The sequence below is a fragment of the Hippocampus bargibanti genome, linkage group LG07, assembly GCF_051943395.1.
Source record: "Hippocampus bargibanti isolate YZ-2025 linkage group LG07, ASM5194339v1, whole genome shotgun sequence".
Taxonomy (NCBI): Eukaryota; Metazoa; Chordata; class Actinopteri; order Syngnathiformes; family Syngnathidae; genus Hippocampus; species Hippocampus bargibanti.
In genome coordinates this window covers 19,085,333-19,157,421 of record NC_142740.1, presented here as the reverse complement: position 1 = coordinate 19,157,421, position 72,089 = coordinate 19,085,333, and the positions used below count along the sequence as shown (strand labels likewise).

At 40.4% G+C, this 72,089-nt stretch overlaps 2 protein-coding genes across 4 annotated transcripts in view; one reads left to right on the top strand and one right to left on the bottom strand.

The window, feature by feature from the left end:
• enc3 (ectodermal-neural cortex 3) overlaps positions 1 to 3,510 on the top strand; it is a 14,162-nt gene extending 10,652 nt beyond the window's left edge. The window contains 1 exon segment of the mRNA XM_089000914.1: positions 2,442 to 3,510. The gene's annotated coding sequence lies outside the window, so the exon portion shown is untranslated.
• Positions 3,511 to 22,580: 19,070 nt separating this feature from the next.
• On the bottom strand, positions 22,581 to 69,390 carry arhgef18b (Rho/Rac guanine nucleotide exchange factor 18b). 3 transcript variants are annotated; one of them, XM_089000754.1, is made up of 33 exons: positions 69,350 to 69,390; positions 68,061 to 68,205; positions 64,006 to 64,187; positions 61,090 to 61,598; positions 60,066 to 60,222; positions 59,236 to 59,362; positions 58,731 to 58,785; positions 57,294 to 57,338; positions 56,537 to 56,611; positions 55,170 to 55,278; positions 53,589 to 53,763; positions 46,553 to 46,620; positions 46,305 to 46,350; positions 45,975 to 46,182; positions 45,036 to 45,142; positions 44,432 to 44,572; positions 43,885 to 44,135; positions 43,686 to 43,811; positions 43,481 to 43,598; positions 43,141 to 43,395; positions 42,982 to 43,058; positions 42,561 to 42,739; positions 42,409 to 42,482; positions 41,265 to 41,450; positions 41,028 to 41,174; positions 40,618 to 40,730; positions 40,237 to 40,305; positions 40,085 to 40,132; positions 38,479 to 38,760; positions 38,253 to 38,402; positions 28,832 to 29,183; positions 27,344 to 27,490; positions 22,581 to 25,440 (listed from the first exon to the last, which is right to left on the bottom strand). In XM_089000754.1, exons 1-33 carry the CDS (start codon positions 69,353 to 69,355, stop codon positions 25,106 to 25,108), a joined length of 5,064 nt encoding a protein of 1,687 aa, XP_088856880.1. In that variant the 5' UTR covers positions 69,356 to 69,390; the 3' UTR covers positions 22,581 to 25,105. The 3 variants fall into 3 exon arrangements, with proteins under 3 accessions (XP_088856880.1, XP_088856882.1, XP_088856881.1); XM_089000756.1 differs by lacking the exon at positions 69,350 to 69,390 and adding an exon at positions 68,860 to 68,879; XM_089000755.1 differs by lacking the exon at positions 57,294 to 57,338.
• Between the last annotated feature and the right edge of the window lie 2,699 nt (positions 69,391 to 72,089).

The following is a 72,089-nucleotide window of genomic DNA, read 5'->3' as shown; positions in this document are numbered from 1 at the left end:
GGTTTCCTATGCAAATTCTTACAGTTTTGGGAAACGCATGGAAAATTAGAAGAAAAAAAAAGTCAAATGTCCTGGAAAACTGTGTGTCCTCCCTCTTATTCTCTTTGCCTTGTGGGTGAAAGCAAATGGGTTACAGTCATGCACCGTATGTCTCTTTTCAAGCCAAAGTAAGGCTTTATTTTGAAGAGTTGCAGTGGCGCGGTATATCGAGTGTGAGTTTTATTTTATTTTTTTCTCGTGTTGAGTGTCAAGAGAGTTGGAGTGGGGCGCGCCATCACTTTTGGCTGTGAGATCTAAGTTGAAATACAATCCATCTCTGGTTTCATTCAGTATAGCCGCAGCGACCATGACGACGGCTTCAAGCTAGCGAAAGGCCACATTTCACTCAGTGTTCTTTACTTGCTCAATGATCTGACACCAGAAACAGATAATATGTGAAAGAGAAAAACAGAAGTCAGGAATATATATACATTAAAAATACCGTGTGTGCAATTTTTCGTGCAGTTTTTAAAGCCACGTGGTGTCTGTAACACATCAGCTGCTCATTCGGCAATTAAATTTTCTTGATTTACTTTGAAAGTCATTTCAATCGTTTTTTTACGCCCCATGGATCAGTTCAATGTCAGATATTTTCATGGACCGGCTTGATAAATACAAGGGTCGAAAAGAGATTAGATTAGATTAGATTCAATTTTATTTGTCCCACAGTGGATACATTTTCTTTTCACAGCAGCAAAAACAAAATATAGGAGCTGCTGGAAAGGCAGTCACTCTCGTAGTGCCACCTTGAAATACAACAAAATAAAATGACCTACATAAAAACACAGGTTTCTTCTAAATATAATGCTAAATCATTGCACAAGGAATGTCATTTCTGGCTACAATGTTCTCTGGTCAATATGGTCATGCTTAAACGTGCCTTTAAAATAAGACGCAGCACAAATATAAAGTGCAAGAAAAAGCAGATTCACGATCACAGCATATTATGCATGAGAATCTCCCATTGGTATGAACATTTGTTTTTTAAATCCAAGTACATTATCGGTATGATGACAACTGGACTTGTACCAGAACTGGTGAAACAGGCCTCGAAAAAAAAGGAATTGGAACCCTTATTTTCAATGGTAAAGGCGAGTGGTATGAGCTATAGTTTCCTGTACTAGATTCCGTACAGTGTAACTGTACATCATCGCTCATCGCCAAAATTGTTTTAGGGGTAAACACATTTGTTAAAACTTAGCTGGTCATTTGCAAGTCGGAATCTGACGGATGGGGTTGATTTAACTCATTCACTGCCAGCCATGCAAAAGTATGTTGACTCAAGTGCAAGGGTTTTTGGCATTGTCACTTCAATTCCAGGACCCACATAATATTGAGTTTTAGGATGACATAAATGTTCAATACAGCGTTAGAAACCTTAGACTGACTCTCTTCTTTCATCAGACAAAAGAGTTAATTCCAATTATATGGGTCTGTAATTATGTGAGCTTGAAATGAGGGCGACGATGCAAAATACAATTCAATACATACATATTGGTTTATATAGCGCTTTAACAACAGGTGAAGATGGAACAAAGCACTATCACGGCAAGAGGGAAATGCTGACCCCCTTGTGGAAAACAAAAAACATGGCCAGTGCTTTATTGGCACCCAAACAAGAAAATACAAAACCTGAGTACATTCGGAATGGTGCTGTACGTCATATTTTCAATTCGCAAATAAATTTGCGAATGGCAATGAATGAGTTAAAGTCAAAGTCAGCTTCATTGTCAAATAAGCTAATATGCATGACATACAGCACAGATGAAATTAATGTCCTCTCGGACCCAGCATGCAAGGCACTAATAGTTGGCGAACGTCATATCGCATAGTTGGCGAACGTGGCTAAAAAAGACATACAATTGACAAGACAATACAAGTGGATACATTGGGGTCACATTTTGGTGTTTGTCATATGTTTACGGTTTAAAGTGTGAACGTACTCTGGACAATTGTAAACATTTGGGAAGGCGGGGCTCTTCATTTGTTGTTGCTATTTACGGCAGGGCTCGCGTCTCTTCTCCAGATGGGTTTAAAGTACTATTTATTTCAGCGGGGCATATTTAGATATTTTTCAAGGAACAACGCATGCACCTGACCCAATTCACACATATAGCGCAGGTGGTGAAAAATGTCTTCCGCATTGGCACATTCAGTCTTTTAGTTATTTACACAGTTATTATATTCTGCACGACATCTTAATCAGAGTCCACGGGGGGAAGCGGGCGAGCAGCGCCGTTGACGCGACACCTCATGAAGCGGTGCTGAGCTGCGTTGGATATCTCTTTGACAAGCTGACTGCAGACCTGGAGGCCTCCTTGCATTCTTGTGTGGTCATGTACCCTCGCTCGGTCGTCACCAGACCGGAACATTAATCTCCTTCTTTCACCTTCTCTCCACAGCAACGAGGATGAAGGGGCCCGTGTGTGTTCCCCGCCGGCGTTCCCGGTACCGTCAACATTGGATTGGCTCGATTCCTGGAAAGTCAAGACTGAAAGAGCGTCTTCATCGCCTCCTTCCACCGGCCGGATGTGTTTGCCCAGAACGCCTTGTGTAACTTTCCCATGTAGCCCCGAAGCCGGTGCGGTTGCCATGCACACTTTGTAACATGCGAAGAAGCACAGCCAGGGGAGGCCCCGGAGCACAAAACTCCAAATGTTTGACTCAAGTCCCGCAACATCGAAAACTTGCATTGACCGACAAGTGTAGAAGTCGTGCTCAAAGCGTCTGATTTAATGCACCGTACGACTCTTCCTGTCTCTATTTTTAGACATTGGACTTGGGCTTCCCTCAATTTTGGCCATCTTAAATTTGCATCTTCCTTCTGAAGTGAAAATACAAGATGGCAAGGGATGGTTACAGCTGAAGAAATTACTTTTTATTCTGTGTGTCTCAGGGTTATGTTCATTTTTTTTACTGCATGAAGAGGCATGAACTGTATTCGCCAAACAATGACCTCTTTTATTGTCTGTTTTCTACAATGCTCTTTGTGTGAATGTACAAGTTTTAAGACAATGGTTGTTTTCGATGACATCTGCAGTGACTTTTCATCTGAAAATGAAATGAAATGAAATGAAAGTGCTTATTATTGCGGCAGTCATATTGGAAACAATATGCTGCCAAAACATGACGTGTAAAACTTTGCGGCATCTCATTTAATGATAAGGATGTGTCCCAATTTATTTATAGCTACTGTATCTTTTTTTTTTCAATTTTTCGTTTGTTCATCTTAAATAGACTGAAAAATATTTTTTTTATATTTTCTTAATAGTTGATCATTTCTTTATGATTTGCACAGTTTGTACAAGCTCTCTCCGTGGTCTTAACTTGATAATGTCTTTGTCTTAACCCGCCTTTGGGTCATGCAAATGCTTTTTTTTTTTAATCCAGCTAACTTAATGTGATCAGACATGTTGATTGACAGTCTGTTACTTCACTTTTTTTCTTTCTATCAATAAAGTAATATCCTGATAAAAGCAGCGCCCTTGTTGTGTTTGTCATCTATTTTCCAAGGGATGTGTGGTATTAGGAAGCTCAAGCGGTCTTCTCGTCACACAAGCTCTAAAGCAAACAGAGCCTTCAGTCAAACAGGCTCCTCCACACATGGACAATTCAATTTTATGATGTTGCTTTTATTGTGCACAGGGAGATTTCAATATCAAATACAAATGTCTTCAGAGTTGCGCAACTGCTCCGAAATCACACTTTAAATATTTAAACATCACTTCAAATGCGGCTTGCTTAAAAAGCCGCATAAAGCCTTTCATCCCAAAATTTAGTGCCGATAATTGAAGCAGTGTGATGCAAGTAATTTCTTTTTTCAAGAGAGCTGAGGCAGACCGGGACTGTTAATTGGACGTACACAAGAGGCGGCTCTGAAAATGCCACAGTGAAGCTGCGACATGCCGGGAGCGACCCACGCTCACTGAAGCATGTGGACACGTTCATGTCAGTACGGGTCATTCTAAACGCGGCTCTATTTGATGTTTTTTTTTGTGTGTTATTAGGACATTTTTATTAGATTTAGTATTGCTCAAATTGACTCAAATTGTCAGCAAATATTTCAGAAAAAAATATCTGAAAAGTGTCATCGTGATTCAAAACACAACATGTGTTTTTTTGTTCATATATCTTACAGCCTATGTCTTCAAATCTATGGTCTTTGAGTTGTAACTCGTTAAATGAAGGCGTCTTCAGATCATTGTAAAGCAAAGAAGCTACTAAAACAGAACTTTATTTGAAGGGTGGAGTGAGGGTAATCACAGCCACTTTAAATGTTTAAATGTTGAATTTATGTTCTGACTTGTGTTGGTGTTAGTTTGAATGGGAATGGTTAGTTTTGAACACAGGCACAATTTCAGTGTTGAGAGGGTGTGCACACTTGTGCAACCAAATTATCACAGTTGTTTATTTTCATTTTATCTATCTATCTATCTATCTATCTATCTATCTATCTATCTATCTATCTATCTATCTATCTATCTATCTATCTATCTATCTATCTATCTATCTATCTATCTATCTATCTATCTATCTATCTATCTATCTATCTATCTATCTATCTATCTATCTATCCATCCATCCATCCATCCATCAAGTAAATGGTAGAAATTCATTGGTGGTGCATTTTTACAGAAACGTTGCTGAATGTCACTAAATCAAGCAACAAAAGCGTGACTTTGGGATCAACACGTTTAGTCACCCTCATCAAAGCTTCATTTATGGATTCTTTAAGACAATACACAAGTGTTGAAGAAGATGAAACATGCCTGTTTGAAAAGTAGCTGCGGGGTCATGGTTGGCGGCAAATATGTGTGTGTGAGTGTGTGTGTGTGTGTGTGGGGGGGGGGGGGGGTATGATGGGCCAGTCAAAGGCTCCTATTGTAATGCAAAATGCACAAAGCAAGTGGTTTCAAACACAACTAGCCGGCAACGCTATTAACCAGCGTGAAAAAATAGTCATTTGAACGTTGGCTGCAAAGAAAAGAACATCAGAGGTCCCCCCAAAAACAAAAACAAAAAGATGAGGGAGGGGCCACTAACTGCTGGAACAATCTGTGCATATAAAGGGTGGGGGGTGGGGGGACTTTGTTCATGTATAAGGTGGGAGGAGCGTTGTTTGGACTTCTTGTTAAAGGAAGCAGCGAGGTGGAACGGACAGAGACTTTTTCACAAAATATTGGTGTGCCTCTGCTGACCAAAGACCCCCAGCGGCCCCCTCCCCACCAGTCTCGCAGGGACACAAAGATGCCTTGATGAGGCCACAATCAACGTCCCTTTGCCGTCCGCCCCTGGTGTTGGGTGGGGGGGGGGGGGGGTCTCATTACCCATGGGACGGATCCACCAATCAATGTGCACCTTCTGGTCAAAGCTGATTGCGTGTCTGATGTCTTCTAACGCTGAGGCAAAGGTGGCAAGAGGGTCAGTACCGTATGGAAATCTGGGTTGTTGGTGGAGAGGTGCCTAGCTGTTCTTGCTGCTCACTGATGCTCTGGGTGCGTCTGTTAAACTGTCAATTGTCAATCAAATACCACTGTTACAATCAAGAAAGGACAGATGCTACTTATGCCTACATAGATATCTGAACATTTCGGCCGTGTAAATAAAGTCTAAAGTCTGAGTGAAGTCTCTCGCTTAAGATCTCCAGTGACTGGAATATATCCAACCGGGTCATCAGAGGCCTTTTCCACGCAGTGAATAATGAGGCGTTCCAAAAATGATATGCCAGAATGAAACTCCACAAACTGGCTGCCACATCACAATTATTATTATTTTTCTCCCTCTCGCTTTTCTGCCTTCCATTTGTCACAAACACGCAAAGATGATCAATAACAAGGCGCTTGAAATCAGCCACTTCGGTGTCCTAGCCAAGGTAAAGATATTTCCGAGTGTAAGCATGGTTAACTAGCTAACTGCTTATTGTAAATACGCCAGCTAACTGCTGAAATTAAAAAAATAGTGGGGGTAGAGGGGCTCAAATGTGGTACTGCCACCTATAAAAGAAAAAAACACACTGAAAAACCGAAATGGTAAAAATTGTTTAAGGTGTTAGCTTAAAACAACACATAGCCAAGGTTGGATGAAATTCTTGTGGTAGAAGTGTTAAACTCATTTTTTTTTCTGTCTCTGTTCATGCCCATGTCCTCCTTGTTCCATCAAACAGTTGAAATCACAAAGACTCCTTGTGTTGTTGAGGTAAGAAGCTATCTGTCATCTTTAGCCAAGTACAGGTCTTATTCGTATTCAGATGCATCATGCAGTCTTTTGGCTCTGTATGAGGCAAGTACGCAGTTAATCATTTCTCCTTCGACAGAGCTGGAGCCAGTGCTGAGAAGTAAGTAATGTGAGGTCCCTATATTTTAAAAATACAGTATTATAAATAACCTGAAAGGAAACTAGATATTGTAAGTGTGCTTTTTAGCTCGCGCCATATCGAAACTACTGATGTATGACCAAAAGCTAAACAGTCAAATGTATGAGTGATTTATTCAGTTATTGTGTGTTGTACGTTATATTGTTCTTTTTAGCATGCATTGTACCTTCATAAACATAATTAAATATATATTTTTAAGGATCGTTCCTTATAGTGGAAGAAGGTTAAACACGAGTTTTTAATCAACCACGGCCAATTCTGTGACTGTATCATGACATTTGTGGAACGTTTTTTTTTTTTTTTTGGTCGAGGCTTAAATGGACTTTGAGTGCATTATTAGAACCACATGGCCTGGGCACGTGTTTGCCAAGAGCACAGGCACAGAATCGACTCCGCTTTACTTGCCTTAGTTTGTTGTGGTTGGTTTTCCATTTCAGGAAATTACAACCAAAAAAACCCACGCCGCACTAAACACATTAGTTGGAACTAGACTTAACAACAGTAAAATTTCCGCGCACAGAATACAAATCACAAATAGGGTTTGGCGGGATGCTCCAATATTTTGCTCCAGTCTCCATGTTTCTTTAATTGATTGTACCACGATTGGCTCGTGACTGCCCTAGAAATTACCGTTCAAAGTCATTTGACTGATTGCCCGCCATCCATCACTTTGATACATCAAAAACGAAATCCTAAGAAGCCAATTACCCATCCATCTATTTTGGTGATTTTTTGTTCATGTTTAAGCACTGAAAAGTGTGTCTTATTCTGGAGAATAAGAATACCAATTTCTATAGAACCAACAAGGGACTTGCAGCCATCATGGTTCGCTCCCTAATTACATCTTGTGTATTTAAAACAACCACACGGCCATCGCTACGTTAATGCTAACAGACAATGGGCAACTCCCTAGGCACCCAAGCAAATAATTAGCATTTGTGTGGCGCTGGAATTACTCTTGGAGTAACGGATATCTGAACACATGGTGCAACACGACAGTGGGGAGACCATAAAATAAGAATTTTTATCATTGGTGAAGAGACACCGATATAACTGCCCATTAATGAGCCAAGATAGAAGCGGCCTAGGTCAAAATCTGAGCCTGCAATGTCAGAACCAGGAGGCAGAAGTGATAACTGCTGACATGGAGCAATAATCCTCAAAAAGTTCTAATTTCCAACAGACTCTTTTCTTATAGACAGTGTTTTTAGGTGTTCAATTACCTTACATGTTTCGGCGTATACTTCCGCCTTCGTCAGTGTGTCACGGATGTTGTTGTGACGCGCCTTTTTCAGCTGATGTTCAGCTGTTGTTGAGCTGAACATCATCTTAACACAAATCAAAAAGTTCTGATTAAAAACTGCAGTCACGTATATCACATCAAACCGATCAATACCACATCAATCATCGTATCATCTACCGGGACAGAGATCATTTTGAAATGTGAAAAAGCTTCAAGGCAATCATTGGCTTCCTAATGATGCATTCATGCAAACTGGAGGACTAATGAACTGTACTCTGACATGCTTGCGAATGCACTGCAGGGGGATGTTTGGGAGCAAACATTTTGCTCAAACACCCCCACCGCCCCATGCTGAGGTTTCCCAGTGAAGTCATGAGGAGCAAACAGACTGAGACAGACCGACTGTCAGCAGCATGACCAGTGGAGCGAAACAAGACTTGTCTTGTGTCGGCTGTGCGTGTGTGCGACCGTGCCACAAAACCAGAGGGTGTGAAGGCCTTCTCTGCTGGCCTAAAGATATCTGAATCACAGACTAATGTGAATCCATGAATTCTCATGAAATAATTCCACATTGTCTTTCAGCTTCCTTTTATTGCTTTTCTCCTGTTGTGTGCTTCCAGATGTGTGTTTTTGTATCTAAGCATTTAAACAATCACATTTTAGCCATCATTTATTACCAGGGTCAGAAATCTACCTGGTGGACGTTTTCACAATCAGTGAACTCTGGCCACTCAGAGTTTTCGCAAATTATGATTGGCTAGTCACATGAATGGCTAGTCACTAGCTGGTAGTGAAGAGCATACTGGCCAGAGCAAGCTCACTGTATCTGGAGCGAGCTGCATAAGCAAATATATTGTATACTGTATAGCGGTTTTGTCAACCCACAAGAAATGGATTTGGTTGGACGTTTTCACAATCAGTGAACTCTGGCAACTCAGAGTTTTCGCAAATTGTGATTGGCTAGTTACGTGAATGGCTAGTCAAAACCGACTTTTCAAGAAAAAAATGGACATCATTAACAAAGGTTGGACAGCTCCGAAGCTAGCAAAAATTTATGACGTTATTATGAATCCACACGCTCATCATAAAAATTCAGAGTTTCATGACAGTAATTCTTAAGTTTCTTCAAGTCACAAGTTATTTCCTGGCCAACGTCACACGCTAGTGGACGCGTAGTAATATCACACCACAATCGCAGCTGTGGATTGATTGAGACGTAGCACTACTGAAGGCCTAGGAGTGCCATGCACGGCCCACCTCTGGTGTGAAGAAAGGGTCCTATTGTTGTTTGATGTTCAAGTGTTTAGTTTTGTATTTTTGGATCTGCATTTTTGGTTCAAAATTTCTCTTTGCTCGTCACATTGGAAACCACTCATAAAACCAAAAACAGAAGAGTCAGATCCAAATGTGCACCATTTTATTCATATAGTGACTCTTGTACTGTATAATGTTGCTTCTCATTATACATTTAAGCGTCTTAAAATGATTTTTGTGGATAGTTTTTTACTAGAGTGGAACATCTAAGGATAAAAACGCATTCCATTCCAGGATGTGGTTTGATGTTCAATTCTTTGTTTTTTAATTTAATATTAGTTTTTTTTCCTCCCTAAAACAAGTATGCCACAACCAAGCATGGGACTCAATTAAAATGAAATGAAAAAGCCTTTAAACCCTTGCAAAAAAAGGTCATCTGTATGATTTGTCTCATGAAATATAGCACAGTAGTTAGCTATAAACCACTTGACGCGAGAGTCTAATTACTGGTTTGACTTGAAGGGGGCGTGATGAGTGAAAAACACTTATTGGCGGCTCATCCACTTGCGCGAGAATCTTTAGAACTGAAGGAAACGCTTTTCTTTTTTCAATCCAATTAAATGGCTGACAATTATTTATGAATTCTTGTATTTGCTGGCCGTCACTGTCCCAAATACATCCCCAGGCTTAACGTTGACAATAAATGGTCGATTCAGTTTCCCAGTAATTGCCAAGTTTTACCTCACAGTTGGTGATGTAATGTCAGAAAATACAAAAAACAGCTCATTTTAATTTATGTTCTTGTTATTTGTGGTTAAATTCTGCTTTTTGAGCTTCAAGCAATTTTTCAGGTCACTGGATTGACTGTTTAAATTTAGCGAAACTTCAATTTCCTTGCACAACAGATTCATTTGCCAGCAACTGAAAGCGGGGAGGAGGTGAGGCCTCTCTGGTGATTCGCGACTCAAAATGCAAATGCACATCCCAACTATTTTCACGATTTGCTTTCAACATCAAATCCCACAGAGCGAAATCCCCGGTGTTGGAACAACGTACAATTTCACCAATGTGGGGCATCCTTTTGTCTTGCATACACAGGTGGGAGGACCGTTGCTGGATGAGAACATGTAAGCGCACAAAAGCTCCCGTCCATAGAAAACAGCTGATGTGCAACAAACGTGAGTTGGTGGACATTCCCGGCGAGGCCGACATACTTTGATTTCATGCGCTTTGTTCAGAAGACTCCATTTCTCTTGCACACAAAAGCCCTTTGTTGTGCTCGCACTTTGCTCGCTTAATCGACACTTCCGCTTATTCTCATTAATAAAACATAGGAACATGCTCCCAGCTGGTGGAGGAGCGCAATAGTTGGGGGGGTTTGATATGTTGCCTGAGGTGACGCACGCTCTCACACACATGCATTTTCAAACGTGCACACACACATCCTGTCAATCAAAGGCAGCCCGACTTTGCCACAGTTGGAGTTAATAAAAGGCATCACAATGAGCTGGAGTGTGACACATGGAAACCCCCCCGCTGAGACCAAACTGAATTTTCAAGAGTGTGCATGCGTGAGCATGTGTTGGTGGGTGTCATCATGTCCGGCTGACCACCTCAGATGAGATGTGACACAGAGGATGAATAATACAAAAGAGGGATACCCGGACGCGTCCACAGCATCTGCTCCTGTCTGGGGGGAGGGGGGGACGGGGAGTGGGAGCACTTGATGTGTACCCCACCCCATCACCTCATTCAAAAAAAATGAAGTATACACATGCTGGATGACACACACAAACACACTTAAGAGGCGAATGGAGGATTTGACTTTTAGGTGTGTACAGCACTCTGTCAATTTACAATCAGAATAATATTTTTAAATGAAAAAAAATCCACTCTCTCCATTTTCTAACACATTCGCATCATGAACAAAACCACAAGATAAGCCAAACTATGATCAAAGCCCCTAAACAACAGGTATCAAAGTCAAGGCCCGGGGACCAAATATGGCCCACTACATCATTTTATTCGGTCCGCAAAAGCAAATCAAGCATGTCATGGCACTTGACATGCTTGAAGGTTGCAAGTCAGTGTTTCCTCACAGTTCACTTAACAACTCTAATTTAATTAGATAAAGTGCAGGTGTCAAAGTCAAAGCCAGGGGCCAAATGTGGCCCGCCACATCATTTTAGTCAGCCTGCGAACGCAAATCAAGAATGTCAAGTGCCATGATGCTTGCTAAAGTTTGAAGCAAAATTTCAAATTGTTGTATGTAAACCACAATAACAGAGTCATTATTCTTGACATCAGATTTGAAAACTAGTCAATTTGAAAACTAATTAATTAATTTGTGTGCGGGGATGAAACATTCTAACGGCTTCTCTAAATTCATAACGGCCCCCCCTGAGAGGAAAACTGTAACTACAATGTGTCCCGGGGCAAAAAAATGAGTTTGACACCCTTGTGTTAGAGCATGAGACTGTTTTTTTTTTCGGGGCATGGCTAAAAAGGTGCCATTCATCCACTATATAATACAATACATGTGCTTTAACAACAGCTGAACTATATATCAACTGTAGCATGTAGCTATCTAGCTAGCTTGATAGCAATGGCTGCACTTCTGGAAAAAGTACACAAATGCAGCAGGAGATTAAACATTCTAACGGTTTCCCCAAATTCGTTATGGCCCTCGTGAGGAAACCACAAGTACAATGTGGCCCGCACCAAAGAATGAGTTTGCCAGCTCTGCCTTAAACTGAACCAAAATACCAACCAAAACCCAAACCTAAACAAAACCTGACCAAATCCTTAACTCCAACCAAACGTCGATCTTAAAGCCTTCGCCAAAGTCAATCCTGGCCATGTAAAACCTCATAAAACAGGCCAAAAATCAACCGTCAGAAAAGTTCCACTTTGGGGCTCCATCTACCCTCGTGTTTTTGTGGAAGGTTTGCATCATTCCTGGCCTTGAAAACCAATCATGGCGGTAAAAAGAATACAACTACAAGATAACATCCAAAAAATGCAAGCACACAAGAGGCCGAGCGATAATAATAATATAGGGTCTCTGGCAAAATAACAAATTTAATGGAGGTCTAAGATCTTGGGCGCAAGGCTTACTCCCGCTTTTGATATTCCAAACGAAAAAGAAAAAAGATGAGGTCTCAGCTGAGGCTTGATCTAAACAATGAATGATTTATGTGCTGGAAAGCAGTCTGGGACTGTGGCAGAGGTTTGTTGCTATTTCTGATCTAGCCGCTTCCCCCGTTGTCTGTCTGAGACTTGACGGACGGACAAAGGAATGATGAAAGAAAAAAAAAGAAATAGAAAAGTCTGAGGTGACAGACATAAACAAGTCGGCTGCAGCAGGCGACAACAGAGCGGTCTGGCTTCACGGTGGAACAGTTTTTTTTTTTTTTCCTAAACCACAACGCTTTTCATTGGACTTGGTGACACATAATTGTATTCTTCTATTTAATTCACTTCCGCAGAGTTGATGACACCTGAAAGCTGTGGAAGACGACCAAATCAATCCAAACATCAGTCATTTGGTTAGCAGACAGACTAGATGTCATTAAGAGCACCAACTCGCTCTTCTAGCTCACTAACTACACTAATGCAGTGAATATATATATATATATATATACGTATATATACATTAATACCACTCTGATTGTGTATCAGTGAATTAACTAATTTGACAATTAATCAGACAATGTGCAAAAATGTCTCTACGCAAGTGCCAGGGTTCTTGTCATTGTCACTCAAATTCCAGGACCCACAGAATATTGAGTTTTAGGACTACATAAACATTCAATCCAGCGTAAAAAAAAACTTAGACTCTCTTCTTTCACCAGAAAAAAAGAGTTAATTCCCAAGTTACCTGGGTCTGGAGTTATCTGACCTTGACACGAGGGTAGCTGTCCAAAATACAATGTAATTCATACATATTGGTTTATATATATTTTTTTACTTTATGTTACTTCCGGATTGAGTGAATGCTGGTGCATGTGGCTGCCGCTGCTCACCCGCAGAAAAAAATATCCTGTGAATGTAAAGCGTCCTTGAGAGTTTTGAAAGGCACTTATAAATGAAATTTATTATTATTATTATTAATTATTATTTTTAATTATTATTACTATACAGCGCTTTAATAACAGCTGAGGCTGGAACAAAGCGCTAACAAGGAAAAAAAGGGAAATGCTGCCCCCTTGTGGAAAGGAAAAGCATTGCCAGAGGCCATGGCCAGTGCTTTATTGGCACCCAAACAAGAAAAAACAAAACCTGAACAAATTCGGGAATGGCACTCTGTCATATTTTCAATTCCCGAATAAATTTGTGAATGGCTGTGAATGAGTTAAAAAGGAAAGCAGGGCCCAAATTCGATGTTCTGTTGGAGTGAAGGTGTGATTTACGCTTAATTTGGCACCGTTGGAGCATATTTGCACATCACTCGAGCATTTAGGGGGAACGTATTCCTTGTGATTTATGTACCTTGGCTGGAGAAAAGAGTGTGTTCGAGAACACTCAGTTGACATTTCTCTTCTACTGTGAAATGAATTCAGTGCGGTTTGTTTCAAAATACATCAAATGTGTTTCAAGATAATTGCTGTGTGGAACTCATTTGTGGTGTTAGAGCACAAGTGTCAAAGTCAAGGCCCGGGGACCAGATCTGGCCCGCCACATCATTTTATTCAGCCCGCGAAGGGAAATCAAGCATGTAAAGGGCCATGAGGCTTGCTAAAGTGTGAACCAACATTTCAAATTGTCCCATATAAACCACACTAACAGTCATTATTCTGGACTTTATAGATAATATGTCGAGGGAATGAAACATTTGGTTTCCCCAAATTCATAATCGAGAGGAAACTGTAACTACAATGCGGCCCGCTGCAAAAAAATGAGTTTGACACCCTTATGTTAAACCATGACAAATTTTTGGCTAAAAAAACTACATTGTTTAATCCCCTCCACATATTACATTTAGAGCGCACAACAAATGAATGAATAACTACCGTAGTTTTCAATAATGACCGTTATTGTGGTTTACATGGGACAATTTGAAATTTTGGTTCAGACTTTAGGCAGCATCATGGCACTTGACATGCTTGATTTGCTTTCGCGGGCTGAATAAAATGATGTGGCGGGCCAGATTTGGCCCCCGACCCTTGACTTTGACACCTGCACTTTATCTAATTAAATTAGAGTTGTTAAGTGAACTGTGAGGAAACACTGACCTGCAACCTTTCAACGAGTTGCTACAACTAATTCAGAAAATTCTACAAAACAAATACATTCAATGAATTGTTCAACCTCACCTGTCAATTACATTTCAACATGGGTGGGTGCTCTCCCATCCTGATGTAAATCACAGTAAATAAATGCTGAAAGATTCTTCTCCTATTCATCCTTTGATGTCAAAACCAAATGTTTTCAGTCTACAAAAGGAGCCGAATTGTCCTCTCCGTTGCGGTCCATTTGTAAGGGAGTCTCACGGCTGGCCTGAGAACACCTCAGCAATGCCAAAGACGTCTGGGCATCCCTGCTAAGATGGCTGCCCCGTGACTTGGACTGGACCCGGATGAGCGGATGAAAATGGATGGGAAAAAATTGCAAACTGTATTGAAATGAACCGAACTTGATTGTTTAGTGGAAAGGGAGCTTTTAGTGCACTTTTTGTCCTTTGCTCTGGTTCTTCCTACTCCCCTAATAAAGCAACAAGAGAGTCATTGAGCATTGCCAGCTTTGCCCCTAAATCAGAGTGCGCTTTCAGCTTCCAGACCCCCCCCCCCCTCCTGTAGAGACACACTACACTGCTCCTCATCCACCGTGGCAAGAAAGGAAGTGCAGAGGAGGCCGTGCACAGTCACTGTTTGTCCGTTTACTGCTCAATTTGGTTTGCACTCTTCTTTTCTGTCCCGCGTTAGCCAATGCAATGCATCACAAAAAGGCAGTGCTGACGGGTGAGCGCGCAAAACCTGAACCACTGAACACCCTGAAAGGTTTTATGCTGCAGAGAAAGTGCCCCACTTGAGGCGTCACTTTTACAAAAAGCGAAACGACTCCTCGCCAACGGTCCCTTGGAGTACAATCGAGGAACAAAAGTGCATTTCCTTTACTTTACCTCCAACCTCTTGGGAGTCAAACATCACACGTGTTGTGAACTTGCCCGTTAGCCCTTTTCTACTATTTTGCTCCACACGTACGCGCGCATGCGCCTCTGCCAAAAAGTGACACAGGAGTTCAAGCACACGCTCTAACACAACTGTGATAGTGGCAATAAAACTTTGCTGCTTCTTTGGGGGCCTTTACCAACATAAACTCGCCCACATCTTCAGTTTCTTACTTGGAGAAGATGTTCCATGTGCAATGCCAGGAAGCTATTTAACTTGGCATTGCTCATGTGTTTGGCTTTAGGTACCAAAACACGCGTGTGTGTGTGTGTGTGTGTGTGTGTGTGTGTGTGTGTGTGTGTGTGTGTGTATATATATAAGATGTTTTGAAAAATGCCACAGAGACCTCCCACACTACATACTGAAAGACAGATGGAAAATGCTTCAAATGGCGAACAGCTGTCTTCACCGTCCAACACGGTGGTTGCGCTAATTGTTTTAAACCTTTGACATCAGTCAAGTTACTTGCGGGAATTGTACTTGCTTGTTTAAAATTTTGAAAAGAAGACATCTGCAATTTCATGAAAGTAGCGGCGTTTGGAGTAGGATTTTTGATGGATTTTGGTTCAGTGAGGGACAAAGACTAAAGACTAGTATTGTGATGAAAAGGTTACTTCAGCCACCATCTGTACTTTGTAGGTGTCGGATGTTTCACTCCTCATCTGAAGAGATTCGTCAGTTAAGTACAGTTGTGCTGGTACTGGCCCTATATATATATATATATATATATATATATATATATATATATATATATATATATATATATATATATATATATATATATCCCTAATGATCCCTGCTCTAGGGTTGGGGGAGCCGTAGACTACTCCTCGAATCTAATCTGATGACATCTTTTGCTCTGTTCCAAAGGTAACAGCACATCTTTGGTTCACTGACGAAGCTCTTCGGATTAGGGGCGAAACGTCCGACACTTTCAAAGAAATAGAGATGACGGCTGAAGAAACCTTTTCATCGATGGACCACTCCTGTATGACTGAAAGCCTACACTGACTAGTATTGTGAGTAAGACTTTTCGGAGGCCCTCTGCTTCTATTCTTTTCGGTGACTCCTGTTGTTTTCAAATCTGAAGTCAAGAATAATGACTGTTATTGTGGTTTACATGGGACAATTTGAAATTTTGGTCCGGACTTTCGCAAGCATCATGGCACTTGACATGCTTGATTTGCTTTCGCAGGCCGAATGAAATGATGTGGCGGGCCAGATTTGGCCCCGGGCCTTGACTTTGACACCGGTGGTTTATCTAATTCAATTAGAGTTGTTAAAGGACAACCAACGTTTCCGGACAAGTTGTGTGCATAATTTGTAAAATGGCTTCAAATGACTTCTACTAAGCGTATTTTACAAAGATTCCACCGCATATAGCTATATTCTATGTTTTAAGACTCGCGCTGAATATTCCGGAAGTCTTGTTTTTGAGTTGGTGACGAGTCCTCACCCTACGCCCCTGACTGAAAAAGAGGTAGAAGAGGGCGACAAAGCTCCGTGTAAGGAATTAATCAGCCTGTGGAATCGGGCTGATTAATTCCTTACACGGAGCTTTGTCGCCATTTTCTGCCTCTTTTTTTAGTGCTACATTACCCCCCCCCCCCATTGCCTCAAAATGGCACAAATAACTTCTTTAATTGATTGCAAACATGTATGCTTTCCTCTTCAGAACTATTTGAATCATATTCATGACTGGATGAGTAACAAGAAAGCATATTCTCCAAATCTGAAGCCATTGTTTTGATTCTCCAGCAAGGCAAGACGTCTTGGGGTGATGCCACGAAGAAGGGGGCGGGACCTTCTGAAACTGGCCACTTCCAGGTTTATTTTTTTTGCATATTTTGGACACTTCATTTCATTTGACTAAAAATATCAGCCTGCGTGTTTTGGGTATTTTAAATGCTATAAAACATTTTTTCTGATGTCAGTTAGGAAACAAAAAAGTGACGTCGGTTGTCCTTTCAGTGAACTGTGAGGAAACACTGACTTGCAACCTTTCAAGTAGTTGCTACAACTAGTTCAGACACTTTTGGTATAGTGCATCTAAGGATCATCTTGACCTTTGACCCAAAAGCTAAATCGATCTGAAAATCTTTCGATGAGAGGTAAATGTGTCCATAAAAATTCCTGTGAATCCTGAATTGTACCACTTTTGGGCTATTATGCGGTGCGACGTTGATAAGCAGCAGCAATCAACACTGTGTTCCTGGTTGGCCTCTCTCTTGCAGAGCCCGGCCGGCTTCTTTTGTTGCCGCAACATGAAAGGTCAACAGAGAACTTCATTCATGCCGAGTTGAACTATGAATCAATGAATCAGGCCGCACGACAGCACGCTGCAATAAATACACACACATTAACGAGTAACACCGATTGGACCATAAAAAAGGCAGTCTTATCTCCGGCTAAGAATTCCAAAGCCAGTCAGTTGAGGCTACATAAAGAGTGTCGCCGAAAGACATTTCTGACTGTTGATTATCTTTGCGGCATCACCATCTTGAATGTTAGCGGAGAGGAAGGGGGGCTGGGGGCGGAGCCCTGTGTATGTATGTCAACAGCACTGAGATAAAACACCTACCCAGAACATTCCTTCATAACCTCCTTTGATCAATTAGTCAAGAATGCTCAGCCCAGGGCAAAAAATAAAAAGAAGCGATCCCACACATCTGTCACACGGTAATATGTTTAGATTTTTTTTTCATAAACAAAAGAGTGGGTGGAAATTCTCCCCTGAAGGCGGCACATCTTTAGTGGTTGTTTGCTCCACCCATGATGTGCCCGTGGGAATCTATTGCTGACAGAATTTTTATTTATGTTTTTTTTCAAGCTAGTTTAATGTAATCCTTTAACACTGAAATAACATGTTCAGATGTGCGTACAGTGCCGGTGACTGTCGTATTTGAGAAACTAATGTTAGGTCATCAAGTGTGATCACAGTTCAAGGGGCGTTCAAATATGAAATGTTTTGACGAGCCTTTTTCATAACAGGTTTCTCGATTCAAAAGGGTACAGATGACATTTCACGGCTACAAAATGTGTACAATGAACGAGCAATGGAAGACAAGTATTGGTCCATGGCATGTAGAGGCCGTGTATTTCTGACTTTTCAGTGTACATTATATCTTGAGCAATTGTGAGTTCACGACAGCATTAGCATAGGTAAGTGATAAAGTACGACGTGGTCCAAATTGTGTACAAACTGCTGTTGAATTCCATTTTAGACCGAGGACACACAGGACAAAAAAAGCCTCAAGCCTCAACAAGGGATTCAACGAGAAGAACTTGAAATAAGCGGCTCAGATCCTCCGCTGCTAGCGTTAGCTACAGCGCACACAGGTTTTCATGCGTAGTTCTTAGCGTTTTATAATGTGTTGAAAATTTGGATGTATTATATGAAGTGCATTTGAGAAGTGATTTATTTTCATTCATTCAATTATTTTATATTCATTATTGGAATATAGCCATTTTTAAAAAGCTTTTCAGAACTATGAAGGTTTTCAAACTGGGCTCAGTATCTGGAAAACGACTGTGTCATACCATTTTGAAAAGTGAAATATACAAATGGGGACAAGAGCTTCAGCAATGACAATGATTGAATTTAATGTGGTTATTTTCCATTCACGAATGTTTATATTGGAATGTTCAACTCAACCATTTGTACGAATTTAGGGATGTATAAGATTATAATATGTTTAACTGACTTTAAGATGATGGATCAGATTTTTGGAAACATGTCTGAGCTGCTCTAATCTCATTACACAAGGTCGCAATTTATTAAGATTATTTTGGATCGTTTTACATTTAATCACTTTGGATTTTGAAAAATAAAAAAATCAGAATCCAGCTCTCTTGGATTTTCAGATCCTAATTCATGCATTCGTTTTACAGCCTTGGTGCGCTCTCTGATCCCACATGTATTTATTTGCACTACAAAGTAGGACCATGTTTATCTTCTTTCACCATAGTGTCAAACTATAGCATACTGCATAAAATATGACACTCCCAAATGCTGAGAAACCAAATTGAAAGCTTGAAACCAAGTGTAAACCAAAACTGAGGCGGGTGTGTATGTGTATATATACGTCTGTCTCTACGGAGCATCTGTTTGTTTAACTTTGCGGCCAGAGAAGGCCCAGACGTGGAACAACTCCCGGCTAACTGTGCGACATTCAATTCCTCAGAATTCCATCGCGGTTTGCTGGGAAGATTTGATGTGAGGAGGTAAAACTGCCCTGAGGGTCAAAATCCAGTTCAATACGTCTTTATTTATACAGCGCATTCATCACTGCCGCAGCCGGAACAAAGCGCTTGACTTTGTGTTGTGTGAGAATGTAGTGCCTGAAAAGACAACTTAAAGTTGGGCCAGATGCTCGAAACCAGTGGGATGAAAAAATATTTGCGTCTCCAAAAGCTATTATCACGATCAACAATAGCACATACAGTAGCGCTGTTGGCTAAAGGGGGAAACATTTTTTTATTCCTAAGTACATTTAACACAAGTGTTTGAACATGATACATCTTGAATGTATGAAGATGATTCATAAGTTGCACATAAGTAGTTCTATAAAATGAAAAAGAGTTTAATAAAGAGTTCTGTAAGATTAAATGCAAATGTATCGCATTGAAATGTTAAATGCACACAGATGATGATGTCATATCCTTTTCAGTGCCAATAGAACAAAATGAAATGAATTACTCCTCCCTCTCTTAGTCTGAAACCGATTAGAAGCTTTGATATGATGCAATTACATTTCCTCACTATTCGCAAGGTTTTTGGAACAGAGCCCTGGCGTGAACAGTGAAAAATCCCCAAATAAATCACGCCCAGCCAAAAAGCTTTGTCATTTCCAATAGCGCATACAAAATGGTGGTTCAGCATGGCTTTCATCTTAGACAAGGCCAGCTTTGAATGAAACAAAGCTCCTCCCCTCACTTCAACATAGCCTCAATTAATCGGATTTTTCCACTTGGATGTTGGTTGGGAAAAATGGCATTGGATTTCAACGACACCTGGAGTGGGCGACTGCGATCCTCGAGGGCCGATAACCTGCATCGGTTCCTTCCTCCAACTCAAATGATCAGCTCATCAGCAAGCGCCGGAGGAGCCTGGTAAAAACTGATGATTTGAACCAGATGCGTTGCAGCATGGCGAGATAGAAAACATGCAGGATAGAGTCCCTGGAGGACCAGAGTTGCCCATCCCTGGTCGAAGCCATCACGTGGACTTGAAAGGCTTTGTGTGTTTTGTTATTGTTAAGATTGAAGTCGGCTGAGCGGAGAGACGTGGAGACTGGACGTCATGGTCCAAACAGCCCGAGAGAGACAGCGAGGAATCTGCTGCTTCCCTCCAGGGAGGAAACAGCCTGGAATAATAATCGTTGAGAGACCAGAGGAAAGCCACTAATGATAGAAGACAATACAAAAAAATAACACCAAAAAGTTACTCCAGTGTCCTCCTGTCCGGGAACACAGCACAGACAGATTGACACTCATGCGCACACGCACACACATGGATAGAAAAAATACTTGACTGGTTAAAGTGAACCACCGGGACCAAACTAGAACCGGAGCTTTGTGGCTGCCGCGGTCTTATCTGTATTAACTCATTCACTGCCATTCACAAATTCATTCAGTAATTGAAAATATCACATGGAGCGCCATTTGCGCGAATTTGATCAGGTTTTGTTTTTTCATGCTTGGGTGCCGATAAATTGCTGGCCATGGCCGCTGGCAATGTTTTTTCCCTTCCACAAGGGGGCAGCATTTTACTTTTGTCCATATTAGCTCTTTGTTCCAGCTTCAGCTGTTGTTGAAGCGCTATATAAACCAATATGTATGTATTGCATTTTATTTGACAGCCACACTCATTTATTATATATATATATATATATATATATATATATATATATATATATATATATATATATATATATATATATACACACAGTAAAGTCTCGTTATATCGATATCGGATATATCGATAGTCCCGGTTATATTGATACTATTTCTATGCACGCACGGAGAAAATTACATGCAAACAGGGTCGGATATATCGATAGTCCCGGTTATATCGATATTTTTAAGGACTCCCTTGAATATCGATATAACGAGACTTTACTGTATATATATATATATATATATATATATATATACATACACGGAATTAACTCTTTTTTCTGATGAAAGAAGAATTGAAGGTTTCTAATAATAATAATAATAATAATAATAATAATAATAAATTTCATTTATAAAGGCCTTTCAACTCTGTACTGAATGTTTATGTAGTCCAAAAACTTAATATTCTGTGGGTCCTGGAATTCAAGTGACAATGACAAAAACCCTGGCACTAGAGAGGACACATTTTTACACGTCTGGCAGTGAATGAGTGAAGAGTGACATATAGGCAGCAGGCAGTCTGGATTATTTCCAGGACATCCAAATAATAATGAAGCGTGACATGTAGTCCAATCATGTAGAGGTTGCGCAATTTAAGAGAAAACAAGACCTACACAATCACACAAGCGTTTCAGCACAATTTTTTTGAGGAGGGATTTTGTTTTAATTCTAAAACTTGTCTAAAGCAGCAGTCAGTGTCCACACGTTTTTCTAACCTCTTGCGATGAATCAAATACAGATGATACAAAAATTCTTGCTGTGCACAAACTAATGCAATCTGACAGCTGTGGGTAAATACAAACTCAGTCATCGTAAAAATAAGCTTTATGACAATTTTCATTTTCCCCTTCAAGTATGCTACTATCCAAAGTGACTAGTATAAATATTGGCAGAAGAAATACAAGTATTCACACATGAGAAAAGTCCAACATGAAAATTAACTCATTCACTGCCAAAATTCATTCGGGAATTGAAAATATGACGTAGAGTGCCATTCCTGAATATGATCGGGTTTTGTTTTTTTCATGCTTGGCTGCCGATAAAGCGCTGGCCATGGTCTCTGACAATGGTTTTTTTCCCTTCCACAAGGGGCAGCATTTCCCTTATTTCCATGTTAGCACTTTGTTCCAGCTTCAGCTTTTGTTAAAGCGCTACATAAACCAATATGTATGTATTGCATCATATTTTGGACAGCCACTCTCATTTCAAGGTCATATAATTACAGACCCATATAATTTAGTAATTAAATCTTTGTTTCTGATGAAAGAAGAGTGTCTAAGGTTTCTTACACTGCATTGGATATTGATGTCATCCTAAAACTTAATATTCTGTGGGTCCTGGAATTCAAGTGACAATGACAAAAACCCTGGCACTGGAGTGGACACATTTTTGCACGTCTGGCAGTGAATGAGTTAAAAACAACAGATGATAAAACGTATGTGTTGCTCAGCAACAGTACAGTGATGGGATTGGCCGGCTTCAAAATGACAGATAACGCATTTAAGACTTGTCACACAACTAAAGTGATGTTTTTCCGGTCCTTATGAAAAAAAAAAACAGCATTAACGGTATTGTATCGCATACATTATCAATAACATATGTCGCGAGTCCTAGCGGACTTCTCGTCAACAACAGATAAGAAAAAAAAGCATTCACCTTAAAAATGCCTTTGCATAGTTTCATTCACCGTGCGTGTCATATGATTCTGTTGTCACGACAATTGAGAGGAATATTGGGGACAAGTCGCAAGCCAGGTACAAAAAGCGGTACTTGGTAGTCTAGTGTCGAGTTTACATGAGGTCTTTTCATTTGATTAGCATGAAACTGAATGGCCAAATGGAATAGAAAGATACCATAAAAAAACTCAACTGGAGTAATAAGGCAAAGTCTAAATGGAATTTCATTCACATATTTCTTTTAACACTGTGAAGAGATGTCATGTAAAGGGTTCAATTGGAGCGTCCAGGCTGTGGAGGCTCTGTCTTGTCATAAACGCGCGGTGACACTGTCATTTACGCATTTGAAAATGGCCGCCTCCTACCAAAGCTTGTCTGGGATGGGAATGTTTTTTTTTTTTTTACTACCTGTAACTTGTTTTTAACTGAGCCGTTTCCATAAAGCGGAAGCCGAGCCAAAAGTGTTCTTCACAATCTGTTCCCGGCACCATCCTGTTCATTTCATCCCGCCTGAACTGTTCTGAACCGTTTATCTTTGAAGACGTTTCGGTTTCATTCATGCTAGTTAGGAGAGTACAAGCTTGCTAGAGTGATTGTCAATGATAAAATGTCACACAACAATTCGGTTAATGCCGTTTTGTTGATGTTGCTACAATTTCCTTACAATGTGCGGCAATCATGTTTTATTGTTTGAGGCATTGCTTTCTTCCACCTGTCATTTCAACTCAAAAACACAGCCAGGTTATAAAACATTTCGGGTTTCACGGAATGTTTTGATGAGCCAAAAATGAACAGACGCTGCCAGCAATTTTTTTTTTTTGCCAGGAGACGTTTTCTTGCCAAACCATCAACAATGCTGATGCTGATGAGAGCGTTTGATGGTTGTCGAAATAAGGAACAACAAAAAAGGAATTCTTGACCGGCAGTTTTACACAATGATTCAAGCTCAGGTGTTTTGAAGAATATCAGAAGGGAGCACAATGAGAGCGGGAAGAGAAAGCAACTTGAGCAATAGTCGGTGTGAAAAAAGTCGATTTTGTGCGATCTATGACATCGCTAGTGAGGAATTGGAAAACGGCGGGCAGTGCACCGTGACTTCAACGCAACATCAACACAAAAGAAATGAAAACGCATCCATTTTTTTCAACATAATTTCAACGCAATCGAGTTCTCTGATCGTCTATTTATGCTATGTCAAATACAGTCTGTACCTTATGTAAAAATGAAGGTGCGGGGTGTACGTACACATAATCTACACAGGTGAAAAATGTCTGTGAAGGGATATCACAGCCATTTCCGCTTAAGTTAATGGATGTCATGCGATAGACATCGACACGTTTCTTCAGTCACATTCAAGACTGACATCAGTTTTATGCCACAGTACCTGCTCATGACATGTCATCAGTAATCAATCACACACATGCAATAGCCGTAGCTGGTACCTTGAAATAAAAGTGCCATGTTGCAACATACACCCATCCCATATAAGATATAGATGTGACCTCATAGTGACAGAAAAATGATCAGCAGGCCAAGACATGAACAGGAGACTCTTTCCCTGCGTGACTGCAGCTCAGAGAAGAGGAAGCGCACAAAGTGGGAGGAAGCGAGAAATGTGTTCAAACAGCTTCGAGCTTGTCCGCAGTCATGACCTTCGGGCTTTGTCCCGCGAGTCTCAGCATGGCAGAATTAAAAGTATTTTTCGGTCGGCCAAAAATATCAATCAACGTCAGAGGAATAATACAGTTATGTTATGATTTGATGTCAAAATTGTTCTTGTTAGACTTCAATTAAAAAAGGGGCTTTTTTACCCTGAAATTTGACTGACAGGTGATTCGTCAAGGGTCTACCGCCCAAGTGTGCTGGGTTGGGCTTCCTATATATATATATATATATATATATATATATATATATATATGGATGGAGGGATGGGGAATGGAAAGGAAATTTTAAGAAATTATTTCAAAGCAAGTCAAGGTGTGGTGTCTGGCATGTGCTCAATAGCTCATTTTTGGGCTTGTCCGAGCTGGAAAAAACAGCACTTGACTGCAAAATTAAATATTCCATGGAAGCATAATTAAGAACATAAGTGGTTAAACATCTAAAGAGTCTGACAACTGTACAAACTATTATTAAACAAAAATGGTCACCATCAAAGCTCATTCAAGAGTCAGGAATGGAATATTTACATTGTGCAAATGAACCATTAAGCAGACAGCGTACCATCACTTGGGAAAGACTTCCTGCCGGGCCTCGGTGCCTCCCCTCTACAACGCCTCAGCACCTTGCAGCGTCGTCTTCAAATCACTGGCTGCCATCTTTGGATCAGTGTATGTTCATTTCAAGAAGCCCAAAGTTGTCACGCTTGCTGTGCGCTTGTTTGGGTTTAGAAATGAGTTCCAAGTATTCAAAAAAAAGGAGACCACCAGGCGGCTGTTTCATAGCAGAGAGCTTAGAAGAAGATGACGTCTTCCTTGTTGAGGTCTTCTGTGTTGATGTTGTAGGGCGGCGGCGGCGGCGGGGGGAATGGCATGCAGTGACTGAGGCCAAGGCCCTGCACAAGCATGTGAGGGTTTGGGCCAAGGCCTTGCGGCTGCACCTGGGCCGGGAACTGCAGCGATGGGGCGGTGTGCGAAGGGGCCGGGATGGCGGCAGGCTGCACGGAAGACTGCAGAGAGGGCTGAGTGGGCGGCACTGGGGGCTTCTGAATTGTTGAAGGGTGGCTTCCGCCAATCACGGTAGATTGGGAATCTGGTCCAAAATGGTCCAAAGGACTTTGCTGGTGATCTAATGAAGGTTTGATTTGAACAAATATTACAATGAAGTTTAGTTTAAGAGAACAATTCAACTAATTATTGGCATTTCGTTTTTTTTTTTTTTTAAATCGGCCAACAATGTAGAGAACATTTTCTATCTCGACAGACTATTAGCAAACATTCTGCGAAGGAGTGAAATGATCAGGCCACATGGCGCATGCAGTTGTTAAAACATCTTCTCCAGGTAAGAAACTGTGAAAATGTATTTAGTTTTGGTAGCTCTGGTTGATCCGATTACCGCAAGACTTAAAATATCCATCCGGATGGGACCAACGTTGACTGTAGAGAGCTATGGTGCAAGTGAAGCTCCATCTTTGTCGGCACAATATTCTGTCCAGCAACGGCCGTGCATGGATGACAACTTTCTTCATTTCAAAACACGCCACTTGTGTCGTAACACTTGTTGCAGTCTGGCATACGGCCATCATGCCAGTGATGTCAAGACGCCATCATGGTCGCTTGCATGACATACAAGTCCATCCTCAAATACAATACAAGTTCAAATGAAACACACAGAATGAAACAGGAAATGCTTCTTCAGGGAAGCCTGGCAACAATGTCCCATCTTTACTCATTGGAGAGCTCTTACGAAACACAACGACTACATCAGGGATGCATCTGGGAAATTTGGCCCCTTATGTCTGAAAAGGGGGCCAAATTCTAAAATTGATGGGCCCGATTTAACTACACTGCCAAAGTATACAAAACAGATTGAAATAAACCAAAATAATAATAATAATAATACATCTTATACATTCATTGGAGCATGGTATTTCTAAATTGCAAATAAAGAAAAACATTATTTGACTAAAATCTATTTTTCTAATATACAAATTTTAATTCAAGTCAAATAATTTATTCATACATAAAATAAACAAACGTTTTCTATTTTCTTTATTTACTACACAATCAATGCCGTGCTATTTTGATATTCTACAGTATTACAAAATAGACAGAGAACAGAGTTCTAAGAGCACAAGACTTCTTACCAGTGTCTACTTTGACACATTTCTCTGATTTTAAGATTTTCAACGTGCTGTAACAGCTTTGATTCACTACCATTAGCCGCTAAATTTGAATCATTCACATCAGTTTGCTGTAACAAATTGTCACTGCACTTCGTCGTTTCTTAAAAAACGAAAATGTTTGTTTCCTGCTTGTTTTTAATGTCTTTCTGAGTCTTTGAGTTTTATTTCTGTTCTCTCGCTCCATATTGCAACCATCTATCTCGATTGTCGTTCGATGTAAATACTGCAATGCATCATTGGTAAATGAATATTCGATCATCTCTTTCGGCAGATCACGACAAAAGTTAAAACCTCCAAAGGAAAACGAACAGTTTTCAATTGTTGTTTAACTAAATTAGTTTCTTTGGCTATTTTAACAGAAGTAGGTCATATGTGGCGCGGATCATGTAGCAATATGCTCCAATTGTAATAGACGTGCGCCGGTGTTGGCGCAGTGGAGTTACAAAGTTGCGCCAGTGGTTGTCAAAATGCGTCAATGGCGCAAGGGTGCGGCTCAAATGCATCCCTGCTACATTCAGTGCAATGATTTGTTTCTTTTACAGTTGGCTCAAAAACGCAACATCTGGTCTGCGGTGCAAAACATCAATCGTCAATCCATTTTGACTCGATTTCCATCACATTACAATCAACTCCAAGAAACCTTTTGTTGTTCAGCCTCTTATCCCAAAACTATTTTTCATTGCACGGTAATAAATTTCTAGTGTGATGATATGCGTGCGGGGTGACAATTATTCACAATGTGACACTGGTAGATGTTTACACAGGGAGTGGCCAGGAAAAGAACAACGGTGGATGGGGTCGGCAATTCATTCGGCTGTGTTTGTTCGTAGGAGTGAGCGCGTGTACCTCGGTGATGATGATGGAGGGAGGAAGGCACAGGATGCGCAGACAGCGGCGCTGGCTGGTGGGGGCTGACCGAGCGTTTGGCTTTGAAGGCGCTGTCGTCACGCGCCGACAGTTTCAGGGGGAGAATCTGCTTCATGTCCACCGAGGCTGAGAGGCGAGTCGGAGGAGGTGGAGATGAAGATGAAGAAGGGTCGTTTTATTGTGAAATTGAATTCCAACACTAATTTGGAGCGGCTTAGTTTCTCTCATTATTTGATAAACCAGGCGGGCTGACCCAATTTGCGGCGCTAACATGATTCTAACAAGCCACTTAATTGATAAAACTCTCTGACACAGTTTGGGTATTGTGCACAAATCAAAGCAGGAACCTATTTTTAACATAACCAAATCTAAAGTATAGCAAACAATTTTTGGTAGAATTGGAAGTGTTCATGAAATGGAGGGGTGTTCTGTAAAGACAGTATGACATAGTAATAGAATAATGGTAAATCATAAAACTGGGTCAAGGCTATGAGCAGATAAATGTCATGAGGGATGTAACATTAGATAATTATGCATAACATAGGTGGTTTCGGAAAAACTGTCCACCTTTTATGTGCTTTAGAGGTTATTTGGCTTGCTAGGTAATTGTGAATGTCTTTTTATGGGTTCTCTTTGCGATTAAGGTAAATAAAGGCAACAACCTAAAAAAACCACAACTCAGCATAGCATCTCTAGTTGTGCACCGTTGTTGGCACTTTTTGTCTTTAAATCAAATTTGACTCTTGTAATGTCATTTTCCAAATTGCTTTTCATTTTATTCTGCTTTTTATACATTTCCATGTTACTTTCCACATTGGCTCTATTTGTCCAGAGATTAAATCTGTTCTAATCTTTCAATTGTTGCAACAGCAAACATCATGCACAGACGGGACTTGCGGTAATACTGCGGCAAAGCGTAGCACCTCTATTTAACTGCAGCTTCAGAGTCAAAAGTAAACATGACTCCTTTCATTACATTCTCATTTCAAGCAACAAACTGTGCGCGGACATCCTGTCAGGACGGAATCGTCTTTTACCCCAGCATAGCACCTCTAATTCACAATATGACATCCAATTATGAGAAACAAGCCTGTTAAATGGGAAATTTTAAGCAACGTCTTGCGACGCTAAAGACCGAATTCTTTAATTGGCGATCAAATAGTGTATCAATATAATATTGTACATGGATAGATGGTCTCTTCTTTAATTTTTAATGTATTTTTTAGTTCATTAGTCAAGTCCTTCAGATATGTGTGCACTTGAGTTTTCTGGACACTTTTATTACAAGATGAGTGTGTCCAAAATAAAACACCTATTTTACTGGACTTCTTGGAAACCGAAAGTCTGTGAGAATAACGTCCTTCCAAAGCGCCTGGCTGACATAAGCAGGTTCCCACGACAAATTCCTGATCAGGAGATGTCCCGCGGCTCACCTTGCCACATGCTGATTGCATCAAAACTGCTTACCTGTACTGTCGGTGCGCTGCGATGCCTTCCCGCTCTTCACTCCCTTGCCTTTGCCGCTGCTGAGGGCGGCCAGCTTGGTGGGGATCTGCTGCTGCACTCCCACCAATTTGTGCTGTTGGTTGGTGGTGCTGAAGAGGTGCAGCGGCACCTCCGTCTTCAGCGGCAGGGTGGAGGAGCTGGCGTCTCTCCGCAGAGTCACCTCGGGCCGGTCCGGGTAGTCAGCCGGTGCCACCGACATGCTGCCACGCACCAGGGCCTTCGGGGGTAGCGGGGTGTCGGAGAGGCCGGTGGAGCTGCTGAGGCCAGAGGACAAGAGGAGCTCCCCATTTAGACTACCGGACATCGGCGCCACCTAGAAGAGAAAGGAGGGCATGAGGGGTCTTGAATTCATAAATGCTGCTTATAAATTGAGTTGATGAATTAAGTACAGCTAACAAAAAGGCAACTTATTGTACTCCTGGAGTCAACCTCATGCAAAATTAAGACCCTACACTGGTGACACATCCTGAATTTAAACCGTCGTGTATCACTGCCCTTTGCTAACGTACCGCTAAAGTTATAGCAACAGCAGTTGCATCCATCCATCAATCCATTTTTAATAAGTACAAAGCAAAACCAAAATGAGTACAAAACAGTCAAATGGAAAAATAAACAGTTCAGTGGTAACTTTTATGTCATGTGATGGCATTCTTCTGTCTCTGCAGAAAATAATTCATTGTGTACTGCTTGTAACCTCAAATATTTATGTGATTACTGTAAAGAGCAAAGGCATGGATAAAAGTCTCACATCATGATTGCAAATGGCCAAAAAAAATGGAAGTCACCTGACCTCATGTTGTTTACGATACTGGATATACAATACAGCTTGATTTATATAGCACTTTAACATCAGCTGAATGTGTAACAAAGTGCTTAACATGGACAACTTTCATATACAGGAAATAAAGCAGTCACAAAAATAGTAGAAAGCACCAACGAGTACAACTAAGATCAAGTCTGAAATGAGTATCATCAAAGCTGTTCACCAAAACCATCAGGTTCCAATAATAAACAAAATGTAATGAATCCATAATTCGAATGCTCCAGAATGAAAAATACAGTATTAATTCAAATTTCAGAATGAATTGTGAAAAATCTGAAGGGCTTTTCAGAAGAGCAATTTTTGTAGTTTCACATTTGCTGATTTTTTTTTTCAATTGCTCGGGGCGTCATACTTACAACTGCAATCTGAATTTCTAAGAAAAAACTGAGAATATGCAACCGTTTTCGTGGTAAACAAATAATAGTACCATAATCACCCTTTTTCTCAAGTTATGCCAACACTTTCATCCCTGTACTGCATTTGTGGTAAAGTTCTGTTCGCTTGAAAGCAGACATGACACACGTGTATTGTAAAGCGTCAGCGTGGCTCAGTGCCATTAGAGAAAAAACAATCTGGAGAGCAGAAGGCACATTTATGGTCCGCGCAGAGAATCAAAAACACATGCTGCTCTTTCTGCTGAGCACAAGCTTCCCAAAGTATGCCGCGTGAGCTTTTGATGTGTTTCCTAAGATGCTCAAAGATGACACACACAAACGGACAATCACCCCAAATGAGAGAACATCATAGCCGTAATAGTCTCAGTGTACATCGAGGCGTGTCTACCCAAAGAGGTTGTTGAGACACGCAGGGGGAACATGGAAACGGCTCAAGGAACAAACAGCACATTGTATACTCAACTACAAGAGAGCGTGAAAGATGAGTTGCACATGATAACTTTATTGGCTCATCTCCATTGACTAAAATGACCTCTTGGACAATATAGAGACCTTCGACCTCACAGCCTCCATTTACTATCAGCATTATTTCTTACTGGTCAACTTGCAATTCATTTCTCCCCACCCACCCATCCATCCACCCATCCATCCATCCATCCATGCACCCACCCAACTCACTAATATATCCATCCATCTATCCATCCATCCAATCCATCCATCATTCTCCTCAATTGAGGTCGCAGGTGAGCAGGAGCCTCTTCTAGCTGACTGCTGAAAGAGGCAAGGAGTACCCGGAGAAAACCCACGGTGTAATGACAGTGCACTCCAGGAAGGGCAGCGATGAGATTAAAATGCCAAACCTCAGAATTATACAGGCAGTGTTTGAAGTAACACTTTTTGAGCTCGCAACTAGTCAGGCCCATAAATTTGGGGGACATAATTTTCATCTATTTGGCTCTAAATACGACCACAGTGGATTTAAAATCAAACAAATAAAATGTGCTTTAACTACAGACTTTCAGCTTTGATTTGAGTGTTTACATCCAAATTAGGTAGTGCAGAATTTACAATTTGTAGAAGTATCTCTCACCAAAGGGACCAAAAATAATGGCATAACTGACTGCTCACCTGCTCCATGGTGTTATTCCTTCTTTCTCCAAGTTACAAGGACCAGATAAAAGTTCTTGAGTTTATTTCAAATTAGCTATTTGCATTTGATCTCTTCGTTTGTGGCGCAGGCTGTGATTAATCGGACAAAGACACAAACCAATCAGGGAGACAGCAGAATAATTAGGTTTGGCCAAATCAACTGTTTAGAAACGAGCACTGATCTCAACTTCACTAAAAGATGCAGTACCCCACCGATCCACTTCAAAACACCCGCCCAGCTCAAGAACCGTCTCCTTGAAGCACGAGTACGTATGGCAAAGCAACAATCAAGAGAAGCGTCAACATAAGAGGGTTTGTCGCGGGATGTAAACCACTGGCTTGTTTGCCAAATCACAGAACTGGTCATGATTTAAAACGTCATTATTGAAGCAAGGGAGTGGTTGTGTCATGGCATGGGCAGGTATGGCTGCCAATGGAGTTGGCTCGGATTGTATATTCATAGTGTGACTGCTAACAATCGATGATTGAAAATGATTTTAGTACTGCTGTACTATCTGCCAAATCCTTCAGAACTCATCAGACAGCATACATGACAGACAATAAGTCAAAACACACTGCGGGAAAATACTTCCAAAGAAGTGGAATGTTCTGCAATGGCCAAGACATTCACCTGATCTACATTCAATTGAGCATGTATTTCATTTGCCGAACGGGAAATGTTCAAAGAACAAGCGGGGGAGTGAAGACAGGTACAGCAAAGGTGTGGCAGAGCATCACCGTGAATGAAATCCAACTACAGATGATGTTGACACATTCCAGACTTGAGGTTGCAATTGACTGTAAAGATTTTGAAACTGAGTATTAAAACACAAACCTTTGAATTATGGCTGGGAATTTCCGCCATTATTTTCGACCCCAGTATTCAAAGCCAAAGTGCTGATGCGAAATTTTCGCAGACCCAATTGTGAGTTGTCTGTTAGTTTATTGTGACAAATATACAAATGTGAAAACAAGAACACATGTTCGGAAGCTGAACTTTGATGCCACAATGGAGGATGCAAGTCACTTTGCATGAACACAACATATGGCTGATTTGCATAATACATTAGACCAACTCTGAGCTGTGTTCCGTAGATTTTGCGATAATGCACTGAGCACAACGGGGCTTGTAGAAATAAAATGTTGTTATTACTGCTGCTTTTCAGCACTATGTGCATGCTAATCAGCATGAAATTGAATGTAAGCATCTATGGTCATCACCATGTTAGTCCTTACCACTACTAACGCCTTTTAGTGCCATAAACAAACAAAATAAGAGATAAAAACTAACAAAAAAGCAAAACACTCACAGAGCCAATCACTGAAGATCTCACTGGATCGATTAACTCGTGCAAGAGGACTAATTTTGTAGGTAAATCTCTTGCAAAAATTGAGGTTGCAGTGAATTAGAGATTTTTTAAAAGTAATCATCACTTCCTTTTCAACCAAGGGGAGATTCACATTCACAGCCACAATGAATCTTGGTTGTTTTTTTCCAGTTGCAGGGGACTCCCCCCCCCTCCCACTGCAACATATGTTGTTTTTGTGCAAGATCATGAATGGATTAAGTAATGCAACTTAAAATCCTTTGCAGTTCTTCAACAACTTCTACGAAGATTTAACATGGCATTAAATTAAACCTGGCTGTTTGTGTTGTAATATTAGCAGCAAGGGGCACAGTTTGTCGCCTTATACATAGAGTCTGATGACCTTTTCATAGCATGTTGCGTGATATAAAAATGTTTTCTGGATGTTCGGGATATCCCTTGCGTTCACACTATATTTTATGTTTGGATGAACCACAGACAAACTTCTATTGGTATTAAAATAATGATCCTCAAAACTGTCTCCATATGGAAGGTTCAGTCCCTTTGTTGTGGTTTATCCCTTTTGATCTTCAATTTCCTTCCTCTTTATTGATTCCAGTCAGGGTCATTTAAAGCAGATCCAGGGGAAAAAGATGTTTGTTGAAAGATTCAATGGGAGGGGGAGATGGAAAAGAAAAAGAGAAGCAATTGCTGAGAATCTGTTAAACTCAGAAAGCCCCTTTTGGAGTCAAATGTACTTTGATGAAGACCAAAGACTTAACAAAGTCAATGGTCAGTAGCTTTAACTCTTTATGTCTAGATACGGCAGATTTTGCTCTTGGTAACAATTCCCAAAGATCAACTTGAGTTTCTTGAAATAAAGAAAAGGAAAGGCCATCAAGTTAACTGGTATGAAAAGATGAAGGCCAAATACCAAGTAACTGATGGACAGTTTTAAATGAGCCATTTAAGAGAGCAAAAGCTTGTACGCCAAGATGTCGGGTTGACACCGGCGTCAATGTATAAACCGTGACTTGGTATCATGAGCAATGACGGAGAATACATTCTGAGGAGATAAAGAACAGTTGCTGAGTCTTTCACTAGCCGATGAGGGTAAAGCTAAGAGACTGTGACCGTGCCTGGATCTCAGCTCCAACAGCTGAGCATGATGGGAAGGCACAGAGTGACCCTTCAGTGGGAAAAGTCGGCAAAAGTCCCTTGTTCAAACCTCCATCAGTCTTACTCCATGAACAGTGGCTGGCCTTAGCACATAGACCGTCCATTGTTCCCTCGACAAGGTGACTGGCATTGAGCAGCAGAGGCAGAAGGTTTCCAGGGCAGGAAACTACGCGGAAGAAGGGGAAACATAAACAGCCCTGACTGACAGCAGACAAACAATTAGTACTGGCAGTTTTCCAGAGGGTTCTGCTAATGACAGGCTTGCGCTGGCTAATTATACAGCCGGGTTCCTCTCATCCCGAAAACCACTCGGATACTCCCAAATCCTACAAAGCCTGACGAGCGCCTCGCCTGACACTACACAATGGACTCTCTTGAGGAGGGTGAAGGTGGTTAACCTTTAGTAGGTGAGCAGGGGGAATATGATCAACTGAGACTGAGGCTTCATGGGTCAGGTGAGCAGTGGCTGACTAGGTCCGAAAACTACAATGTAAATACAGTGATACTTCAGCTCACAAACTTAATTTGTTCCCAGAAAGTGCGCGTAAGGTGAAAACTTCGTCTGCTGACCATTTATTTCCCATAACAAACCATTAAAAATGAGAATAATCCATTCCCAGGTCTCCATAAAACATAATTTTCTACTAAATAAGCCTTAAAACTACACAAAATATACCTTATTTTATGTATAATAAATGTGGTATGGGATTGTAAGAAATAAACTGTACTATATAATAAAGCCATTCAGGGGTTGTCATCTGAGGGTGAGGAGGAGGAGATGGCTGCAGCATCAAGTGAGAGCATCAAGGGAATGTTGGCTAAGAGGAATGATGTGCAGGCTTTTATTGAACAGTTCCATCCAGAAAAGACTGCGGCTATGAGAATCATCAACATGATGAATGATAATGTGATGCCTCAATTTCGTAAGACCTTACAGGTCAGAAAGCAACAGGTGTCAATTAAGAGCCATCAACGATTATCACAAATGTAAATAGGGTGATTTTATTATACAGTTGATAGAGAATAATAATTTATCATGTTTAAAAGTGCCGTGCTTTGCTGACCAACTAAACAATAGGCCTACAGTCAAAGCGCAGATGGCCACAGTAAATCTGAGTGAAACAGACACGGCAAGGTGAACTGTCGTCTCCATCAAGATTCTAGAAGGTCCGGCCTTGCACAGAATTTAGGGCTTGAGATACTCCTTTTCCACCAAAGTTATTTACGGCTTAAACATCCTGCACAAGCGCCAGATTACAAACTTATCAGTTCTTGGAAAAGACAACCAATTAAAATGTCTTATGTTTTACTGCTTGCAGCTGTTGGTGCTCAGAACGCCCAGAGGCGTGGCATTATAATCAAGAAAACTATGTTTACTAATATATCACTGTAATTTACATATACTCTCAATAAATAGCTTGGCAGAGGGGCGCAGAATTCAGACGTATGTCATCTGATGACTACGTCTCCTGCCGGCAGTGGGGACAATCTTTCTGGTTCTGAGTCTCTGTCCACGGTGTCTGTCTGTCATATCTCTGACAACAGTGCAGTGTATTTCAGTCATTACAATACAATAGCACATTTATTATATATAGAATAAGGTATATTGTGTGTAGTTGTAAGGCTAATTTAGTTGAAAATTATATTTTATGGAGACCTGCGAACGGATTATTCTCATTTTAATGGTTTCCTATGGGAAATTAATTTTTGGGAGACACACTTTTCGCCTTACGCATCTGTCATCGCCAGATATTATTAGCAATCAGAGCAGCTGCACTATATCTTTTTTTTTTATTCAATTTTTTTTTTCATTCAAATTTTGGTTTATGGACAAAGAAAAGGAAAGAAAAGGAATTCGGAACGCCAAGAGTAGCATTTTAAAACAAATGTGATTAGTTTTAACTCACTGCAAAAGTGTGTCTAATGCATCGACATTGGGTCTCGAGGAAGGTAGGCATTGATTTCCATTTCCTAAACTATTGTAGCTACTTCAACTATTGTAGCTACTTCATTTGTATTGGGGCCATTCAGTGTCCTTGAGAGTTTTGAAAGGCCCTTGTAAATGAAATGTATTATTATTATTACCATTATTATTATTACCATTATTATTATTATTATTATTATTATTATTATTATTGTTACTGTTACTGATCATGAGAGGCGCATTGAAGTAGAGATTACTGGGGTACATATTGTATAGCAGGAAATGGTGCTGATTAGTAACTCATTCATTGCCAGACGATGTGCAAATGTGTCCACACCAGTGCCAGGGTTTTTGTCATTTTCACTCAAATTGCAGAATATTGAGTTTTAGGACTACATAAACATTCAATTCAATAACCGTACAGGTTTTTTTCTGATGAAATAACAGAGTCTATGTCAAGCTTATTTGGTTCCTGAGTTATCAGCAGTGGAAGTGGGGTTAAATGCTGCCCCTCGTGGGAGGGAAAAGCATTGCCAGAGACCGGAGCGTGATCCGCACCCTCTCCGCCGCAAGAAAAACCAAAACCAGAACAAATTCGGAAATGTCGCTCCACGTCATGCTTTTCAATTCCCGAATAAATTCAGGAATGGGACTGAATGAGTTAATGATCGTTCTCAGTGGTTTTTGCAGGACTGAATGGTGATCATTTCGATAAAGTTGCCCGCTACATTTTAACCTTTTCAAAATGGCAACTGAATACTTTTCATTAGGCCATTGGTTGTTGTTGTTCATGTACCCTGAGGTTACAAAGTATTTCAACAGCCTTGTTCTATGAGCTGCCATGAAACATTTTCGGGCTAACGCGGCACCGTGACAGTGATATGTAAATTTCTCCACTGTGAGACTAATAAAGGCATATCCAATCCAATCCAATCCAATATTGTGCAATCTATTCTTGTTGGGTGTGAGCCCATGGTAAAGTCTGAATTCAAGGCCTTCCTACCGACCCTGATCACATGAGATAAAACATGAAAGTTCCTCTGAAGTCCTCACATGCTGCAACTTGCTTCATCCTCTCTCACCCTAACATATGTTCAACTTCAGAGGGATACAAAACGCGCAGAGGTGTATCTTTTATTCTTTTTTTTGGGGGGGGGGGGATGAGGTCTAATTATAGCACTACGGTTTGCTGATGACTCCTAATGTTTGTGGTGGGCATTAAAGGATTGCTGATATCAGGCTGGCCTGGAACACAAGCCAGGGCCGCAGCTGATGAAAAGGCTGTTTAATGTGTTTTTGATGAAACAAGGGTGTGTCGGGAGGAGGGGGGAAAAAAAAACCACTTCCAAATTTCCCATTAACGCAGCCAAGAAAGTCCCACGGCACATCCAACAATATACTGTACAGTAAACCCTGATCTGCGTGTGTTCAAAACACACAAACGTGCAGGATGAAAACAAATAGTGCGGGCATGATGTCAGTGGGCGCCAAGTGCTGACATGGCCGTCTATCGCTTTGGCTTCAGGTCTCGTCTTGCAGTACCATCTCACAAACAAACAAATCGCACTTTTGTGTGCGTGGCTGTAACAGTCAAAAGTCAAGGTTTGTAATTACAAGGTTGCTGACTCATCACAGGTCCGTCCAGGACAATTATCCAATCCACTCCTTCTCACGATCACACGCCATACTTTACTTGGGAAGACATTCTCCAAGTGCAACCCTTCATAGTAATGGGATTAAAAAGAGTGATCGTTAAGTGTTGTTCAAAGTACAGCAACGTTGACATTTAATCACTTTTTTTCGAGTTCCTCGCCACAACCGTTGGCACCGGGCATGAAATACAGCCAAGTGCTCATAGCTTTCCATGAAACTCACAATGTCTGACATTGTTGCGCAAGAAGGGAAGGAGGGATGGAAGCATGGAAACATCCTGATGATGGAGAAAGATGTAAGGAAGAAGAACGGAAAGAAACCTGCGCTAAATAAGTATATTACCATAATTACTGATGAAGTGGTGAGAAATGTGTGGGTGGGTGTGATTACGCATACGAAGATGGAGGGATAGACACACACAAGTAGCTGGATTTTCAGTGGAATTTCCTTCAAGATGTTGAATTTTAGTCAGTCTGTTTGCGTTAAAGCAGAGGAATTTATGATTATTAGAGACAATGATTTAAGTGTAAGAGTGCATGACTACGTCCATCAATCTGCAGGTGCCCAGTGCATTAAGTTTTTTCCTCTCACATAGCCACACACTTTTGTTTCTCACCCACTTCCTCTTTTTGTGTAACTAAGGCCCAGGGCAAACCACCCTAGGCAGGACAATATCAATACACTCTTTATGGTTCATAAAAATAATATTGCACTGTTGGTGTCTCTCTCCACGTCTAATATGAACACCACGGGCACCGTTTCCCCCAATGCATTACTACGTGTATGAGGGTTTTTAATTTTATTTAATTTGTTTGTGATTGTCCAGTCAATTGGTTTGGACCTTATGGAACAGCTTGACCAGAAATGTCGTTCTTAATTGTAAAGTTGACTGTTCCATTGGTTTTCTGTTACAAGTAGTTAGCCATTGTCTTTAATAAAAGCCTTTTTGCACCTCTATGGTTTTCCTCTTGATCTTCTTCTGGTGTTCGAGGCGTTCCTTCTCTTTCTCGACTGTGCGAGTGGACTCCCTGAGCCTCTCCAGGTCCTGTTGGTACGTCTCCCTTTGCCTCTCCAACTCCACCCTCTCTTCTGCCAGCCGCTCCTGTATCCAATTTTTCCACAGTTAGGGTCCAAGTCACAAAACCATTACAACTGTCAGGTAGGTCCGACCACTTTACCTCCAGCCGTCTGCATTCCTCCTCCCTTTGCCGCAGCCTGGCCTCTGTGGCCTCCACTTGTTGGCGGTGCTTTCCTCGCTCCTTCTCCCAGCGCTGCTGTTCCTGGCGATGCTGAGACTGCAGTTTGTGGAAGCTGGCGAGCTCCTCTCTCTGTAGGGCCAGCGTTCGCTGCTTTTCCTGCTCTAGCAGCACGTTCCCGCGGTGGCGCCCAGGCAAGGAGGCGCGCTCTGTCAGCGAGACACGCTGAAGCTCAATGTGGCTGTCCTGCTGAGATATGATGGCCTGACCATGCAGAGAGAAGACAATTGATACTTTATTCCTGTAAAACATTAACAATACAATACATATTGATTTATATAGCACTTTAACAACAGCTGAAGCTGTAACAAAGTGCTTAACATGGACAGCTGTCATATACAAGAAATAAAGCAGTCACAAAGATAGTAGAGAGCACCAGGAAGTGAAACCAAAATCAAGTCGTTATCATGCTGAGTTGAATGCCAAAGAGTAAAAGTGAGTTAACAATAGAAATTATTGCGGTTAATGCAGACCAGGACCACCCTCGATAGATGAAAAACCACAATGTAGCGAACCCTACATGTATTGGTAAATTTACACGTGTATGAGTACAAAAAATATTTATAAGGCCAAATTTAGTGGAACATAGTACAGGACATGCATAAAGAAGCACAGTAAATGTTTTTAGCACAGTACAAACCCCTAATGCAATAAAGTTAACAGTCCACTATCAACATAGAGTATATACAGTACCATATTTATAGGTAGGTTTCAGAAGGCGTCGAGGGTCCTGCAGAAGGCTTGGATAACGAGTTATGTCGTGTGAGGAACAGGTATGTAATAGGTAATTTTTGCTGTTGTTTTTTTCTTTTTGAGCAAAGATGCATGTGTATGGTTCCATGATCTCCTCAACACAATGACTGAAATCGACAACTCATTGTCAGGTGTGGCCAAATGAAACCGATGGTTTTGGTTACTTAATGAATGTTCGGTTTTGTGCATTTACTGAACAGTTATGCCTCAAAATGGATGAATAAATAAAAAAATAACAACAGTAACTCTAATGAAGGCTGTATACTGCTCTCTGTGACCCGCTTTTGTTTTACAGTACTGTACTGTAGTGACTTTTGCTGCCATTTGCGGCCTTTTTTTACCGCAATGCATTAAGGGACGCGATAATTGAACCGCGAAGTTGCACGGGATTACTGTATTCACCTGTGCTCTAAGGTTCTCTAAGTAACAAGTGTTGGGTGTATGTTTGCCTTCACAGGATGATAAAGACACTTCTCTGATAGTATATTAGTTTAACATTAAGTTTCATATTGTGGGTCTAAGTTGTAAATGTGAAGAACTAAATGGCATTATTACACACAAGTGTTTCTAATATACTGCAAAGTAGTTCAACACACGATTAAGCACAATTACAAAACTAAACATGGATCAATTTCAGTGTCTGCGTATTGGATTTCATTTGATTCTTCATGTGTTTTACCCATGTATACACCATTTCATTAGGGGACATTTGACTCCGTCAAGGCAGTGTGCAAATATAAACAAATCATTGTGTGCAACCAAGGCATCATGTTACCTGAAGACTGTAGAGTCTTTGAGAAAGCATTAATACTTTGTCAAAGAACTGAAATGGAAAAAAAGAGAAGGACATGAAAATAAGACCGGTACAATCAAAATAAGGTTTATTTAAATGTGAGCAACTAACAGATTCAAAGTAGAGGCACAGACCTCAGCCTCAGGGAATGAATTGGACCAGATCCTGTTCCATCTCATTGGTGTGCAGCAGTTCTTATCAACCTGGACAACATGAGCCAAAAAACACAGGTGATTTCTTCTTTCTTTTGTGCTATGATACCAAGAATTGACTTGGGCGCACAAAGACAACTGTGATCTGTTTTGTAAAACTGGTCGTCCTCAATGACTATTTATTTATGTGAACATGCAATGTTTGTATAATGTGTATAGATGTTTTTTATTTGTGCATTGTGAAGAGAAATATGTGACGGCTGTTTGTTCAAAAAGGAAATAAAACATTGCAAGTTTGTCACGCTGTGTGATTTTGGGTTGTGCTTGAAGTCAAAGCTTTGACTTTTTGTGCGTCAGACCAACCGTCTGCTCCAAAGTTTGGCTGCCGCAGAGATCTTTGAGCTGAGGGTCAGAGTTTGCCCGCTGGCTTCGGTCTCTGCTTCTGGATTCGCAAGAAAAGTTCTTCATGTTGCCATCTGGCAGAGCAACACCCAGCCACATATATAAACAATGAAACAAAAATAACAGTGAGACCAAACAACGGATCAATTACCTACCACAAAATGTGCATCAAGATGACAAATGAATACGTGTCATACTACAATTGTAAATATTTTGTTTCTTAAATTGGCCAGAAATATTTTAAAAGCCGCAAAAGTCTGTCTTTTAGGGATAAAATAAGTTTGTATTAATAATTCACAAGTTATTCATAACACACAGTACAAGCCATTAGGTAGGGATTTTCCTCAGGACATTAAGTATACGAGACTCACTCTTAGTGAGGATGTTGGGGCTGCTGTCATAGCCCCCAAAAGTGTCTGCTCTTCTGGGCAGGAGTCCAGACCTGCTCCCTTCATTTTGATGTGCTGATAAAACTTCATCCTGCACTCCAGATTGAAGCAAATTCTGGAGGTTTTCCACTGAAAAACAATTCACGTTCAGTGAACGTAATTGAAAAGTGCGCATATCATTGATTCAATGGCACGTTATCTTCAGTAACACTGCCCTACCTTCAGTGATTGCTCCTTTAAGCAAGGCTTCCCCCTGCTGGAGATCTGAGGCATCACCTCGTAAAAGAAGCTTGGAGCGGGAAGTTGTGTCCTCCAGACCTGCCACAGACTCTGCCATGTCTGCAAAAAGTTGCAGCTTCTCAGAGAGAGCCTGGACAATCACCGCATCCTTCTGGCTCAGACGTTCTACAATGGGAAACAGACAATTGTCAATTACTGATAAATGTGATTCTCTGGGTAATTGTACTTTCTGCAAGACTGCTCATCAGTCGGCATTTTACGATACATTTCTCTTGTCTTTCATATCTCCCGTGTCAAAAATAAATAAATAATATAATTAGGTAAAACTACATTTCACTCTTCAGCACTGGGTCTACAGGAGGGGTGTCAAAGTCATTTTTTGCCGTGGGCCACATTTTAGTTATGGTTTCCTCTCGAGGGCCGTTATGAATTTGGGGAAGCTATTAGAATGTTTAATCCCTTCCACATATTACATATAGAGCGCACAAAAAAATTAATGAATAACTAGTTTTCAAATCTGATGTCAAGAATAATGACTGATATTGTGGTTTACATCTAAAAATATGAAATTTTGGTGAGGATTTTAGCAAGCACCATGGAATTTCACAAGTTTGATTTGCTTTTGCGGGCCGAAAAAAAAGATGTGGCGTGCCGGATTTGGCCCCCGGTCCTTGACTTTGACACCTGTGGTCTACAGTATTAAGGCATGGCTGCAGAACCTCACTATTCGCAAAGGTTAGGGTGAGCTTTGTAGTGAGCCAAAAAGGCTTGCAAATGGCCATAGGTAACAAGCAGTTTTTTATATGAACAGTCAAAATGAAGCTAGTCCCCTTACTGAAAAGGTTTCTTCAGCCGTCATCTGTACAGATGACGGCTGAAGAAACCTTTTCATCGATGGACCACTCCTGTATGACTGAGAGCTTACACAGACCCAGTCTCCTCACCCCAACGTAGATCCTTGGCATTTGGATTCATTCATTCATTTGACACGCACAGGCCCACTGAGCACAAAAACTAATAGACAATATATGATAACGCCCCCAAAAAATAAAAATAAACAAAGCAGCAATTCCATGAAACTGTGAATATGGAACGACTCCGTGAGTTAAATAAATGTCAGTACCTTGAAATTCTTTGAACCTGGAAGCTTGAGCTTCTTCCTCTTCACTGAACAGCCTCTCCTCTGTATGAGGACAGCTAAAACCAACAAAACCAAGCCATTCATTACTATACTATGAAAAATAATTTTCCAATAATATATTGTATCACAGCTACCTCTCAACAGCTTGCCGTATTTGGGTCATCCAGGTGTTTCTTTCCTCTTTAGAGGTCGTGTGGATTTCGTACATCTCCGGCTCATTGGAGGAGGCGCAGATCAGAAACATGGCTCTCTCAGCATGTGCCACCTCCCTAACAATCAACTTCTGAAGAGAGATCACCGATGGCTTGTTGTCCTAAAGGGGTAAAAATAAGACACAAGATGGAATCAGGCGACAGCGGTCTTTCATCGCAATCCCCTCGATGGCAATGGTCATAACAGAGACAAATTTGTTTAATTGATACTGTGAGGAGAATTAAGGGAATGCATCAACTTCACGTGTTACACTTTCCTAAAAGGGCCCTAATTCATCGTGAAACTTAATTACCATCTAGATGTACAGGTAGTTGAGGCACATAAATAAAAGAAATTCCTCACCACTGCTGCAAAGACATATCGCTGATCCTTCTCCTGAAGCAGCACTAACACATCAGAAAGGAGCACTGCAAGTATATCTGTGAGGAGTAAATAACACAAGGATAATTTCTTCAAAACTGAGTTGAGAAATAATAATTGTTGATTGTGCCGCAACCCTACCTTTGAGTCTGCCAGAGGCAGCTTTCCAGTTGACGGTGCCCTCGTGGAGGAGACGCCTTCGACCTTGCGCTAAGTCTTCTCGGCGAAACACTCGGCCATCTTTGATTTTGCCCAGGGCCTTTGGCTCCACCTTGTTGTGGATGTCACGTAGGCGACATGTCTTCTCGTGCAGATTAACCAATGAGTCCACTTGAACAATAGTGTCTTTAATCAAGCCAAGGGCACGCTCTAGGTCTGTGTGTTCATCAGTACCCTCTAAGGGGAAGAACAAATATCAAATAAACACAGGAGGTTTTTTTTTCCTTCATAAAGGTACAGCACAAAATGAACATAATAGGACCTTCGGTGCTGTGTAGGATGCGTTCGATAAGAGCTGGGTACTTGGTAATGCGCTGTGTTACCAACAGAATACACTCAGACACTCCTAACCTTCGCACAATGGACAAGTTGTTGATTTTCTGCAAGGACAACAGATAATAATCAAACAATAAAGTTGAACAAAGACGAGTTGGAGTAAAGATCACAGGCTTGCTGAGTTCTCTCACCCGTATGATGCTGTGGAATCTTTTGTTTGTTTGCATCTGCTCTTTGTAGTAGCTGACAGCCTCAGGGTGGTGACTACAGAAATCACCATAGCTCTCCTTCATCTTCTCACCGACATCACCTGAAAACTGCAAAGATATATCCAAAAATTAAAAGACAAAAAAAAAAAAATTCAGACTTGTATGCATGCCCCTTCCTTACCTGCGCAATTATAATGTCTGCTATTCTGTCCACTGTGTAGTTGCCCTCACTGGGTGTAACATTGCTTTCTCGCCTTCGTTCTTTAAGAGAGGACAAGAAATGCATATGGAGCTCCAGGAGGTTTTCCAAGCGTGGGAAAAGACATTCCAGTTTGCTCGAATCCATCTGGAGGTTCTCCTTCAACTCCCTGACGTACACACGAAGCATTATCTTCAGCGTCCTCACATGGTGCATTTCCGTCTGCATCAGTTCTGTTGTACATAAAGTGACATATTAGACTCTCAGTCCAATTTTTCTTTTTTTATGTAATCAGACTTTGACGTGCGCCAATACAACACTTTGTTTCGTTTACATACAGGCCAAATCACAGGGACAAACGTGACAACGAAAATTATCTATTTGCAAAACTGGTGCTTGTCTAAATTGGGTTTCAAGTTAAGAGTATATCCAGAAGCCTACATTGTTATTGCTATGGTCTAATAGTAATATGTTTTGTTTGGTTCAAAAGGCAACGTTAAACAAAGAGCATCCATACAAATGCACGAACCATATATGACATCCTGCCTCTTTATGGCCTCTTTTGAGTGTCTCTTAACAAACTGCTGGTCCACGGCCAAACTCCAGGACTCTGCATCCAATTCCTGAGCGTCACACTCTAGATCAGCTCGCACTGCGGCATAGTGAGCATCTGTGAAAAGGAGCAAACGATAACTTGTACCGATTTTCGACCCTATAATAGTCAATGTCACCTCAACTATACGGAGATGAATTTGCTAGGAGTTAAAAGATGACTAATAATCCAAAACTGAGAGAAAATAAAACACTCAATGGAGATAAATGTGGTTGCTCTGGGGATTGTATAACAAGAAGCACACCCAAGATGTTGAGCTGGACCACAGAGATATTTGGCCACCTAAAATGCACGACCACCCAGTGTGTTTTAATGTGATGCAGTTTTAGGAAATTTTCACTGATTCGATTCATCCTAATAGTGAAATTACTATTTATGTCAGAGTCAACCGATGCAATTGTCTGAATATTAATATTGGCATAGTTTGAAATAACAACAAAAACCCTGCTTTTGACAAAGGTGGCTGTGCAACAAAACAATTCCACAAATTAAAATCAATCAACCAATCAAATCAATTTACCTTCCAAGATTATAGACTCAGTCGTAGAGGGAACGAGAGAAATTGTGTCTTCATTGCAGCGCTTCAACCGAAAAGCGTCGGTTTCATCCATCTCTCCAGGGAGAGATCTGGTATATTTAGATAAATAAATAAATAAATAAATAACGAGAAACCAGATAAACGTTTAATATGAATAAATGCTTCCAGTATGTACAGTTCCCCCTTGTTGTGTGCTACAATTCATATTAAAATTGCCTGTTTCACCCAATGGCTCGTAACCTTTTCAGAGGTACCGAACCCAACCAGTTAACTCATTTGTTACCATTTGCAAATTTATTCTGGAATTGAAAAGCATGACGGGGAGTGCGATTCCCGAATTTTCTTGGGTTTAGTTTTTTTCTAAATAGTCCTAAAAGTCAATTTTGTGTGGGTCCTTCAATTTAAGTGAAAATGACAAAAACCCTGGCACTGAGAATGAGATAATATGCACATTCACCAAACCCTTCAAGAGAGAAATATATATATATATATATATATATATATATATATACACACATATTTTTTCTAAATTCAAGAAAAAAGTTTATAAAACGTGAAGACAAAAATACACTTTTTTTAAATGTATGACATATTATCACAATCGTCACGTTGACTAGTATGCAAATGAACTACATTTCCCACAGTACTGATTGGACAAGCAATGAGATCATCTGCAGTCAGTGAGCCAGGAGGCCACGTCATAACTAATTCATTTAGTTATCCATATTATTTTAGAATCTTCTTCAGTCAAAGGGCTTTCATAAAATATGAACACTTTTAAACACTTGTGAGCCCAGTAATAAAGCAAATGCTGTAGATTACCGTGGAAACACTTCACCTTCAATTCATGCTCAAGTCCTGCATATGAGTCAACAGCAAACAAGACAAAATGAATAAGTGATGCAAGCCTGGAGCACTGACCCTGAGCTGCTGTGGTAGCGTGGAGTGTGGCCGAGGTATAAAGCAGGAGTTCCTGGAGAATTGATATTATTTGTTGCAGTCGGTTGGTTACTTGGTCCCCGAGGAATGATGGTCATGCCAGTCGGGGTGGCAAATATCGTGTGGCCATTCAGGGTTTGTGATGATGCAGCCCCTGACTGTTCCTGCTCTCTATGGCGGTCTTTTAGTGCTGAGGGTGATACACAATCGAGACAACGGTGAGAAAGGTGGAGTAAGAAGAGAAAGCTTCAAGTCTTCTGTCAAACTCTATTCCACAACCCATGGGGAGAATTCTAATTGAATTATACTTACCAAGATTGGGGCATTCAGACAGGCCTGACCTTGATAAAGAATCTCTCTGAAAATAGAAAAACAGACTGTGCTATTTTTAAGGCCATCTGATTCAACGCGTATGAGCTATTAAACAGATTACTTTGGCGGTTTGTTATTTCTACAAAAAAAAAAGCACAGAAATGTTCCCCTACGAACCCCTCAAGATTATAAGTGTGCCCGTGACAGTGTGTCAGCACTCTTTCTTAATGTTCCAGTGGAGCGGTTACCTTGTTCTTGGCGCTGGTGCACTCACCCAGCAGAGACTTGCAGCTCCTGTGAACATTCACTGCACAATCTGAAAAATAAGATCCAATAGTTAATTTGATTTGAGTGTATACGCTAATCCTGTTATATCATTAGATCAATGAAACTCAGTTATTTTACATTTATATTTTGATGAAATTAAAACATTTGAAATTCATATTATTCTCCTGTAATTTGAATCGTGTATAGTGTTAAAATCCAAGTGAGACGAGTGCAGTTTTTTTCAATCCATATAAACATAATAGGAAAAGTAGAAAAAGAAAGTACAAAAGGTACAATAAGTACAATAAGAATAAGAACAATAATAATAAGGTACGTTAAGCAATAGTGCTACTTGGCCTGGGTCATTGTAAGTGGCGACGTGTTGAAAAAAAGTGTCCTTTTTATATGACATGTGACTTCATTAGGGTCATGGGTCACTGAAACCTATTCCAACTGACTTTAGGTGAGTGCATAACAGTTCACACGAGCTCTTGTGGTTCACCACTTACAGGAAGGGTGTAATAATGCAATGAGTCACTGTCATTTGCAATAATGCATCATAAAGTACACAATGAACATGTGAACAGCTGCAATCTCAGTGTCCGGTCTTCCGGAATACCTATTTTTGAATTCAAATTCAGGTTGACTAATTGAATATTTCAGATGGGAGTAGATAGGATTTGCAGGTTTTGTTTGTTTGAATTGTGTACTGCTTCCTATTGGCAAAGGAGAGGGTGGGAAATAAACACTGTCTGTGACAGTCTCGTTGACATCAGTCAGAGCACATACAGGGGAGGAAAAAAGCCCAAGGGAGAAGGATCACATTGTTAAAATGCAGTTGCGTTGCGATGTCAAAGGCAGCATTCTCTTCAACAGCAAAATATAATACTAGCAACTTCCATAAAGTGATCATCAGGAAGACATTTGGACAATAAGTAGCACATTTATCTTCTGTGTGCGTCAAAGAAGACAAAACATCTTATTTAGCAAAGCAAGCATCCAGTGACAGCATTTTCAGTTCCATTTTTAGCTTTTTTTAGTAATACAAAAGCAGCCAGATTTAAGATATGTACAGTATCAATCTTACTGACACAGTCCACAGTCGCAACCTTACCTTAAAAAGGGCTCAAACATTGATGAGGCTCATAAGTCTAGTAAACGCTCATGTTGCGAGAAAAAAATAAACATTAAAAGATCTTGACAGGTAAGCAGAGCTTCACTAAATATTGAGACATTCATTTAAGCGCCATCGGTCAAGAGCCGGTCAAGAGCCGAAGCGCAAGCTCAATCTTTTCAGGAAATTGAGACGATGGCACACAAACTGCAATGACAAGAATTCATCTTGGCGGAGGTAAATGATTAGCTAAAGATAAGCAAGGACAGAGTGTTTTTTATTTGCTGATATTGCAGCTCTTATCAGCATTCAGACCACCTAAAAGTTTGGCAAATGCAAGCTGAGAGATGCCCCACGTAGGAAGCAGAGCTAGCAAAGAACAAACTAACATTAACCCGGTCACTTCACAATATCAGAAACAAAGGCATCATATGGCTGACTGCTACTTCCACAAAGTAGTATCAAATTACAGATCTAGAATACCTTTGTAATATTATGAATACAATTTGTTCCACTTTTGGTCAAAAATCAGCTGTTACAGCAAACCTTAACAGCAACAATCTCAACTAATTAAAAGCCATTACATTACACTGTTAGATGGAGGACACTGATTCGCTGTGGCAACCCCTGAAGGGAAAAGCCGAAAGGAAAAGAAGAAGACATAACACTGTTTTACAAACTGAGAAAGACAAGGGGGAAAAGTTTCACAAGGTTTTATCTTAACTGGCAAAAGTGGGCTCTGCAACACTTAAGATAAGGAAAGGATTGGTTCTTCAGAGAAAAAAATGTGCATGATGAACAGGACACCTTAAAGACTGCTTTCTTTCACATGTTAAGGTGAACATTTTTTGGTCAGAAATTTGGTCCAACCACCCCAAATTACATGTTCAATCTGACATTTCTTCCTCGAGTGGCACAAAATGGACCAGGCGACGATGGAGAGAACGTACAGTGAATCTTACGTTTACGTTCCATCTCTGTGATTCACAAATAATGAGTAGCAAAACAACAGGTGTTTGTAGAGAAAATTACGCAACGCATATAACTAAATAGATCGATGATAATAATTACAATTATTGTTTCATTAATACAAATAATAACTTATCTTCGTTCGGATATTTCTGCCGGTGAGGTACAATTTTACGAATGGAGAATAAACCATAATTTTATAGATTACAAACATTGTCCCAATTTTGTAAACCCAATAAACGATGCCATCCAGTGCTCTAAATCCTCTGACAAAATAAATACGATATCTCACACATATTTAAAACAATATTCTCGTAGGTAACGTTAACAATCACCTGTTGAGCTAAGAGGCTACCAGCAGCAGCCGCTAACAATACTGTCAATAGCGAACACGAAGTACATCAAAACGACGTTTAGGGTTCAATGGAAAAAAGAAGCAACATCGCCGTGCTTATGAGGACGTGAGCTACTTCAGGTGAACTACATTTGCTTTATAATTGGGAGCAGTTTTGACGAACTTATCTCGCAAGCAACGATGGGCTATTGTGAGCTAGCCATACAGCCCAATAGAGGACTCGCTGTTATGTCCATTGACTAAGTAAATACGCGTTAGTTTGTCCGGTCGATAGAAACACACTGAAGACACAAAGAAAGCAATATATCGCCTGCACTTAGCATACGATAAGTGGCGAACTAAAGTGCTTGAAAAAAAAATCAACTCAAGGAACAAACGAGGATGATCCACCTGATCTCGCTACCAGAGCTGCTTCTTACCGTTATTAACACCAAGCCTCCGCTTCTGTTCGGATCGTAACGACAGAAACAAAAGGGGCGGTGGCGGCGGCTCGGTTGGATAATCACATCATTGACATGGATGGGTGAACGGCACGGATTATTCCATTTTTGTTTTGTTTGTTTGGTTGTTTTGGTCCACTTTAGTTCGCCGCTCTCTCCAGTGGGAACAATCTGTGGCATACAAACGGCGCATTCCACAGGCTCAATCTCCACAGCGCCACTTGGATCCAGTTAAAGGGGCACTGCATTTAGTTGTTTTCTAAGTAGCAAAGCCAAAAACAACAATTGCAAATGCATCTTCAAATAGGGTTGTGCAATTGATTGATTTGATGGATTAATTTGTTAAATTGCCATGTTATATTTATTTTTTTAACCGAATCCCTGCAGCGGGTTCCATAGCTTTCCATTGACCTGCTGAGCCTGAGGCATGGTCATTGCAGCCAACATGGGATTTTGAATTGTCATATATCAGTTGTTGTGCTCATTGTTCAATTATTCCTTCTCCAGTCACTCAACCCTTCTATCTCATTTCCTCGTTTCCATCCACCCTTGAAGCCTGCATACACATCTCCATCACCACCCAAATGGCCAATGCATTAAAGGGAGTTTTCACTTGCCCTGTTTGCCTATTGGTTTACATAATTGCACATCGTAAAAAATGAGGTGTGGAGGTTCTTGATATTCTTAATACTGCTGACATCCTAATTTCTTAAATGTCTTATTTTTTCACAAATCTATTGGATTGATCAGTCTCCGTGTGTTTTTCCACGAATCATGCACCAAAGTGAACTGACGTTAGTCCACATGACTGTTACAGTAAAGTCTCGTTATATCGATATTCAAGGGAGCCCGAAAAAATATCGATATAACCGGGACTATCGATATATCCGACCCTGTTTGCATGTAATTTTCTCCGCGCGTGCATAGAAATAGTATCGATATATCCGATATCGATATAACGAGACTTTACTGTATTTTTATTGTTTTTACAAATAACTGACAATCTAAAATGTAAAAAATGGCTTGCTCTCCTTGACAATTCAATATTTATGGTTAAACAAGCATGCCAATTTTGATGATTTTGGAGATCCAGAAAAAGGATTCTGCCTGCCACCAGCAATTTTGAAAGAAGTGCCTTTTGAATACTTCTGTTGTGAATTGATTCTGTTTGAATAAAATTGGCTTGTTGTGACAAAGTACATCCCTTTTGAAGTGTTCTTCTTAGATCACCCGCTCCCAACATCTATGGGTAACCAGCCTTCAAGTTAAATTTCAGAATGAAGCTAAGATGCACTCCATCAAGGGTGTCCCAACTTTTTTTAGGTGTGTCCACAGGAAGCACAGAAGGTATGTTAAAAAAATATATACTATATCCCTTGAGACAATATTCACCCAGCACCGAATAATGTTACGTGACTAAAACATCCACCCTGACGCCAATCGATTGTTGATCAGTTGTTGTGGTCTTGGTCTTATAATTTCAAATTGTGAAAAATTATGTTAATCTTCTTTTACTTTCCGCATTTTTAAGGGTTGCCAGAAAAAATTATCTTCATAACATTCATAAAAGCAGTATCAGTGTTTCTAACTCTGCAATTTGGTGACTGTATTTTGCAACTTTTCTGACATCTGAGTCAAATCCAAAAATCGATTTCTGTAGAAAAATATTAGATTTGTAAGATTAAAGCCAAAACACCCAGCCCTATTTAACACGATCCACTATCAAAGAAGATGAATGTAGCCCATATATTATAAGAAAGAAAGTTCCTGGTTTGTGTTAAACAAAGAAAGCGTGAATCATGCAGTATCTGGCGCCGTGCGTTACATTACATGACACTTACCAGAACAAGTTTGTTGAATCAGCACACAATTAAAACAATCATACATTACAAACTGATGCTTACAGACTGCATTATTTATAAATGTTAGGAATGTTGTCTTTCTCTAATTAAGAGAAGGAAGGGAATGAGGTTGAATATAAAATGTGATTTGACAAAGTTGTTCAACTTACAGCTTTGTTTGACTTTACCTTCATTTCCCCTCAGAAGAAAAATACTGATCAACAGCTAATTTTAATCAGAGATGGCTTTTTGTTTCACACGTGTATTTTTTATTCAGATTATTCTTTAAATCTTTCTTGCCTTGCATACATTTTGGGGGATATTTTTTTCTGTCCTGATGTTTTACCTTAAAACGTTTACTTAATATGGATTAGACCAGGGGTGTCAAAGTCATTTTTTGCCGCGGGCCACATTGTAGTTATGGTTTCCTCTCGAGGGCCGTTATGAATTTAGGGAACCCATTAGAATGTTTAAATCCCTTCAAATATTACATATAGAGCACACAGCAAATTAATGAATAACTCGTTTTCAAATCTGAAGTCAAGAATAATGACTTTTATTGTGGTTGACATCCAAAAATGTGAAATTTTGGCTCAGATTTTAGCAATCATCGTGGAATTTAACAAGTTTGATTTGCTTTCGCGGGCCGAAAAAAATGATGTGGCGGGCCGGATTTGGCCCGCGGGCCTTGACATTGACACCTATGGATTAGACAGATGATGTTTCAGAAAAAAACAGCACACACAGCTCACTCTAAGTCAGTGGGTGTGACTAGCATGCAACATCTTCCTTCATCGGCTCCGGACAGAGTTATGATTGAGCCTGATGACCTCTGGCAAGCAGCAAACACAAACCGGAAGTTACCAGGAAAGAGAATCTGACCAACTGTGTTGATGTGGGTTGCTAGTAACAACGAAGCAAAACAGACTTAGATCATAGTTCCACTGCTTTCATCAAGGGCACGTACGGGCTCTATTAGTTGCACACTTCTTTCAATCGACAACGCAAGTCTTATCAGTCATGAGAATGACAGCAGCAAGGAAGCACATAATGTTGAAATGTTCTTTACAGGTCGTCCGTTTGTTGTGGTTGCTTGCGCACAACATTGGCCTACTTTAGCTCACACAACGAACCAGAGAAATATGAACAATCTGGAAATCTAAAGTCAATTTGGGTAAACAACTGTCAGAATACGGTGCTGATGGATGAGAAGACCCGCCCGAGCAGAATGAAGCGTTGTGCAATGCAAAGCAATGAAATAAAATACAGATGCAGCTTTGCAGATGATGTTCTTGGAAACACTTCTCAAATCGGGGAGGAAAGACACTAAGCAGCAACAGTGGTTTATTTCCAGAACATTCAGAAAAAAAGCCATCCCCAGTATGAACGGATCTGTAATCACCTGCCCCGAGAAAAATGCCAAAAATATGAGTCAAGGGTTTCCCCTTATTTTCACTGCGTTAGTACAGCGTTAGAAACCTTAGACTCTCTTCTGTCATCAGAAAAAAAGAGTTAATTCCTAAATTATATGGGTCTGGAGTTATATGAGCTTGAAATAAGGGTGACTGTCCAAAATACAATGCAAAACATACATATTGGTTTATATAAGGCTTTAGAAATAGCTAAAGCTGGAACAAAGCGCTAATACGGAAAAAAGGAAACTGTTGCGCCCTTGTTGAAAGGCCATGGCCAGCGCTTTATCGGCACCCAAACAAGAAAAACCAAAACCCCCAAAAAATCGGGAATGGCGCTCTATGTCATATTTTTAATTCCCGAATAAATTCGTGAATGAATGGCAGTGAAGGAGTTTCTAGACATGGGTTTATTGCTTGCTTGCATTTGTTTGCTAAATTAAATTAAATTAAATTAAATTAAATTAAATTAAATTAAATTAAAAAGAAAGAAACACCACATGGTAAGGAACTACATACGGTTATTATTAAAAATTATTCACTTCATATTTTGTGCTAAAAAAAACACAATTTGGACATAACGTACAGGTATGTGATTTTCATTGGTCAGGAGTGAACACAAAAGTGTCACTTAACCAATTGCTGTTCACTGTTCTTCAACCTTGGAAATATATATATATGATGGTGCCCTTTGTAATGCAGGTAAACCTTGTGCGGGTTTGCTTGTTTGTCCACTCCAGTGTTTCGGTGAGCAGGTGTGCAAGCAATAGAATGGTTATAAAAAGCCGCCACACGTTTGCATGAGAGCGAAACACCTGTGCTCTGGTGGCCATGCGCGTGAGAGAGACAAGCGTGAAGGGCATACGTGCACCAGCCGTGTACTCACTCATGCACTGCAGGCTTTGTTTCTTTTGCAGTGTCTTTCCGCACAGAGAGCAGGTGGCGCAGATGGAAAAAGTGCCGAGCGCTAAAACATGCCCGTTGTTGTGGCTGAACTCTGTCTCCGTAGGCCCCCTCTCCTTCTCCTTACCCCTCTGCTGCTCTTTCTCTCGGTTCTTACCCTGATGGGACACAATGGTGGTTGATGAGCGTCATTCAAAGTGTGTCACAGGCACGATGTGCAACAGGGTTTCACGTAACCAGATTAGTGGACTATACACGTCCAGCGCCAGGTAACTGTTTGCACTTGATAATGAGGTACGTGTAATGCTATTAATGCCATGGACATGCCAACTGTTGTGGTATGTTTCCAATCTTCAAAGGGATATTTTGTCAAAATGATTTGCTGAAATTAATTTTCACACATTTGTAAACAAGGGGGATTTTTTTATGATGATGATGATGATGATGATGATGAATATTTATTTATTTATTTCTTTTTCATTTTTAAATTTGACTGTACTGTTTTTCAAGGGGGAAGTTATTGGGCAATGTTTTAGTTTATTTATTATTTTTTTAAAGTAAAATATTCTCCGTACCTCGACAATTCCAAAGACAGCATTCTGATTAATATCGTGTTTGTGGAATATGATTGGATGAGCAAACTCCGCCCGTTATTCGCCATTCCAGTGGCAACCATTATGGAACATGATTGATTTTAATGAGAAAGAAATGTTAAAAAAAGTAACTTTTATTTGCTGGATTTTTTTAATCTCATCCTTATTGAGACATTATGTGTGAAAGGTGAAGGGTGACAAATGTTGACTGAAGTCGTTCGTCATATTAATCAGTTTCCTTTTTTATGTTGTTGGTCAAACTGACCAATTTTAATCGTCACATACAGGACAAAGTAAGATGAACGTGAGTTAAAAATAAAAAATAATGTGGATTATGTGCTCTTTTTTGGGCTTTCTGACACTTTTGGATGGCCCATCATGGTGATTGTTGTAAAACAATCTACCGGTAATCTGACATTTTTTACACACTTTTATTCATGGAAAAACAAATGTCAATTTAATATTTTGCCATTATATGTGAAATATAATCAGTTCATAGTTACAACAGTAACATATACCCAATGTTTATTCCTTTTCAATCAGACATATTTTTATCCCTTATATTAGGTTGAGGGGGGGAAAACACCAGTTGTGTTGTGGTTCATTTTTACCTGTACATAAAAATTCACTAAAACAGTCAAATAACTTATGTTTCTGAGATGTTATAAAAATACTCTAAAAGAGAGTCAGCTTATTTTCTATCTCATTGGGATAGTTTAGATCTGTTTTGAAGAAAGGAAAAAGAAAGGATATCCAGTGCTTTAGTCAACACAAAAACGGAAACGGGTAAAATTAACCCGGAAAGTTAAAGTTAAAAGGAGTTGTTCCCTTTTCTGAAATTTTTTTCTTCTGAATAAATATGTCACATATTAAATTGTCCCATATTAAATTGTCCCATAAACATTATTGCTGTTCGTCTGAAATGCACACAACCGCATGGTTAAATCGGTTGCACCATGCTACTTGCCTACCTTATCTTTATTGAAGGAGCCGGTCATCCTGTTCCTCAAAGTGCTGAGGGTCCGCTTTACCTTGGTCCCCTTTTCTATTTTCTCACTTCGATCATCTTCTTCTTCATTCCTGTTGGATGAAGAAGAGAATTAAACCTCATTGTTAAAGTCATCGTATAGAGAATTGACTTAACACTCATCATACTAAGTAAAAAAAAATGTATGTGTTTGCAAGCATGTAGCAATCTTGTCCATATAGTAAGTGTGTCTGTTCAAGGTCGCAAAAAGAAACATTTTTATGTATTTAGTTAATTATTTGTTGTGCAGACGTTTATATGGTACTGGATATAAAAATTAAATTCCTCCACTATATATCTCATGTCATTTTCCGTACCGCTTATTCCTCATCAGGGTCGCGGGGGTTGCCGGAGCCTATCTCAGCTGTCTTCGGGCACGAGGCGGGGGACACCCTGAATTGGTTGCCAGCCAATCGAAGGGCACACAAAGACATACAACAGTCACTCTCACACTCACACCTAGGGACAATTTGGAGTGGTCAATCTGCCTGCCATGCATGTTTTTGGAGTGTGGGAGGAAACCGGAGGACCCATAGAAAACCCACGCGGGTCCGGGGAGAACATGCAAACTCCACACAGGGAGGCCGGACAGGGACGTGAACCGGCGACCTCTGCACTGTGAAGCCGGTGTGCTAACCATTCGGCTACCGGGCCGCCCTCCACATATATATATATATATATATAATAATTTAAGTGGAGACATTTTTATACTGGGCGGCCCCGCTTCACAGTGCAGAGGTCGCCAGTTCGCGTCCCTGTCCGGCCTCCCTGTGTGGAGTTTACACATTCTCCCCAGACCCGCGTGGGTTTTCTCCGGGTCCTCCGGTTTCCTCCCACACTCCAAAACATGCATGGCAGGCAGATTGACCACTCCAAATCGTCCCTCGGTGTGAGTGTGAGAGTGACTGTTGTATGTCTTTGTGTGCCCTGCGATTGGCTGGCAACCAATTCAGGGTGTCCCCCGCCTCGTGCCCGAAGACAGCTGAGATAGGCTCCAGCAACCCCCGTGACCCTAATGAGGAATAAGCGGTACAGAAAATGAGAGATGAGATGAGACATTTTTATACTGTACACTGTATAAAAATGTCTCCGCTTAAATTATCCCTGGCTACGACAGTGGTCACTGTTGTGAACGCAAGCAAGTTTTTCAGGAGGTGTAACTCAGATGCAGGTACTTATACATACTGAGCTTTGTGTATTAAATGAGTTTTACTTCTACATGTACTATGAAGATTAATTAATTTAAAACTGTGGAATACAGCGAGCACACAAACAATTGTCAGTGGTATTAAGCAACGAGAAGGAACTTACTCATTTGAGAGGAACTCGTACCACGTGACATTTTCAGAGTCTTTGTCATTGGCTTTGTTGTTCCTCTGTTTGGCTCTGCGGAACATAATGGCAATATTTTAGCCTTCTGCAGAGCATCTTAGTGAGGGACAGCAAATGGCAACATGCAGACTATTGTGAGCGTTGTCAGAATGAAATTGATGGTCAGTAATGTGTACACACTTAGAATTGAGACAATGCAGATAGAGGAATGTAGACACACTGTACCATTCAAAACATCAGCTTCATAATGTGAAATGAACAAAAAAAGAATACAATGTCCAATCAGAAATAAAGTGGATGAAAGTCATCAAGATTGCTGTGTGACTCAACTCATCTCCTAAAATAACGCATTTCCTCAAATAGTGGCTCTTTCCCCAATTAGACAGTGTGCATGTTATACTGACGAGCAATATTGAAAAGCTCCCTAACATACTAAATATGCTATTTCACACCTTGCACATTCCTGGGACAAAAGCAAGAGATGCCTTACATGAAAAAATAACATCTACAATGAAGCAAGGCCACGAAAGGTAAACCGTAATATAGCGAAGGAACGGTGTAATCGTTGAATAAATACTCCCTTGAGCCACAACATGAGAAAATAAGATATTTTTGGAGTGTTCCCTTGCAAAGGCCATATAACCTGGTGACATGTGCACAAATCCCCACAAAGTGCCTGAGATCGGTCACACATTTCTTCTTGCTCCTGGTTTTGAGCAGCCGCCTGTTTACTTACCCGTGGTACAACTTTAGCTCCTGCAGAACTTTTTGTACCATCAGCCTAAGACAAACAAGACACTGGGCTCAGTTGGAGCAAAGCAAAGGAAAGGAACTGAAACACACACACGCGCACGTACGCACGCATGCACACACGCCATCTAAGGGGATGATGGTGGGAGAGAGGACACAAGTGGGAGGAGCTGGTGTCAGACGCATGACATGGAGCAGAGATGTCAGCGGGGAATGGGGAAAGCCCCTCTGTTATGTGTTCGGTGGGAGGAGATGTCTGTTTGTATGAGAACATAACAAGCCGCAGATGCAGTACACCGTGTGCGCACTAGCACAAGAGCACGACACAAGCCCACAGACTTAACCTTTTGGGCTATGACTCTTTTAAATGGCTGGTGACTTGAGTGAAATGAGAGGTAGTTTTCTGGGGTGTTTGGCCTTTTTTCGATTTCATACAGAGGTGTTAATCGGTTGTGAAATACACAAAGAAACATGTCTGATGAATCCAGATACCTATTGGTGTGCTGCATTTTGTGTGACTTATGGTTCCTTTGGGAGGTGCCACTATCTGGCAATTATTCAATTGGCCAATTGGGCAGTTTTAACTCTAGAAATCCAATGTAATTTATTATCAGTGATTTTTTTGTTTGTTTTTTTATCTCTGTATTTTAACTCATTTTTAACTCATTTGTTTAGAAACGGTTTTTTAAACTAGCATGGTTAGAACTGTTTAAGTGCATTTACTTAATGTATTTAACCCTCATATTATGTTGCAAAAATAATGTTAATTATGTTGTGGGTCATTTTTACCCGTATGTAAAAATCCACACAAAACAGTCAAATAATAGGCGACATCAGCAACAACTGTTTCTGAGATGTTATAAACATACTTGAAAAGAAAGACAACATATTTTCTATCCCATTGGGATATTTTACGACTGTTTTGAAGAAAGGAAAAGGAGAGGATGGGTAAAATTGACCCCTTCACATAATATGAGGGTTAAACACTAACTATCCTGTGCAGGGTCTCAGAGCGAGCTGAAACCTATTTGAGCTGGTTTTGGGCGGAAGGAGGAGTACACCCTGAACTGGCCGCCATTCATATATTCATTCATTCATATATATATATATAGTTTTTTTTAATCATCATTTGTATCATCAATACTCTTCATTGATGAAGATTATGATGATGATCATCATCATCATCATCATCATCATCATCATAATCACTATACTACTACTATACTACTACTACTACTACTACTACTACTACTAATAATAATAATAATAATAATAATAATAATTTATCATCATCATTCTTATCATCAATATTCTTCATTGATGATGATAGTCATTTTTTCTTGCATCATAGTCACGTCCTGTAATACTCTGACCTCACTCAAGAGGGTCTGAGCCCACTTCACTGATGATCGTGTCGACTTACATGTGACTTTGCCCCTCATTGGAGTGCAGGTGTTCCTCAGGGTCAAACTCCTCAGCTTCAACAGAAAAGGTAAAAATGTTAATGGAATGAGAAGGACTTTTTACTGTAATCAACCTGAGGACTTTTTATAGACACGCAATTTCAGGTGTAAGGTGACCTCAAAGTGCTCAATTCAGAGTGGCCAATTTTACATTATCCACAAGTGTGGATCTTCCTGCAGTTATTTATAAAGGTACATTGCACATATAGATCTCATGCAGAGACTCTAGTGAGTTTGCTTATGCTTAGGCCACATAGACTGTGTTTCTCTCCAGGGTTGAGTTTAAAAGACATGAGAGGAGCTCGTTTTATTGGCCAGGAAGTGTGCTCACTCCCACAACGGCGCAAACACCCATTCCTACCTGCATGTCTTCAAATATACCAAAAAGGAAAAAAAAGGACCACAGTGTATTCCAGGCCCTAGTTTGCCAAGCGCTGGCTCTACACGTGTTCCTGTCAAACCCACCTCCTGCTGCCCTCGCAGCCTGTTTGGATGTCTGTACAATACGAGAGATGTGTGCTGCACGTGAACATTCATCCGTGGCAAGGATCTCCGAGCGGGAATACACATGCTTGCCGGGAACGCCATCAGTCTGAAATGTTTGCAAACATAACAAGCGATAGATCACAATTGTGGATTTGCCGTTTATGCAGGTTGTCACAAGGGTTGCCAATGCACCACCATTAATTTAACTGTACTGTTGTTATTTGAGTCTGAAAAAAATAATTTCTGTGAATGTGCTGTTAAACCAATAAACCTCACTTACGTCATAAAAAGTGCAACCAAGTACACATTCATGTATTAATTTTATGTTGGCCAGGTAGACTGTTGAATATTTACTTTTAACGCCCTCACCAAACATTGGTCACAACTGGGGAGCGATAAGACTAATAAGACCACACAAAATATGGTCATTGTGGTCATTTAAAATGTAATATGTTTGCCTGATACTGTTGGACCATTGGGCAGTTTGACATTTTATATTTGTCGGTATTCTGTGCATCATTTAAAACAAACTTTCAACATGTGTTTTATTTTTTTCATACTTTCATTTTGTTTATTCACATTGAAGAAACATATGCATGCGTTTAGCAGCATTAAAGAGTATAACAATGTTTTACCGGTCGTTCAAAATGTGTGCTACATAGTGTAAAAACCATTGATATGAAGTGAAGGAATGCGGTGTAATGAAGTGTCCTTGTTTTCATTCTAAACTGTCAATAAAGTATCACTATAATTTGAGTGTAGTGTTAAAAGTGAGCTGTATCCATGTGACACAGTCTCATCCACTGTACCTTAGCGGTGGGGGAGGAGAGACTTTCCTTGGGACCGTCTGTTTCATCCAGTGCAATGCAGATGTCGGTCTTCGGCTGAGTGAACTGAAAGGGATCATTTTGCTCAGTTTCCTCCTCTTCTCCATCGCTGTCCATGGCTGTGGTGTCGAGACTCAGTCTGACAAGCATCGACACAAGGAGGAGTAAATATTGTCTTTCAAACTAGTATCTTCTTCTCTTCTAACTCGTCAAACAACCACTCACACACACGCCTTCACACCTCTGAACACATTGAATTCTTTGATGAATTCAATTGAAAATATTAAACTTTGGTTCGGACCTGAATAACATCAGAATATATGTTGCCTTGCCATCACTTTTGGCACCACATAAAACAATGAGAAAAAAAATCCAACTTTAAACATCGTGGAGGCATCTTGAAGTTAGAAATAACATAATAATATGGGCCTGTTATGTAAAAGGCCTACATTATACTATTTTGAGGGAAGTTTAAAAAACGTATAACTGAGCTGTACATTACTTAAATTCAAACAAAGCTTAAATGGGAGTCCGCAACACATTTGTCACCATTTAACGTGCCTGTGGTTTAATCCAAATCAAGATGTTCAGCTTTTATTTATTTTTTCCATCAGTGGAGATGTTGTAACTAACAAAGAAAACATCTACAAACTGGCTATTTTTTAAGGGGTGGAAAAATTATGTTGACCTCATCGACCCAGTAAAGCAACATTATCCATTATTTGTGATTCAAACATGAAGCGGTCACTGGCTGGCCAATTACAGTGTACCAAAAATGTGCAAGGCTCTAAATTGTCCATTTTTGTTAATATCAGTATGCATGGTCATTTGTCGACATATGTCTTGTGATTGCCTGACGACCAATCCAGGGTGAAGCACACCTCTCACCACATCTTCTGACCGATAGATACTTCTCATATAAAAAGTCTTCATGAAAAGAATATTAGATACACTGACTGATGGATAACACAGTGATAGGCATAGCTCAGAAATGATGAAAGCATACCTCCTTCCCAGGTTGATGGGCGCGAGGTGGACTCCCCAACTGTGTCTTCGCGAGGTCGACATGGATCTTGCTAAATTAGGAAAACTGTCAACGTCGACATCTCCATTTAACAGGGCTGTGTTTCCATGGTTATGTGATTCTCTTTCGGTGGGACTCGCTTCCATTGATCCCAACAGTCCATCCAGATCAATGGTCACGCTAAGACCAACTTCAAGAGCAAAGGAGTCATGGCTGTCAATCACGCAGCTCGGCAAGAGCTTGGGGCTCAGCTGGTTTACCACATGATGGCCCAGCGCTTGTTCGGTTGATGCTCCCTCAGTCAGAAGGGGCGTTGTGGTCTGCGAGGTCAGCCCGGGACTGCTGGTTTTCAGCGGACCGTCAAGATTGATCTCCAGGTCTCTGAAGTAGTCTGAGTCTCCAAAGGAAGAGCTAAGGCCTTGCAGGTCATCTGTGCTGCTTCCTTCCTCCACACCTTTCACCTCAGACTCGCTCACTTCAGACGATTCGTCCTGCAAAAGAAAAGGACAACTGAGGGCAAAAGTAGTCACACTTAGTGCTAAGGAACAGAATCAAAAAGCCCATAATAGTCCCATAGTGGGGAAATTTGCATCAGCTATCAAACTCAAGGTCAACCACATTGTTTTATTTAGTTTCATTCATTAAAAAAAAAACAAAGCTTTTACAGAGTGCTTGTTCGAGTTCAATGTCATGTGTTGTCGTTTTAGAACTACTTAGCATTAGCATTGGCATTGACTCGACTTATGCTATCAAAACACGTTCCTATTGATTGGTAAGCTATAGTGGTAAGTAATAATAATACATTGGATTTCTAAGCGCCTTTCAAAACTCTCAAGGTCACTTTACAGTCACTGGATCCGTTTTTCTGTGGGTAAGCAGCCGCAGCCACACGCGCCAGCGTTCACTAAAGGTATTGATATTTGTTTTAAAATGTGCAGTATAAAAAGGCATCTGAAAAATAAATACTCATGAGATACTTGAAAAGTCTATCCTAGGTACTAAGTACGGTAGCGTAGCAATAATACCGCTAAATTGATTCCCATGAGCCATATAATTGGACTTGCCTATTTATATACACGTATGTATTTCTCTCTGTGTTTCTTTTGTTACTGTATGCACTTTTTCAACAATCTAGAAAAATGTGTAACTAGTTGAGAAGAAGAAGAAGAAGAAAGGACTACATAAACATTCAATTCAGCATAAGAAACCCTGGACTCTCTTCTTTCATCAGAAAAAAGAGTGAATTCAGAATCAGAATCATCTTTATTGCCAAGTATAGAGAACGCACAAGGAATTTGTTTCCAGTAGAACAAGCTGCACTAGTATCATCATCAAAAAAATTGGAAAGAGGCACTATACAGTTCTATTTGGGTGCTGTTTAAAGAGTTAATGGCTTGAGGGAAGAAGCTGTTTTAATGTCTGCTGGATTTGGTGCGCATGGATCGGTAGCGCCTGCCTGAGGGGAGTAGCTGGAAAAGGTGGTGGGCAGGGTGCGGAGGATCCAGTAGGATTTTCTGTGCCCCTGTTTGGATTCTTGGAGTGTGCAAGTCCTCGAGAGTGGATAGGGCGGTGCCAATGATTTTTTTCCTAAGTTATATGGGCCTGGAGTTATCTGAGCTTGAAACTGGGGTGGCTGTACAAAAGGCAAATTCTGCAAATGCCCCATGGGAAAAAAGGGGAAATGCTGCCCCTTGTGGAAGGGAAAAACATTGCCAGAGGTCTGACCGGCGCTTAATCGGCACACCCCCGCAAGAAAAACCAAAACCGAACAAATTTGCGCTTGGCGCTTGTTAACAAGTTCTAATAGCGCTCCACGTCGTGTTTTTCAATTCCTGAATAAATTCGAGAATGGCAGTGAATGAGTTAAATAACAAAAATTCAAAAATTATTTGTCCCTCCCACAGCTTCTTGAAATGGCTTTGAGTGCAAACGTTGAAAGGGCAATGCACTGCCTTCCAGTTATAAACAGTTGTAAAGTACCTGGCGCAAACCAGCTGGGATATACTGTAGTCTGTGTGACAAATCTTAACGACTATTCATCACAAACACTCTGGTAATAGTGCATCGGTGACAACATTCTTATCATTAACCTTCCTAATTTTTATTTCATTTCATCAAAGGTCATCGTTTATGTTGTTTGGTGACAGCTCAGATACATTCCAGGCGGTCGGAAACAGCACCACTGTCCCATGTTATGCACATGTGTTGTTATGAGAAAAAAAACATGCCACTGACAAGCGACCAGTAACTAACTACATGACCATTAATTAGCATTACAGCTTTTATTATAACAGAGAGAAAAGGCGAATCAAAGAAGGTATTCTATGCTTCAAATTATTTCCGTTGTTGTGCATTGCATTTCACATTAAAAGTAAAAGTGGACACTCTGACGAAGGCGGAAGTAGTCGCCGAAACATGTCAGCTAATTGAACACCTACACTGTCTGTAAGTAAAGAATCTGCTTAATATTAAAAGTGTTCTGGTTTACTCCAAGAAAAAAAAATGTTTCCAGTATCGCGAATGTGTATGTTTGTACAAGATACTACCGTAATGTATCAAATTTCAATGATAGTGGTGTTACTGGATGCTATTTCATCCTCAAAACGCTCCGGATTTGTCCTTTGTATTTCTCATCAAGGAAGGCCCAAGGCCAGATTCATTGTCTGCAGTATCAGGCACACAATTTACATTTACGGTGTCGTCAAACTGCACTGTATCATACTGACAGCTTTTTCTACCATTTTGGTTTTAGTTGCACTTCCCCGTATGATGCACTGCACTGCTACATCACTGCAAACTATTGTAATAAATCTTAATCCATCCTCGGTTTTTCATAGCACCCGTTCAATTGACTGGCATCCAGTCCACAAAGCATCCTGTGTATGAAATATCAAATACCTGATCCTCAGTGACACCAAAGACATCCTCAGTGACGTAGGGAGGCGATGGAGAGGGAGAGGATATTGTCCCTACGGGAGCGGGAAGTGTAACGTGTGGTTCACTCCACAATCCACTCTCTTGCGTACGAGCATGTCGGCTTGTTTGTCCAATTGGTCCGCTGTATGGTTTGCATTCAGAGGCTGAAAAATAAGGAAACAGTTCAACGTGTAGGTAGGATCACCTCTTTGATCGCTTTGATCCCCTCCTCTTTCATCTAGAACTGCTTCATGTAACAAAGAAGGTGCCAAAAGTGCTTAAGAATGAATGACTCTCTGTGTCCTTTTGTTGTTATAGTATTATTTCGTTTTTTGTTCTTTTGACTTCAAGATGGCGCCGCGAGAGAGGCTGCCTTTCCAGCAGCTCCTCTATTTTGTTATTCTACTTCTTTCTTTCCTTTCCTCTTCCTTTCATAATTTTGCTGCTGTGAAATGTAAATTTCTCCATTGCGACACTAATAACGGTAAATCCAATCCAAGCTTTGCCTGTTAGTCATAAGTGACAATAACTCAAATTGTATTGACTTGATAGAACTCAAGTATCGCCTGTGGGTCATGTTTCGAAAGTGCACTAATCTTTACATATTTCAATCAAAGTGTCTTAAAACTCTGTTTGGGGGGGTCATGTCAAGGTTTCCATGGCGATTTAAGACACACCATCAGCAAAGGGGAAAGATACAGTTATGACATCTTACGTAAGTCGGATTTCATAAGAGCGATAACCGTTAAACCAAGTTTGAGATTAAGCCGGCCTGGCTCCACACGTCTTCACTCTTCTTTTTCTCCTTGAATGCAGCTGACTAACTTGTTTATTTTCTCCCCAAAAGGTCAGATGATGTACTTATTCATTTGGAAAAGTCAGAAAATACAGAAAGTACCCGAAAGTCGAAAATACACGTGCGCGCGTGTTTGGGTGCGCGTGTGTGCGTGTTATCATAGTGACCAGTGTCGCAGCAAGATGGGACGTTAATCATGACATGATTCGTGATTATTATTGTTTCTAAAATATCACCGTTTTCATGAAGGTCAGAGGACATTATTTTATGGTATTTATCCCTGAAAATATTGTCTGATATTAAAACGGCCGGTGGGGCAAAAAAATGGCTGGGGACCGCTAATGTCGAGAAAAGAAAACTACAGTAGTATGTAGTAGTATTTCACTTTTTAGTTTTGCGCCCTCTCGTGGAGATGAGAAGCGTGACAATAAACAAGCACCTCGCCACTCACAAAAAGTTTGGCTTTTGTGGGTGAATTGTAACGCTTTATTGAGCATTGACAAAACTAATAATTCAATTCATTTGCATTGATATGTGGTGTGGCCACTTTGAGTACATTTCAGGACATTTGTTGGTTAACTGAGATGAGATTACCACGTAACATTTGAGTTTATAATAATAAACTCAAATAAAAAGTACTACTACTACTACTACTACTACTACTACTACTACTACTCATGTACTACTACTACTACTACTACTACTACTACTACTACTACTAATAATAATAATAATAATAATAATAATAATAATAATAATAATAATCATCATCATCATCATCATCATCGTAATAATAATGTAATTTAGACGCGCCTTTCAAAACTCTCAAGGACACTTTACAGTCACAGGATATTTTTTCTGCGTGTGAGCAGCGGCAGCCAACCGCGCCAGCGTTCACTCAACCCGAAAGTAACAAAGAGATTAGTGGTGTGCTATGACATTTTTCCGATATTTTTTTTGCATTGGAACAGCATATCTGTTATTTTGAGCGCTGCAGAATTAAATTGCGAATGATTGAGTTTCAAAAAAATACCTACACTGGATTACAGATATAATTAAAAAACTAGTCTTGTAATAAATAAATAAATAAATAAATAAATAATTCAAACCACAACAACAGTGTTAAAAGCAACCACAAAAAAAGAGCAAAAGAACAAAAGGGAAATACGCAGCTGCACGTTCATCAATGTGCTTAGCAGCATGACAATCACAAGTGGAACATTTGATGGTTGTCATATGATTAAAACATGATCACTTTACAGTTGCCTCCACCACTTTTGTCATTTTACTCTGCGTGTTCCTTATAACCACATGACGGCAAATGTAATTCTGCCGATTAAACCTGTTTAGTACCCATCAGTTATCAATAATGCAGCACTTGCTGTGTGCCTGATATTACTTATATTGCTGTTGTCATAAAAATGTCCGTTTTTACGGATATATTTTTTTAAAATTCTCATCAATGCAGAGAAAAGTTGATGTCACAGCATGACCTGACCAAACTCATCCATGCAATTTCTTTTGAGGCTTCGGCTTGATTATTGTCATGGTACCTTTATGAATGAAAAAAATAATTCGATCAGACATGTCCAATGGATTCAAAATGCCGCTGCTCGAGTCCTAACCAAAACCAGGAAAATGGATCATATCATTTATCCCTTTCCTGAAAATCATGACACTGGCTTTCCATCTGTCAGTGGATAGAATTTTAAAATGCACCTTTTGCTATTTAACGCTTCTTGAATATAAATGAGAGCCTGAACTAAACATGGAGAAGCAGCATTTGAAAGTACTGTATGTGCCCCATATCAGCATCAAAGTCACAAAAAATGTGTTTATCAGCCAAGATAATTTCCTTAAATCAACGTTAAAAAGTCATTTGGGCGTGATTTCCATTAACTAGATGATCTTCAATGATTGTTGATCAGCGTTGAAGCAGAAAGCAATGTCTGCGAGATTTTAATGTCTTTCACTTTGAGTCACTTTGCTGTTGAAATCTGCATTCTAAATAAATTTGCCTTGTCTTGCCTGCGTTGCCTTTAAAGGACAACCGAAGTCACTTTTTTGTTTCTTAACTGACATCAGAAAAACGTTTTATAGCATCTAAAATACCCAAAACACGCAGTATGATATTTTTATTCAAATGCAAAACACCAATAAAAATGACAAAGTGTCCAAAATCTGCAAAAAATTGAGCTGCGAATTGGGCATTTTCAGAAAGTCCCGCCCCCAGTTCGTGATGTCACGCCAAGACATCTTGCATTGCTGAAAAATCAAAACAATGGCTTCAGATTCGGAGAATATGCTTTCTTGTTACACATCCAGTTATGAATATGATTCAAATAGTTCTGAAGAGGAAAGCATACAAGTTTGCAATCGATTAAAGATTTTTTTCCGTGTCATTTTGAGGCAAACGGGCGGGGGGGAATGTCGCACCCAAAAATGGCGACCAGCTCCCGTGAGGAATGAATCAGCCCGTTTCCACAGGCTGATAAATTCCTTCCATGGAGCTTGGACGCTCTCTTCTGGCAGCTTATGGGTGCAACATCAAGGTTTTCAGACAAACAGTACCGCAAAATACATTGACGTGATGAAGGACTGCTACAATGTGTCTTTTTGTCGGTCAGGGGGGGTCCTTTCATGACGTAACGTGAGGACTCGTCACCAACTCAAAAACAAGACTTCCTGAATATTCAGCGCCAGTCTTAAAACGTAAAATATAGCTATATGCGGTGGAATCTTTGTAAAATACGCTCAGTAGAAGTCATTTGAAGCCATTTTACAAATTATGGACACAACTTGTCCGAAGACGTCGGTTGTCCTTTAAGGGGGGGTCGGGTCACATAAAGTGATGTGGGCCTTTGACTTGCTACATATGTTGTCATGGGTAATGTCATCGCGGGTGACATTTGAAATCGTGGTTTTGTATGTACATAAATATGTGCGCGTATGTGACTGTGTGTGTAAGATGCAACATGAAAACTCGTGTAAGCTCTCAAAACACTATGTCTACCTCGGGCCTCAATGCACATCGAACACTTCCTGTTTGTTTGTGGTCCGCCATAATGCCTCGATGCTCACAACCGTCGCCCATCCAACAATGACCGGAGAATCGGGCTTGTATGTCCTCAAAGAAATGTGTTCCAATGGAAAATTGATTCCAATCGATTGGGCTATGTTCACCTATGAATGAGTTTGAAAAGGTCCCAAAAAGTCAGAAGAAGAAAAGTTGGACACATACCTCTCTTGAAGGACCACCTTTTCATCCAGAGCTTGGAGAAGGAGGGCCAGGAGTTGTTGAGTGGAGTGTCCGCCATGCCAGCAGTGCAGTGGAAGTCAGCTGGAACTGTGGCACACTCTTGTTGCTGCTGTTGTGGTACCGGCAGCTGAGAAAGAAGAGGAGGAGGAGGCAGAAGAAGAGGAGGAGTGAATGTGAGGGGAGGAGAGCACAATGGGGTTTGCTGCTGCTCTCAGGATTACCTCAAACTAATGACATCAAAGACAAGAGATTGGATTGAAAAAAAAAATACATACAAAAACAAGAGTGACAGAGCATTTTCTGATGGACCAAACATTATTGGAAGCAGTTACCATTTATGATAACCTAATTTGAAATTATCTTCAGGTGAGATTGCAACAATACTATGCCTATTCTCATCATTTGGTCGTGTTTCTGCTTCTGGTGTAGCGGTTCGATTTAATGCTCTGTGTTTTAAAATGTCAATCCTATCGGCGTTACTACGTCTCCACAAATTCTCCTTATTTAAAACAAAACAAAATAAAATAAAAATAATACTAACTCATAACTAAAATTCAGACTTTTCTAAAAGTCTTTTTCTTCTTCTTCTTCTTCTTCTTCTTCTTCTTATTATTATTATTATTATTATTATTATTGGAGGACACTGATTTGCTGTGGCGACCCCTTGAAGGGAAAACCCGAAAGGAAAAGATTATTATTATTATTATTATTATTATTATTATTATTATTATTATTATTATAAACCACAAACATTTATTGAAAGAAAGTAGTAAGAACTCACATTCCAATGAAGCTCTCAAACTACAATTTGCCTGGCGTGTGCTTCTTCAATGAAGATCCAAAGTTGCTTTGGATCACGAGGGAAAACGAAAGGAAAAAAAGCCATTTCCGCTTGAAACTTTACACCGTTTTTACGAAAAATGACACATTAACCGAAAAAAAGGAAGTGTGCTTTATGACCATTCAAACATGATATTCTTTACTTATTCTGGGGCGGAAAACAGCGTACGTATGTTTTAAAGAAAGCTGTGTCTATCTGAGACCATTTTAAGCTGGAAACTAAATGGTCACCACCTTTCTTGTGTAATACGTAGGATGAGTGTCAAATTGAGTTGTGCGCACACGGAGTGGAAAAACTGTGAGCACTTTCCCACAGAGAGAACAGCCACAAAAACATTCTCACATCCAAGACTCCTCACCATTTTAACACAGATAACACATCATAGAACATAGTGCTCACACAATTTACGCATCCGTCAAAGTGTACTTACTTCCATGTAGATTTGTAGACGGAGGTGCGAGGGTGTTCTGTTCCCACTTTGTCCTCACACTGATTGACGATGATGACTGGCAGCCAAAAATTGAGTCAGGGCAGTTTCCTCTTTGCACAAAGTCTGCATAAAGACACAACAAACTGTTTTACACCACTGGTTGATTTCCTCATGTCTGACACATACACGCACGAACACACGCGTACATACACACATATATTGAGCAACATGGTTGTGGTGACATATTGGTTGATTGACAACATTGTGTTCTAAACTACAGTGCACAATGCTGTGATGTACTTTTTAACTTCAAAGCGTATTTTGGGGCCTCCATGGGCCCACTCGATTCTTTTTATCTAGCCCACACCGCATTTTATATTGCAATGCCCCTCAGCGTGGTAAAGGATGCATACAGTCACTGGCATAGCTGGTCAGGCTTTTATTCAAAAAACGTAGCAGTTAGCACCTACATACAGTTGTTCTTGTTAGCCATAACTCACGCCCATGCTCTTCTCACTCAGACACTAGTGCCATTCTCGTGGAATTCCCCCACTCATCTGCTCGTCCCTTCTCTTTCTTTCATCTAGCTCGTCTCTTTCATCTGGGTCAGGGGTGTCAAAGTCATTTTTTGCCGTGGGCCACATTGTAGTTATGGTTTCCTCTCGAGGGCCGTTATGAATTTGGGGAACCCATTAGAATGTTTAAATCCCTTCAAATATTACATATAGAGCACACAGCAAATTAATGAATAACTCGTTTTCAAATCTGAAGTCAAGAATAATGACTTTTATTGTGGTTGCCATCCAAAAATATGAAATTTTGGCTCAGATTTTAGCAATCATCATGGAATTTAAGTTTTATTTGCTTTCGCGGGCCGAACAAAATGATGTGGCGGGCCGGATTTGGCCCGCGGGCCTTGACTTTGACACCTGTGATCTGGGTTGTCTCTTCTCTCGATGACATCATCAGCAATACATGACGTCACTGATACTTACCACTAGATCAGGGGTCGGGAACCTTTTTGACTAAGAGAGCCATAAAAGTTAAATATTTAGAAATGTTTTTCAGTGAGAGCCACACGCACGCGCGCGCGCACATACGAACGCTCGCGTTCGCGCGCGCGCACATACGAACGCTCGCGTTCGCGCACGCACACACACGCGCGGCCACTTTTCAACAAAAGATCAGAATGTATTATTTAAAATAACTTTGTGATAGTACTCACCGTTAACATGAATGGTTTTCCGTTCCTCGTAATTGGTAAAAATCCAGGAAAACGATCGGAATGAAATTCAATTTGCCGGTCCAGAGGCGAAGTTACTGCTAGCTAGCCTGCACACGGCTCATAAGCTTCCACACTTGCTATCTGCAATCGACTTCTCGCAGAAGTATGTCGATGCTAACGTTAACATGGGGCTTGTTAAAATCTCACTGACATTCAACTGTTTCATCGATGGTGTTGTTTCATTGCAAATTAGAATCAGAACATTTTCTCTCCTCTAATGCTCCGGTGCATTCACGCTGAAGTGCACTAGTTGGGCTCATTTAAAGGGGCATTTACCTGTTTCAACGTGATGGCCACTATCATCCAATCAAAATTGCGCTTTCCGCCAACTGCAGCCCCAACGGGAAATGAACGGCGAAAAAAACGACAATATGTATTTAATTTCATCGGCAGCCATATGCAATCATCAAAAGAGCCATATATGGCTCACGAGCCATTGGTTCCCGACCCCTGCACTAGATGGAAGACTTAATCAGCCATTTTTTTCAGACTACAATGACATTCAGAACATAGTACCAGGATAAACAATAGTCCAATTTTGATTGAGTTGATTTTTTATGCTAAAAATTCGCTCTCACACTTAATGTTAGTTTGCTGTCAAGCTGTTTTGTAGTTATTTTTGTGATTGTTCAACCCCTTTGTTGTTCAAGGCTGGATTGCTTCATGCATGTATTGCGAAAGTATTATGAAATATGAAAAACAGAAGTTTTTCAACCTCTTCTATTCCCTGAGATTGTTGCTGAGATAAAACAGAAACATCCTTCGCCACACGTAGCAATGGTCAAGTTAGCGTACTGGTACTGGGACGCTAAGTCACACAAACACACACCTTGTTCGTGTTTTTCTTCTTATCGACCGTAATTTTCTTGTGTGTCCTTTTCGGCTTAACACGAGCCTGTGGTGGGGTCTTTTTCGGTCCCATAATAGCAAAAGTACTCCGCTCCATAACAAACCACGTCTGCACTCAAAGGGGGTGTGGAAAAATAATCCGCCAGCCACCGTGGCGCTGTGTGGTTTGGTTCGTCTGCCGAAAACTAGTTCGTATGCCAAGATTATATTCTCACAAATTTAATGGTCGTAGGGTGAAAAGTTCATGAGCTGAAGCGTTTGTAAGCCGAGGTATCACTGTACATGAAAAGCACATTTTGATGGTTGTATTAAGTTCATCCTGTCTACTTGATATCTAATTTAAAACAGATTCCTATCTTACAGAATAGTGTAAGTGTATGGCGCGTCACAACAACACCTGTGACACTCTGGCGAAGGCGGAAGTAGACGCCGAAACATGTCAGGTATTTGGACACCGACAGTACACTGTCTGTAAGATAGGAATCTGTTTTAAATTAAAATTGCACATTTTGATGATTTGCAAGCATGCGCCTATTTCACCCATATCAAAATGATCATATTTATTAAAAAGGTGGAGGAAGTGCATGTATTGTCTTGATATTTCTT

Bases quoted from the DNA above. Each gene is read 5' to 3' on its own strand.
- arhgef18b (XM_089000754.1), bottom strand. The intron at 40,731-41,027 runs GTGAGTCTCGTA...TTGCTCTGCCAG, and splicing joins CCCCAACATCCTCACTAAGA to ATGGCAACATGAAGAACTTT. The intron at 25,441-27,343 runs GTACACGCGCTC...AACCTTCATTAG, and splicing joins CCTCCATCATCATCACCGAG to ATCACCAGCAAAGTCCTTTG.